The sequence below is a fragment of the Galeopterus variegatus genome, unplaced genomic scaffold (assembly GCF_000696425.1).
Source record: "Galeopterus variegatus unplaced genomic scaffold, G_variegatus-3.0.2 Scaffold1915, whole genome shotgun sequence".
Lineage (NCBI taxonomy): Eukaryota > Metazoa > Chordata > Mammalia > Dermoptera > Cynocephalidae > Galeopterus > Galeopterus variegatus.
Genome location: NW_007728026.1, coordinates 115259 through 187347, shown reverse-complemented (window position 1 = coordinate 187347; position 72089 = coordinate 115259). Strand labels below are relative to the sequence as shown.

Below are 72089 nucleotides of genomic sequence, written 5' to 3'. Positions count from 1 at the left end.
TGTGTGTTCAGTGAAGCCTTCTTCTTGGGTAAATAAGGTCAAGGTATTCAAGCAAGTGTAATTGTGGTTGTAATTGTGGTTTATCAGACTCAGTTCTGGATCTGGTGATAATTTTTACTAGAATGTCTGTGTGTGTGTGTGTGTGTGTGTGTGTGTGTGTGTGTGTGTGTAAGAGACGCTATTCTCAAAGCAGAGTTTGTATTTAGTAGACTTTCACAGCCAAATCAGCTAATTGTCTTTTGTTACTTTAAAGCATTCAGTACCTGTTTTGAAAGTATGCCTGGGGAGCCATGATTAGGCAAGACCAAACTGGTCAAGGAAGTTTATAATAGAACACCATCCTTTTTGTAACCTAGGTATGGCTGGACCTTTGCAATTTTTCTTATCATAAAGAAAAGAGGTCTTTATTGACATATAAAAATCATAGAGTTTCATTTGTTGAGTTTCATATCTGAGTTCATTCCAAGGTCTCTAAGGTAGTGGGTGGCACTCTTCTGTAGCACTTGATGGTCATGGATGATTCCATGCTATGGTTCACCAAAGGGTTAAATCAGCCCCCTTGTCTCTAGTGAGGCCCATAAGGAAAAAAGTTACCCAAGTTCCCTTCTCTCTCTGGCCTCACTGTTCAACTTAAACCAGATCAATGTGGATTTTTTAAACTGAAGGATCAATGTGACAATGATTTCTGCTTAATATTAGAACCCTGATTTTTAGCTAGGCACATTGCTTCCAAGAATAAAAGACTATACTTTCTGGTCTCCCTTGTTGTAGAAATGTGATCAAGTTCTGGCCAATGGCATTTGGTGGAAGTGTGTATGCAACTTTTGGGGAAGCTGTTTAAGGAAGCTTACTCAGTTGATGGGGGGATTTTTGCTTTCCTTCCATTTTCTTTTCTACCTGGAATACAGATATAATGGCTGGAGCTCTAGCATCCACCTTGAGACATGGGATGGCTTTAAGGAAAGAAAAAGGCACATGGTGAGAACTGCTGAGCAAAAAGTTAGGATGATCCTAAATTCCTGATGACTTTGTGAAGTTGTCATACCAATTGCTGAATGTATATTTGGAAGTTGTTTTGTGCTAGAGAATAAACCATCATGATTTCAGCCACTATATTCAGGTTTCTATTACTAGTTGCTGAATGCAATTCTTGATATAATCAGGAAGTCCTAGAAGATTATTAGTAACATGCTCCTTTTACATCCTTGCTTAGGCTTTTGCCAGGATGGTATCCCCCACGGATCCTCCTTCAACTACAAATCTAGCTTTCCCAACTCAGATTGGTAACAACTGCCCAAATTCAAATGGCCATTGAATTCTCCCCAAATGATTGCCTCATTTTCTTCCACAGAAAGAATTTCACCCCTGGGTTCCTTCAAGCATGAAACAGTGTCTTTGATTTCAGCAGTGAACCTGTTGCTAGTTCCAGTGCAGTCTCAGTTTTATGACTGAGGATGATTCTGGATCACCCATTTATAGTTTAGAGAACCCATCAGTGAAAACTGCAGACTCAATGGTCCATTTAACTATCCACTGACTATATCAGTTTAGATCCCCTGGAAAGCAGATGCCAATATGGAGTTAGATGTACAAAAGATTTATTGGGGTTAACACCTGTGAAGGATAGAGGGGAGGGAATGAAAACCCACAGATTTGCCAGATATAAGTGGTACACTTGGCTTGAAAGAGATGGGAAAATCCCAGCATTGCTTGCTCTTCAAAGCTGAGGTATTGGTTCAAGGTGAATAGTGATTATAGTCAGATATTTAATGGAGAGATTCTGGAAATCAGAGAACCATAGAAATACTAATTTAAGCTCTCCATACTTCCCTGGTGGGTGGCCAAAGTAAACACATGGGAGAGACCCAAAAGATCTTGGGGAAAGTGAAAGCCAAGGGAAACATGACAACTGGCTGCCACTTTGAATGTGGCAGTTCAATCAGCAAAGGGTGGAGGCCTTATAGTTTCAAACTCTTTCAACACAACCTCAGCCAAATTAATTGAATGACCACTATGCTTTTCAGACATGGGGCCAACCTAGGAAGTTGGGCTGAAATGTAAAAAGTAAGAATTAAAAATCTGAGCAGAGACATCAGTGGCTGCATGCTGGGAGTGAGGTGAAATGGCAAGGGTTGTGGGTGGGTAAAGACAGATTCTTCAGTTTAAGTTTAGACAAGTTATTAAACACCAAACTAACCAACCAGACAAAAAATCCTTCAGAAAAATAAAACAAGAATTAATACAATATATTCTAAAAAATATTATTTGCAATGTCCAATTTTCAACCAGAAATTGCTAGACATACAAAGAAACTGGAAAGTGTAACCTAAACTCAGGGGAAAAAGTAATCAATAGAAACTGACTCTGAGTGGATACAGATGTTAGATTTCGCACAGAACATCTTCAAAGCAGATATTATAAATTTGCTCAAGGAATTAAAGGAAACCATGTTTGATAAATTGAAAGAAAATATGTTAATAATAAGTTAACAAATAGGGAAATCTTAATAGAGAAGTAAAAAAGAACCAAATGAAAATTCTGGAGTTGAAAAGTACAATAACACATGAAAAATTTAATACAGCTGTTTCAAATGTCAGTTTGATCAATTTCTTTGAGCTCTGTCTTTTTTAGCAGTTGTAAAGGGTAAATTAGTCAATGACATACTGTTAGTCTCTTCCTAGTGAAACAGAGACTATTCCTACAAGGCAGAGAAAATAATTGTCTTCAAATGTTATTTGTTTCTGCCTTCTTTCTGAAAAGTTTTGAGGTGGTTAATAACTAATTGTTGAAACCAACAATTCCATTGAGCCTTACACAAATACGAGTACAAGAAGAATAAGTTTTCCTGCAGTTGTTTTTGGGAGGTCATATTTTTACCCTAAGGTCATCACTGATAAAATAGTATATAATATTTTCAGATACTTGGTCACGGCAGGTAGTTGCTTTAAGGAAAGTGTACTGTACTTATGTTTTTGAATCAAGTTCCTTCAGCTTTTTCAGCTATGCTCAAATCCAAATAGTTCAGAGGGAGGGTCTGTGTTTCTCTGTGTTATTTGGGTTTCTATTTATTTCATCCTTTGCCATTTCAATCCCTTTAAGATCTCTTTTTAATGTCTCTTATGGTTTATTAAAAGTCTCATCTCTTCTAATCCTTCAATTTTCTCTTTTATGATTATTCCCCTTAGTATTGATTACCAACCTTGAGAAAAGTGCTGTACTAGGCTTCCATTTAAGAATGCAAAATCTACATCATGGTGGAATTGTAGGGAACAAGTGACATATAGGCATGCAAACTATATACCCACAGCCTAGTTGACATCAATTTTATCAGCTTACACATGTATCTTCTCACTCCTTTTCTCATTGCTTCACCCACATGCTGTCTAAGCCCTGTATTTCATATTTCAATCCTTGATGAAAGTAAACTTTGCTGGTTTTGCAAATAAAAAATCTTGTCAATAAGAAGGCATAATCTTATGATGTAGTTCTGACACCGACCCAGTACTGAAGACTGGGGTGTGGTCTTTTGCAGTATTCTCTCTTCTGACTCCTGAAATCACTTACTTGGATGTCTTTGTGACCAGACTAATCCCTTTACTAATGATTGTGGAAAACAACCAAAATACTACCCAATTATGTTACTCTATCCAGGTTCTCAAAAAGGAGGAGGCATAAAATCCCTTGCAAGTCATCTAGTCTTGGAAACAAAACTGGCTGTCAAATCAATGCAAATGTAGTCTGTTATAGACATAAGGAACAAACAGAATGTATTAATTCTAAGAAAATAGCAATAAATTCCTGTCTCAGATCATAGACAATTTCCAATATTGTTTCCTCCTCTTCCCACACACATCCACTACAAATGCTGCTGCTACCACTACCACACAAGCCAAAGAATCATTTTTCTAGCACTTAGGTGGAGAGTGAAAAATGGGATAAAGGATATTCCATGTATGTCTTCTTCTTGGAGTACCTCTGTGATGCCCATCTCACTAACCACATCCATTTTACTGTTTGTGTTAAGACATACGGTACTCATGGTTAGGAATAATATTTTTACATACTGTAATAATGAATGTGTAGCGAGTGGAGTTTTTGTTAAGTCCACACTATTATCAGTGTGGGAGGGAGGGAGGGAGGAAACACATGTATTTGGATCTTCACTGAATACTCGGGAGAAGAATAAGAGCTGACAAAACCAAGAGAGCAAAATTATTCACTGGGGTACAAGGGAAACAATCAGGGTTATGTTAGCAGTTTCTTGTGATCAGAAGCAAGAATGAGGTGGGAAGTCTCTGAAGCTCAAAAGATTTTAAAAATAGAGTTATAGCTATGGCACCAAAACTTGAATAATACAGGAAGACCAGATCCTGGGTTCTTAGAGGTCACATCAGGAGACTTACAGGTAGTGAGAAAGGAAAGGGTCAAAGAGCCTTGCCAAGTTGCGCCATCCCATCTGAAGCTAGAGTGCACTTAGATTGGCAAAAGAGAAACTGGGACTCAGTTAAGCTCTTTTACATATTTTCTAGTATTCTTAGGACCATATATGTAGTGAATTTTATAATTTTGCCTTGGCATCCATTTTGAATACAAGTTGGACTTTCTCACACCAAAAACAGGGCTGAGTCATCCTTGACACAGTTCTCTGCCTCCTCCCAGTTTCTCAATGTGGTTGAGCCTTTAAATAACTGTCTCCTGGTGACCACCTCCCTGTGAGACAGCTAGATGCAGCCTACTTGACTGGTCCCGCTGACCCCACGCCCACATGGACTGTGCAGATGTGCCACAGTGACCACCTCTCAGGTATAGCATGACCTCCTGGAACTCGTTGTGCCTGATTGCTCTAAGCCCACCAATTGTAATTTCCTAAGGGAAAGCTGTTTGGGTAACACCCTGGACCCCAATAAGGACTTCGCCCCACAAGTCCCCTGCTCTCTCTCTTGCTCCCCACCCGCTGGTTGAGCTTAGGTGTCCCAGACTGCTCCCCCCTTCCTGTTGGCCCTGTGAGGCATATTGCCCTCTTCTCTCTGGAATCGGTAAGTAATATAGGACTCCACGCTGAAGACTGGGGCATGGTCTTTTGGAGTAGTCTCTCTTCTGATTCCTGAAATCACTTACTTAGACGCATTTGTGGTCAGAGTTATTTCATGTGTTTTGTTGAGTTGCCTCCTCTGTGTCTCACCTGGCTGACATTCCTGAACTTCTTTCCTAGTCAGGGCTCTCCTATAGAGTGGCTATCTTGGTAGAAATAGACTGAAAAATCTCAAGGGCATCTGCTAGTATTAACAAGTTTCCTGTTAGAGGGAAACTCAGTCATGGGTCAGACACTTAGGCATTAGGCCGTTCACCAGGATAAAGAAGCATCTGAAAAGGCACACTGTAAATATCCACAACCACCTCCCTTGAAGTCCCATCAGGGCAGGGCTAGAGTTTATAGGCACTCTCCAGAGGGAGACCAAAGGACCAAATTAGAGAAAAATCAAAACACAATAATCATGCTTTGGAATCTTGACTGTTTTACATTATTCAAATTGTCTTTTAAAAATGAGTTTTAAGTTATTAAAAGTATAAATAAATATTTCAAACTCCTTCACTCAGTTTATTGTGAAAGCACATGTATTTATTTGCTCTTCATTGGCGCACAGGGTAGGTATATTCAGTTGTGGCAGTTTCCTTGTTTTTGAGGGCTTACAATTAACCTACATTTTCCAATTTCCCTTGCAGTACATTGGGCCCATGTCACTGAATGCCAGTGGAATGTGGGCAGAAGTGATACATGCCACTTTCAGGCCTGGAGAATGCCAAGGCCCAAAGAGAATGCTAAAGTCACCAAATGGGAGGAACCAAGGCCCCTGACTGACTGCGTGGAGCAAGGCCATCCACTCACCCTTAGTGGATTATGACATGGACAAGAAATAAACATTTATTGTGTTAAACAACACAAATTTGACATGTCTTTGTTACAACAGACAACCAGTATCTTTCAGAGAAAATAACCCAGAAATTTCTGCTAATTATTACTAGAAGCTTGCTTGTGAGAAATAAGATTCTGAAGGTGTATAGTAATTTGTAAGTTCAGATCAATTATTCTGTACTCTCAGTGTTGTATCAGGATTACCTAGGAAGTGCCTTTAAAAGACATATGCCTCAAAAGACTAGCCTTGAGCTAGTGAATCGGAACCATAGGCAGTTACATTTTAAAAACTTCCTTGTGCTTTACACATGCCCTTGTCTAAGGAAAACTATTCTAAGACAATCCAATTTTTTTCCTCATTTTCCTGCTGCAGGTTTTCTGTGGATTTCTAAATATTTTTATTTATCTACCATGTACTACTGGAGGGAGAGCAGGACTGGAATATTTGAAGTACAATGAGTATAATACTGTGCTTCCATCTCAATGGTGCAAATGCCTTAATAACAGGGTGTTTTAATACTAGATTTGGCTAAGGGTTCTTCTTCCCTGGAAAGAGCTGGGATGGATGCTGTGCTCTCTTCGTTTCTTTCTGTGCAGATAATCCAAATTTTATTATTAGATCAAGCTAGATTGTCAGAACTCATTGTTTTGGGTCCATATGTTTTACTGAATTTTAAAGTATATTTTGTTTGTATTTTAAAAATTAACATGTAATAAAATTGACCTTTTTGGGGTGTACAGTTCTACATTCCTATAAAGTTTACACATTTATAGTTTAATGCAATGCCACCAAAATCAGCATACAGAACAGTTCCATTATTCCAAAATACTGGCTCATACTTTCCCTTTGAAGTCACACCCTCCTCTCACACTTAACCCCTTGCAACCACTGATCTGTTCCCTATCATTACAGTTTTATGTTTTTGACAATGTTATAGAAATGAAATTATACAGTGGATAACCTGCTGAGACTGGTTTCTTTCACTCAGCATAATGCTTCTGAGATTCATTCAAGCTGCTGCATATATTAGCAATTTATTTCTTTTTAATGCTGAACAGTATTCAATTATATGGACCTAATACAATTTGCTTTCTATTCATCATTGAAGGATATATGGGTTGTTTCCAGGCGTTAGATATCGTGAATAGAGCTGCTATAACACATATGCATACACGTTTTTGTGTGAACCTGTTTTCTCTAGGGCAAGGGTTTTTAACGTCAGCGTCCTTAACACTTTGCAATGGAGAATTCTTTTGTTGTGGGGGCTGTCCTGTGCATTGCAGGATGTATAGCAGCATCTCTGGCTTCCACCCACTACCTGTCAGTAGCATTCTCCTCACCACCACCCCCCACTGAATTGTGGCAACCAAAAATGTTTCCAGATATTGCCAAACGTTCCCTGGAGTGTAGAGTGGGAAAAATCCCCTTGGTTGAGAACTATTGCCTTATGGCAACAGAAGCATCTAGTTACTTTAGTGTGAGCCTGCTAATGACAAACATCAGCTTTTGTCTTAAAATGTCTCTACCTACATTTCAGAAACAAAATTTTTTCTGGATATAGAATTCTAATTTGGCAGTTGTTTTCTTTCAGCACATTAAAAAAAATCATTACATTATCTTTTGGCTTCATTGTTTTGGTTAAGAAGTCAGTTTTTGTTAAGTCTTAAAAGTGTTCAAGCTAATATACATTTTTTGGGACTGCTTTTAATATTCTTATCTTTGGTGGTGGTGTGGTCACCTCACATAGGTGAGATGGATTCCTCACCCCCACAAGATTTACTTCTGATATCAAGATTGGTGATACCACATACACACCCCAGAATGTATAAAAAGATTTATTACACACATAATGAGGCTTACTGGCAAGATCAGGGAAGGTTTCCCAAGGTGGTCTGAAAATGGCTTGAGAATATAGAGAAAGAAGTTGGCTTGGGATTTTTATGGTGCTTAGAGGGTGGGTCTGGGATAAAGCTTCGCATGTGCAGGCTGAGGCTTGTGTGGTTTGAACTTCCAGCTGGTGCCGAAGGAGGGAGCACTTGGGCTTTCTTATCAGCTTGCCCTGATGTGGGGCAGAAGAGATGGAGGGAGGAGTGGGCTTAAAAGTTGTCAACAAACATAAAAAAAATGGAGTCATACCTTGTATTACAGGTGCTAAATTTTATTATGAATTGAACTGGTGTGGTTTTATATTTTTCTTGCTTGGAGTTTGTAGTGCTTCTTGAATCTTTGGATTGATCTCTTTTATTTCGAAAACTTTGCTGAAATTATTTCTTCAAACATTGCTTCTGTCTCATTCTCTCTTCTCTGCTTGGGATTCTAATTACACATATACTTGACCTTGTTATAATACTACAAATGTCTCAACACTCAACAAGCATTTTCTGTATTTTGCATAAAATGATGAGTGTTCCTTTGTACTACAGTCTGAATATTTTCTTCTGGACTATCTGTTTACTAATCCTTTCTATAGATCTATTAGTAAAACCAAACATTGATGTCTTAAATTCATTGCTTGTATTTAGTTCTAGACTTTACATTTGGTTCTTTTTTTATAGCTTCCATTTTTCCACTAAAGTCCTCACTCTTTTTTTATTTATTCCTTAAAAATATTAAACTTTAGAAACAACTAATACTTCTTGGTGGCAAACAGCCCCATGTGCCAAGCACATGTATTTGGGCTTCTTTCCTCTCCCAAATTTTGGCTCCATAATTTTTTTCTGCCTTGCTAGCACTGTCATACTTTAAAACACTTTTGTCCTACTTTTCTGTCTGTTCCCAGTGGTAGGGTGGTATGAGCTAGTCACTTATTAGGAATTATCAGACAACTAGAGACTTGCTTTTAAATACATATGATCACATTTTACAAGATAACTGTCCCAGTTTGTAAAAAGTCAATGTCATGACAACAAATATGGGGAGGGAACTCTTCTAGATTAAAAGAGACTTAAGAGATATAACAATCTAATACAATGCATGAACCTTGATTAATTCCCAGTCTAAATAAGCCAGCTTGTAAAAGACATTTTGAGAAAAAGGGAAATTTGAATGTGAGATTAAGTAGTAGCCAATACTAGAATATTGTTGTTAACTTTTTTAGACAAGATACTAGCCTTGTGGTAATGTACAAAAATACACAAAACGTCAGTTTTAGAACTGCATCCTGATGTATTTAGGGTTGGAATGTCAGGATGTCTGGCTAAATCATGAAGCAAACATAGCGAAGTGTAAATGCCTTAAATCTATGTGATGGGTTCATGGGTGTTTATTACATTAATCTTCTTACTGGTCTGTATATTTGAAATATTTCATAACAAAAAAGTTTTTAAAAACCACAAAAGATTAATTTTAATAAATGGATTTTGTATTTAGAATAAATTTTCTAGCTTTAATTTCTAAAATCTCATATTATCTAGTAATTACTGAGAAATCAACTTATAGATCAATCTGATAAAATTTTGTCAAATTGGTTTAAACTTTTATATAATTTTCATAATTCTTACTTTGTAGTAAATTAGATAATTATAATAATAAAGGAGTCAATATAAACCTGAGAGCAAGTTGGAAAATATTTTACCTATAAATCAAATTTTCCTATGCATAGTATTTTAATGATTTTTAAGTAACTATAGACTAAACACATTAGAACAGAAAACTTTTCTGTTGTAATAGCCTTTGCACCCACAAGGAAAATTCTGTAAAAATTTTAAAAGTAGTGTACTATTTTTTTTTTTTTACAGGCATAACTTGTTTTATTGTGCTTCATTTTATTGCACTTTGCAGATACTGTGCTTCTTACAAAATTGCAGGTTTGTGGCAACCCTGAGCCAAGCAACTCTATTGGTGCCATTCTTCCAACACCATGTGCTCACTTTGTATCTTTGTGTCACATTTTGGCAATTCTTGCAATATTTCAAACTTTATTATTATATTTGTTATGGTGATCTGTGATGGCTGATCTTTGATGTTACTATTGTAATTTTGGGGAGCTGCACAGGTAGCGTTCATGTAAGACAGCAAACTCAACTGATAAATGTTGCATGCGTGTGTATAAATGTTGCATGCGTGTGTTCTGACTGTGTCATCGACTGGCTGTTTCCCCATCTCCCTCTTCTTGGGCCTATTTCCTGACACAATATCGAAATTAGGCTAATTAATAACCCTACCATAACTTCTTGTATTTTAAATTTATTTTTATTTATTTTAACTTCTCAATATACATTGTAGTTGATTTTCGTGTCCCTTTACCCATTCCTCTTCTCCCCGGCTCCCCTCCCCCACACTACATTGTGTCTGTTCACTTTTCTTAAGCTCAAGGAATTGTGATTGTTGTGTCTTCTTCCCCTGCCCCACCCTTTGTTTGTAAATTTATTTATTTATTTTTAGCTCCCACAAATAAGTGAGAACATGTGGTATTTCTCTTTCTGTGCCTGACTTGTTTCAAAAAAAAGTAGTGCACTACTATTTTGACAAGTTCTGAACAAATTATTTGGACAGACTGCTTTTGAGAAACCTCAAAAGGTTTTCCAGAATATCAAAATTGTTCATTTTGGGACAGAGTTCTACCACTGAACCAGATAAGATTTTTCTTAAGTAAAAATAAAAGGTAATTTATTGTCATTTATACATTCCTTTAAGTTAGATATAGCTCTCTAGTCTACTGCTACTTAAGACATCTCATCTATTGTAATATACATATTACATATACCAGATGAAAATGGAAGTGGAACTATTTGAGAATGCAGCTTATCTTATTCTACAGATAAGTTTTCCTGCTGTAATTTTAGTAAATAATTTCAAGGTTAGGATAATATTTCCTTATGTTTTCAGTGATTAGTATTGTATAGTAATACTGTGAAAAAGTAATCATCTTTCCCAATTGTTTGAGAGAATGTTTATCAAAACATCTGTTAGTCTGTAGTCCCCCAACTTTACTGTAGTTTCGTCTAGCAGAGACATCTTACTTCACTGTACTCAATGCAGTTGCACTGCCTCATTCCCCCAACTCCCCACACTCCCACGAAGGCTTAGTATTTAACTGTATGCAACAACAAAAAATTACCTTAGTAGAATGATCACTTTTCTAGGTAATTCTTTAACTCTCATTTCCTGCTTAAAATCTAAAATCGAATTAGGGAAGATTACAACTGAGATAAATCCAGGGCCCAATGATTTCAACATGTTTTCATTGTAAACTAATTTCTCCTGCCAAAATAATGTACCTTGTTTAAAATAGAGGTCACAACTTGGCTCCGTGTGGGCCAAATTTGACCTGCAGTTACGGTTTGGCCCTTTATAAGCTTACACAAACACACACACACACACACACATCATAAGCACCCACAAATGAGCTTTCCATATGAAAACCCAGATTTCCAGCTTCTTTTTAAAACAGCCGAGGGTCTGGCAATCTGAGCCCAGTACTGGAAAACACAGAAATTATCAGCTAGAACAGAGTGGCAGCAGCTCCAGTATGCTTACCTGCCTAGCCTTTGAAGATAATTTGGTTACACAAACCCTGATTTAAATGCATTTTGTATTCAATTCAATAAAATATCCCCTTCGTTCCTGAGATGAAGATTTTTCAACCTTTTGCTTTGTCTCCCCTTTTTACTTATCTATTTTTCATTCTTACACGGTAAAAAAAAAAAAAAAAACAGAAAAAGGTAAAGGACATTTTAAACTTGTCTAAAATGATGCTCTAAGCTTTTAAAAGAACTAGGGGGGGGTGAAAAATCTTTAAGCCATGTGCCCTGGCCAAAAAAAAAAAAAAAAAACAGAAAAAGGTAAAGGACATTTTAAACTTGTCTAAAATGATGCTCTAAGCTTTTAAAAGAACTACTATCATATGAAAAATCTTTAAGCCATGTGCCCTGGCCAAAAAAAAAAAAAAAATTAAGTATGGAAATATTTTCAATTTTGGTAGCCTCACAAAATGAACGTGGGCAGAAAAAGCTCTTAATTGAAGTTGAGGAGCATAATAAAGAAATCAGTCTGGCTCTGTCCCAAAATAATTACTTTGAATCTTGTCTCTAGTTCTATTGCCATTTGGGTCTGCTATGGGTAGAGGCCTGTGACAATAATTTGGGCTTTATTCCTGTTGCCAATCCTGATGATTATAAAACTAGTTGGCCAAATTTTCCCCTTTTGGATGCTTCAGATGGTGTTCACTCCTTCTGTTAGAAGAGACAGAGCCTCTCCTGCTCATGGAAAGACTTTCATTTTCCTCTATGGATTTATAATAGCCTATGGGTAGTAGAACTGTACTGCAATGAAACACGTAGTAAATACTTTAAAGAACTGAGTTCTTAACGTATGTGTGTACAGAATTTCTAAGAAACAAATCCTTGTCTAAACTTTGTAACTGTAAATGTGATCATTTTCTTGGTAACCATTTAGCATTTACTACTTGCCCACTGTGTCTGGGGTCCCAAAAAAGATAACCCTGCCACACAATTCCTGCTTTGCCATAACTGGGGATACATTAAATGGAAGTTTCAACATCACAAAGTGTCTCCACTGGAGACATATCATTCAATTAGGAAGAGTCTCTACATTTTAGGAAAGTAATAGTAAGAATTTAAGAGATTAGAACACTAAACAACTGAGGTTATTGTTTGTATGATGTTATGGGTTAAAATGTGCACCCCCCAAAAAAAAAGGTATGTTGAAATCATAATCCCAGTAACTCAGAATGTGATCTTATTTGGAAATAGGGTCTTTACAGAGGTAATCAAGTTAAAATGGGGTAATTAGGATGGGTTCTAATCCAATGACTATTGTCCTTATAAAAAAGAAATTTGGATACAGACATAGATATACACAGAAGGAAGATGATGTGGAGACACAAGAGGACAATGCCATGTGAAGACAAAGGGTGGAGTGATGTATTTACAAGCCAAGGAAGGCCTGAGAGTACCAGAAGTTAGGAGAGAGGCTTGGAACAGATCCTTCCCTGGTGCCTTCAGAGGGAGCAGCATGGCTTTGCCATCACCTTGATTTTGGATTTCTGGTCTCCAGAATCGTGAGACAACACATATCTGTTGTTTTAAGCCACTCGACTTGTGGTACTTTGTTAAGGTGGTCTTGAGAAATTAATACAAGCACCTTTCCAGAACTATACATTTTCTTCTTCATATATAGGACAGTATTTGTGACTACCAATTTTTCTTTTATCTTTAATGTTTTGACATGGATTTTCATGTTCTTTTATAAGACTTAAAAAATCCTATCACTACTGACATTTAAAAAATTAATATCCATTTAGCATTTTGATCCATAATATATCTTAACAATGTCAGTGTCTCCATAATGTTCAAGTCAATGGATTCTATTCTCAGGTCCCATTAAGATCAACAAGTAAGTTTAAAGCAACATCACTAGAGAGGTAAGGGGAATTACTGGAAGAGATAACAAAGATGAAGAGTTTAAAGATTGAAAGAAATCATTTTTTTGTAAAGCTATAAGGTTACTGGTAAATGCAATTCCTTTTATTTTTAGAAGTAGTATAATTTGATCATTATACTCAATTCTATCAATATTTTGTTTTTTATAAAAAAATTCTCAGATATGTTAGCTGTTTTTTGTTTGTTTGTTTTAAGTTTAGTGTCCACTAATCTCCATTCCATCCAATGAAACTCAGGTTTTTAAATTGCCCTAATATCTCCAATTGATAATCAGAGCCATACACTATTTTCATTTTACTCCCATGTTACTGTGACTTTCTGTTTTCTTAGTTTCTGGCATTACATCTGGCACATAAGAAGTACTCAGTATTTCTTCAATGCAAAAGCTAGATACAAAACCAAATTTGGAAAAAGAAATATACAAGCATTCACAGTTGAAAGGCAGATGGCTGGTATGTTTTTATAATGGTTTTTACAAAAGTATTTACCGTCTTACCATTAAAATTCACTCTTGTTGTTGATGATTCTCAACAATCCACCTTATAAAAGGTATAAATTGCTCTGAGACTTCTGACAAAGCAGGGATACTTTATCAGTTTGGTGAGGCTTGTCACATGTCCACCTCTTCCAAGTTTTATACTTCACTTCCTTTCTTTGGAACTAAGCAATTAGGTTAAAAGCTATTTGATTTATTTGGTCTCTAAGCTGTCCCTTTCTCCTTTTGAATGACTGTCCAAATGACCAGTATGATGGATAGACAATAGGGCAGACTTCATGATCCTTGCCTCCTGGTATTCATGCCCTTGTGTCACCCCTCCCCTTCAGTGTAGGTGGGACCTGTGACTTGCTTCTAACCACTAGAATATGACAAAGATGGTGGGATGCTACTCCATGACTATGTTTCTTAAAACTGTGACCTCTGTCTTGCTAGCAGACTCTACTAACTCTCTCCCTTGCTGGCTCTGATGAAGGAAAGCCACCATACAGAGAAGCCCTTCTCCAACACAACCGATATTAGTTTTTATTGCTGTATAATAAGTTACCATAAATTTAACGGATTAAAACTACATATATTTATTATCTCCGAGTTTTCATGGGTCAGGAGTCTGGGCACTGCTCAACAGGGTCCTCTGCTCAGGGTCTCACAAGGCTGCAATCAAGGTATCAGCCAGGGCTGTAGTCTAATTTGAGGATCTGTTTCCTCTTCCAGGCTCACTGGTTGTTGGCAGGATTCAGTTCCTTGCACTTGTAGGACTGAGGCTTTTAGATCCTAGAGGCTGTGCACCACTCCCTAGCATATGGCCATCTCCATAAATATGCAGTTAGCTTCTTCAAGGTCAAAAGGAGGGTATCTGTGCTGCTTTGAATCTCTCTGACTTCTTCCATGTAGAACCTCTAGAACCTCTTTGAAAGGGCTCACCTGATTAGGTCGGGGCCACCTAGGGTTATCTCCTTTCTGCTTAACTTAAAGTCAACTGATTAGGAATTTTAATTATATCTTTAAAATTTTTCATCTTTTCCATATCATGTAACCTAAGCAAGGGAGTGACCATCATATTCACTGGTCACCCACAGTCAAGGGGGAAGGGATTATTCAGTGCATGTGGCAACAGAAGGTGGGAACCTTGGGGGCTATCTTAGAATTCTGCCACCACAAATGCTATGTCTTAATACCATTTGTGAGCTTTACTTCCACGTGGCTCCTGTAGTTTATATTTTGGTAAAGTATTTTTGCAATATTGTACTAGTACTGAAGTTGCAATAGCCAAAATTTTCTATTGTATTTACCTTTAATTAAAATAGAATTCTACTAAATGTAATATTGACACATAAGACTATTTTGTAAGATTTCAAGATCACATCTACTCTGGAATAACATCCTCGCAACCCTTGTGCATGAAATGTAAAGATGGAGTTTCTTTTTTCTTTGGGGAAACAGTCACTGTGATCGAAGAAGAAAATGTTTTATTCATAAGCTAGAATGAGGAAAATGAAGGTCGTTTGCTGCATTGAATAAGCAGGACCTGTGAGCATTGAAAAGAAATTTTTCTCTCAGAGTAGACTTAACAGTTTATGCCTCCTATTGCTGTGGCAGAGCACTGTGTGACTGAGCCAGCTGAAATGAGCAAGGCTGCCTGTGTTCAGTTTTCTTACGGTGGCAATCTGTGGCATGGTCAAACACTCCAGATCACACCACATAATCTGCAATGTTTTCATGCCAAATAACCTCCATAAAGAAAGAATTGGGAAGCAAAGAAACTCTAACACTCAGTTTCTCCACAAAGATGTATTGTTTTCACAGTTGCATGGATATTTTCTTTACTCGGGGATAAATCCATTTTCCATCCTTCAATATTTTAAAATTAGATTTTTTTGCTCCCACTTTGTGAATTGACAACTCCAAGTACCTCCAAATTTTACTCATACTAATCCATTTTAACAGAACCGACCAGATATAGTTTATTAAAATGTTCATTATAAACAATTCTGCCTTTTTTAAAAAATTGCAAATACATTAAAAACTGTTACAGTGTCATGAGATTGTAAATATTGCCTTTGAAATTATAAAGTAAAATTGTTCAGTAAAAACTATGAAATATCTTAATTTAATTTTCACTTATAAAAATATATTTTTTATTGCAACACTGAACAGTTAAGGCCACAACACTTGGAGGAGAGTTTGAGATACACATATTGTCAAACTGCTTGTTAAAAATATTAGCATAAATAAATATCAAAACTGGTCATAATGCTCAAACCAAATAAGACATATTAACTTACATCTTTAAAAGTCTGTTATCAGAAACTTTCCTTCAGAAGTCATAAAGTTTTTCAAGCATAAATTACTTAAGAACAATTGCTTGGTGACCATGAAAACATAAATATATATTTATAGTATCATACAAGATTTTGACCTTCTCTGTCTATTTGGTGGTGAAGCATCCTGATGAGTTTGCCCCATATGGTTCTTGCTGGCACCTTCCTTTTTGCTTTTAAAGGGCATTTGATCTCCTATTGGTTTTATTCCTGGGAGAGGTTTACTTTTCTGACTTGTCAATAATATCCTTTTAAAGAGAAAAATCTAGGAAAAAAACACACACACAAACAAATATAGCTCATTTCAGTAAGTGAAACCTTCACTTAATAGTATTTAGGGGGAATCGTTTTCAACAAGTATGAATATGATTCCATCAGATCTTTATGGGGCATCACATGTACAATGGTACATTCTTAGTATCCATCATTTTCCTTTTACCAAAATGCAGTTATGATTCCACCCTACAACAAGACTTTTCAGGGTCTAACTTTCAATACGATCAACATCTTGGTAATATATTATCATTTTTCTTCAAAGAACAAATTTAGTATTTTACTTTGTTAAGTTGTAAGAGAAAAAAAAAAAGAAAACTGGGATATTACTTATCATAACTTTTAAATGTAACCAGGATGGGTTATTTTCAGGACATGTCTGCAATGCCCAGCATATGGGCAGCTACAGAGAACTTCTACTGTAATATTCTGGAGGAGGAAGAAATACCTCCCTATTCCTGTAGATCAGAACTTCTGGCAAAATGTTAGTGCTGCCAAACAATGGCTGTGAGAGTCCAATGGGTCTGAGTGAGCAGTTGAATATACGGAGCTGCTGCTCAGGGGAGGCCAGGGCTACAGATATGCAGAATACAGATAATAGCTGAAGAGATGAAAGTAGCTCTAGTAACCTGGGAATTGCAGGCAGGCGGAAAAAAAATAAGAAGAGAGAGTGAGGAAGAGCAAAGAGTGAGAGACAGGCAGAGGAAAATGAGCCAGCACTGAGGACTGAGTTTTGTAGAAGCAAAATTGGGAAAATGAGGCAGCTCAGAAGCCATGTGAGGAAAATATATCAAGAAGGGAGTGGCCAAAAGGGCCACTTGCAGGAGAGATCAAGTAAGATGATAAGTAAAAAGTTTCATTTGATTCAGGCCCTTTGAGGATTAGCCAGAGAGAAAATAGAGGATTCTTAAACAGAGGATCCTTAAAGAGTGACAACCAAAATAATGGTTTTGAGATGCCAGAAATGAAAGACAGGAAACAAAAACCAGGTGAGGACTTGGCTTTTTCAGATATCAAAATGGTGCTAATAATAATAGCTCACCTTTAGCCTTAAAGAATGGAGGAACTACATTAAAAAGTTGTAACCAAAAAAGTCAGTCTAGAAAAAGAGCCTATGGATTCAAATGGAGGAATTCCTTTTCCTGCTACGACAGAGGAAAACACATCTTGAAAAATTCTGCCACTACAAAATACTAAGAAATGCTGCATAAATATAAAAAATATAATTTTATAATGCGCAGGTAATCTCACAAAAAATTAAGAAAAATCCAAACCATGGGCCAAAAAATGAAAAAGGAGCAGGAAGCCTCCAAGGTGAGTGAGTACTAAAATGGCATTTGTTGAACTCATAACTTAGACCCTTGGGTTTTAACAGATTTGATCTAACAGAACATGAGTAATTGGAACTGAGACCCCTATATAATGTGAGAACCTTTTAAGGACTATGCCTTTAATGTAAATCTACCTACAAACATTGGAAAATAACAAAATAATATGTTTCTTTCAGTCCAGCATTTGAGTGAAGGAGAAAAACGTTTTGCTAATGTGAGTTTGGGGTTCATATTTACATTACTGGGTGGGCAACCCTTAACTGAGAAATTAACTTAAAGTCGTCCTTTAGCTATGTCAGAGTTAACAGAGGCTAATAAAAATTATCTATAAATGGATTCACTCTAATCTAGGCCTTATAGGATTTCTACAAAAAAGTCCTGGCTGAACATGAACTCACAATCGAAATTTCAAAACACATAGGGAAACAAGTCACCATTAGCAAGTCAGCCAAAGCAACACACATATTTAGATTTCTAAGGACATCTGACATTGGAATTAGTAAATACAAACTATAAAATAAGCATGCTTAAATTGTTTAAAAGACTATAATAAAAAAACATGAACACAAAGCAAAATACTAATTTTTAAAAGACCACATTGATTTGAAAAGGAACCAAAATGGAACTTCACTTAAAAATGTAAAAAATACAATCACTGAAATTAAAACTCAACAGGTAGATTAAATAGCAGAGTACACTCAGCTAAAGAGATACTATCAAATTGACAAAAGCCCTATAATTACCCAGAATATCATTTAGACATGGAAAATATAAAAATGATATTAAAAGATATGGACATTAGAATGAAAAGTTTTATATCAAGGTTCAAAAGGAGAGAGAAAATATTCAAATATATAATGAGAATTTTTTTTTTTTTGTCCTTTTTGAGACCGGCTGTACCGTGCTCAGCCAGTGAGCACCGTGAGCGCACCAGTCATCCCTCTATAGGATCCGAACCCGCGGCGGGAGCGCTGCTGCACTCCCAAGCACCGCACTCTCCCAGCGCTGCACTCTCCCGAGTGCGCCATGGGCTCGGCCCTATAATGAGAATTTTAAAAAATATGAGTGACATGAACTCTCAGATTTAAGAGTCATAATATATTCTAAAGTTAAAATTTAATAAATTCGCCTAGGCATCTCATAGTGAACTGAAACACATCAAAAACAATCTAAAAAGCAGCCAGAAAGAAATGACAGGTTATATACAAAGTTATTAGCAATTATACTAAAGCAAAATTCTTAACAGCAACAGTGGGAACAAATACCAAGAGAAAATAACTGTCAACCAGCCATACTATAATTCCAGAACTATGGTAAAATAAAGATACTTTCAAATGAATGGAAACTGAAAGTGTTAACTACCAAAAGGCACCTATGACAGGAAATCCCAAAGAATTTCTTCAGGAAGAAGAAGAAGGATACCAGAAAAACATCTGAGATGTAAAAAGAAACGGTGAATAAAGAAAGTGGTATAAAAAGTAGTAACAACATATGATTTTTGAAGTTAAAAAAATTGAAACACTGGGTATAATAACTTGTAAAACGGAAAAGAAATAGTGATAGGAGAGAAAACTCTTCTAAAATCCCAGTATGATTTGAGAAAAAGGTAAGAATATTGATTAGCTTTAGATTTTAGATATGCATGTTAAAAATTCCGAAGGCAAAATCCAGCTATATGGCCATTTGCAACAGACACATCTAAAACACAAGTAAAACTGAAAGGAAGGGGGAAAGATCTATCGGGCAAATGCTAACCAAAGGAAAGCTGTTCTATTAAAAATGTGAAACATTTTAATATGAAATTCTTCATATTTTGAGGCCATAAAAACTCATATTAAGGGATCTAAATTATGTGGATCACCATATGAAAAGTAGAAGGAGCAGTTCAATACTTTGGTCTTAACACTAAAATGAAAAGTTCAGTTCACTTACCTTCTTTGGTTTTTTTATGTCTTTATTTCGTGTCAATTCATTATCTTCCAGGACTTCTGAAAAACTGCTCCTTGCATGAGCATGCACGTTTCCTAAAATTGGATACATTTAGAAATATCTAACTAATGAGAAAAAGAAAAAGACCTGATGCTTTCAGTTAAACTCTATCACCCTGAGTTGTGAGGTAATATGAAAAGAGCTCAGTACTGGAGTAGTGGATAATGTCTGCACTGCATATTTCCTGAAAAGTTGAGTTAAGGTGAATAGCTCAGAATAACCTGACCAATATTATAAATGTTTAGATGACCAGTGTCCAAATATAGCTACAAAGGTAATAGTAAATGTAAGAGAAGAATTCTGTAAAATATAAATTACTTTTTTTTTCTTTTTTTAATTAACCTAGATATAATTAAATTCTTTATACTCAAATAGACATGTTACTTTTTGGTGCTTCAAATTAATCCACATGTTATATAGTTGAGTTATATTCTTTTAAGTATACTTATAAAACATATGAACTATTTTAATTTTATATAATCAACTACTTAAAAACTTATATTTAATTTCTTTTTAACACTTTAACACTTTAGGCTATATGCTAAGAATACTTAGAGATGATAAATATCTTAACACTTTGCCTAAAATATTCTAAAACTTAGTACTCTTTCTGCAGAAGTTAGAAGGATAAAAGGATTAAGGAAACTATTCCTTCTTCTGCTTAGGTTTAGATCAGATATTCAGTATTACAAATAGTTGCTTTTCATGAGAACACAGTAGAAAGCATATTGCCATGTGATGCTGTGGAAAACAATGAAGGAGTTGTATAGCAAAAACACAGATGATTTGGATCTAGAAAATGTAGGACTCAGGGCAATCATAGTCTCCTCTATTCCATGGCTCCTGTTCTCTGACGCCAACAGCGAGGCTTGGGAAAGAACTTCTCTTTGATGTCCATGGTAAGACCAGAGATTCAGGTCTGGGCTCTTGTGAAAATAGCTGCATGGCTGCTGTGGCTCTCGGCTAGCCCAGTAATCCTAACTTGGACAATGAGGTCCAGCAGTGCTCATCAGTCTGACTCAAAAAAGTCTAAAGCCTGACTCAATAATACTGGGTGAGTAGAGGGAAAAAAAGGCAGTAATAAGGCTATCCTAATTCCCTTAATACTGACACTTGAGCAGCCAGGACTAATGTATTTGTATATGAAGAAACTGTGGTGGTTATAAATATGAACAAATAAACTCATGTGACATTTCATAGCTTATTATGAGGGTCATGTGACAGTAAAAAGTATAAAGTGGAATATATATGTATAAACTTATAATTAACCCAAATGGCATACATGTGCATTTATATGTATGTACATATGTATGCATGTTATATATCCACCCTTTTAAAAACATGCTTTTGAAGTCAAACACGCTCATACCTTTTGGATTTTCATTGTATTCACAAATGGCCCATTCTTCTAGGTTGGCTTTTCCTCCCTATAAACAATAAAGAAATAATATAACAAAAGACATACTTGTGCTATGCTAAAAAACTTGGTCTTGATTTTTAAGCAGGGTTCCAAAGTCTGCCTCTAGCTAATTACATAAACGTGACAATTACTTCATTTTGCTGGGCTCTCGTAAAATGAGGCGCCTTAGATGCTAATTTCTAATGCCCTCCTAGCTTAAAATCGTATGATTAAATAAAATTGACTCAAGAATTCTCCTCAAAGAAGATTCAGGAATACTAATTGGTATATGATTTCTGTTTAATGATTTCTATGTTAAAGAATTTTAGGGACCTCCTAACCTGAACTCATAAATGTTCCCTATAAACAGAATTGTTCTTTTCCTCTGAAAGAAAACATTAACTACTAGGACATTTTTTTCCTCAGTGATAGGAAGGAGTCTTGGAAAAAGAAGGAACTGAGGAAGAGAAAAACCTCCATAGCACAATACCATTTTGTAAATTAAAAATACATGCACACAAATCAATACATATTTTACAAGCACACATTCAAATAAAAGGACAAGTAGGTTTCAGTGGCTGTCTATGTTAGGGAAAAAGAGGACAGGAACAGGGCTAAAAGGGAATAAGTTTAAATAATAGAGAAGAGCCTTGCATAGACCAATGATGAGAGTATTTCATCAACTAGAAGGCATGACTAACTCAGTGTTCTGCATGAGAGGTCCAAAAAACAAAAACAAAAATAAATCAGTACAATGTCTTTCAGTTTGGGTTTCAGAATCCCACACCTCTGAAATTAATCCAGAGTAGTGGTAGCAAACAAATGATTTCAAACCTACCAACTGTCTCCTAGCAGGGCTGCTCTCAGGCAAAACTGCCAAATAGAAGATATTATGTTTTTGGTATCCCTAGCTCCTCTTTTAGGATGATTTTTGCTTCCTTAGTGATACTTCCTTCTATTCCTCCTGTACATACTTAGTCTGCATCTGTAAAGAACTGATCACAACCTCAAATACTGCTGTGACCAACTTCATTTGTCCATACACATGTAAATATATCCATATGCATACACATACACATCCCATTTCTGCCGCCAGTGCCAGGGCTCCTAATTTTGTATTTCCAGCATGACAAGAACCAGGTCCAAAAGTCCTCGGTTAATTTCCTAACAGTGTATTATTCTGGTCCATACCAGTCAACTTCTACTCATATATGGAAGAGGATGCTACCAAGCAATGTAGAAAGTGTGCTAGAGACAAAGTTTGCAGGATTCTTAAATTAACCAAGGACTTTCCTACGGCACATGAGTGAAGTAATTAATAGAAGTATTTCTGCTCCCAAAGGAAGTTAGAATCTGTCCTCTTCAGGCACCAGGGGACCCATTTACTTTCTTTTAGGCAAGATCTCAGGATTTAAGGACCTATCATCCCACCTTTTGAATGGTTGTAGCTGAGTTGTCCTTGTTTCTTTCTGCCTCTTCTGTTTCACTGTGGTCATCTGAAAGGACATTTTCATTATCATCCACAGCTTTCTCCTCGTCTTCCAGATTTTCAGAATTAAATTCCTTATCCACACTTTCTGTTTCTAGTTCTTCATTTTCTGAAAATTCATCATTCTGTAACAAAATTAATCATCAGAAGAGAGTAAGACTTTTTTTTAAATAGAGATTTGATATTGCTCTCATAAATGATTTATACCATGTCAAATAATATAGAGAATATTAATTCAAATACGAAAGTGGAAGAAATAAAACACTACATAATCCATGCTGAATATCAAGTTACTATATTATGAAGGATTTTATCCATGATGCTCCATTTCAAGAACTAGGATTCCCCAAATTCTGCTAACACCTATGGCCAGGTAAAAGTGAAGGAAAAAAAAAGTTAAATATGCTTTCTTGGCTTTCTCAAAAGAACTCTTTTAAACTTGAGAGAAGTTAAAAAGCTTTCTATCTTCTGTAGCATCAATACATAATCATATCTCTATATTATGTTCATTTTCAAAAACAGAAATACAACTCTCATGATACAATCATGAGAGAGATAAGTATAATGATTTACATACCAGGAAAAAGTTAAAGAAACAAGACAGTTTAAGTGGTTGCTCTTGGTTATTAAAAGAAGAAAAACCAAACAGAGGCAGAACTTGGTCTATCTGGCTACTGGCCAGCTAATTCAAATTATAAAACAGCCTGTCTATAGATTTGACAAATTGATACTAAATCATGTAATGCTTATTATGTATAAGCAGAAAACTATTAGTTTTAGCCTTTATTCTATATTGAGATTTTTTTTTTTTTTTTTTTTTTGCAGTTTCATATTTTGGGTAGAATATTCTTATTGACTGTCATTGAGAAATTGGGTTCCTTAATGGATTTTTTTCCCCCTGTACTTTCATTTACATGCTTCCCTAAAGTTATAATAACCTCTAAAATAAGTGAGACAGTAATCAATGCCATTCATTCCCTTGAATAACATTTGTACAAAGTTCACCTTGGCAATGTCTGCTTCAGACCATATGCATCCTTTATACCCTCTACAACCTTGTAACTGGCTTTTGGTGGTCAGTCCCAGTGGCTGTTTGGCTAAGGATAAAGTCTGACACCCAACAGAATCTTTAGTAAGTGGTTTGAAAACAATGCCTCTAATAATTAACTCACCTTTCTTCTGGTAAAAATACAAAATAGGAGAGTTCAGGCTAGGGAGAAGATATGTTCATATTGCATGCCTTAGTAATAAATACAAGTGGCATCCTCAGGCCAGTGGAACTAAAGGTGTGTCCTAATAGCATTCTCACTGAGGGCAGGCAATCCATAAGTGAAGCATTGAGATTTAAAAAAGAATTTCAGAAGTCACTCTGGGAGAAATTGATTTAGGTTATTCCAAGGTCATGATGCAGAGGGAAACATGGGAGAGGGAAACATGGTACAAAGGGCAGACAGCTACATGAAAGGATGATTGGTTAGGTTGGGTAGAGTTAACCACAAGGTAACATTTACCAATAACTTCTAAAGCTTTCTTTTTTCCTGCATGATTTACCCTCAAAATGACTTATATTGTATACTATGTCTAACAAGATGCACATTATGGGTAGCTAAAATTATCAGAGACAACTTTACTTTGAAAGGAAATGGGAAGCAAGAGTACTAGATTTAAGACTTATGGTTGGTAAATAGATGTATTCATAAATATACATAAATGAAAGGCTAACTAGAATGAACAGTGCTCCTGAGACAGAAAATTTCAGACCATACCCCTCTGTCTCAGGGAGGGTCAGTGAGCTGTGTTCCAGCATAGTCCTCAATTATTTGGAGTGTTTGGCTAATCTAGCACCTGGGTCAACTCCAACCGGGTTTGTTAACTAAGGCATTAATGTAATCATAGGATAATATCATGCTATTATAAAAAGGAACTTGGAGTTTTACCTTATTTTAGAAATAAGGAAAACACCCATCTCTTATAATGAACTACAATTTTACTTGTTAACTATAAGGAAATCTATAACAATGAAGAAATGCTGGAACTATATCATTTTCTAAATTTGAGGAAAACTATTAGAAAATGACATTTTCACTAGAAATCCACTTTGCACTTATTAAGCACATTTAAAATTATTCTAGACACACATCTGCACAACTACTTTAAATCACAGAAAGCACTTACCTTCAAACAAACAATTTAGGAGAGACTGGCAGAATACTGTCATTTTACAAAATGAAAGGGTAATGTTTACGTACATTCTTGGCACTAGAACCATATAAGATGTAAAGAGGTAGTCTGGAATGATCAAGTACATGTCTTGTGTTAGGAACATAGTAAAGAAGTAAATGGGCCTGACTTCACAAAAGGACCCCTGTTTGATTGGTCAGACACAATACAGTGAGCTGCAGTGTTTAGTCCGGCCAGGGCAAAACTTTTTATATTTCTTTTGGGAGCTATCAAGAAAGCAAACATTACTTGTTACTCGTGAGGCTTCAGTTTGCTTAAGAGCACAATTACATCACACGCTTTTAGGAACTAGGGATTGCTATTAGAAGTCTGCATAGTAGTTATGGGGGATGGGGAGGGGGAAAATAACTGGAAGAAGGGGAGCTTCTGGGGAGCTTCCTGGATCTAGAAGCTGATCAATTTGTGATGGGTGTATTCAGTTTGTGAAAAACACATTGAGCTATACATGTATGAAATATGCACTTTTCTCTGCGTATTATAGGGGTTTTTTTTTTAAGTAAAAAAGAAAACCAGAAAAAAACAAAACTATAAAGCATAAAATTATGTATCAATGTCATACAGGGTAGAGAATGTTTTCTAAGTAGATTAATATAGCATAAAACTTTAAGCTTATCAGGTGGGAAAGTATATATTTAAAATCTCAATTTCAATGCTATTTTTTTAGGACAGGAAAAGTTAACATGTAAGTTCATGTTTTAACTACACTAGAATTGTTGAGGCAGTAGTAAAGTGGGAAAGACATGAAATACAAAGATCTAAGGATCTAAGCACTGCTTTCCAAGCCTTGCTATATCACTCACGGCCTGAGCATGGCACCTAATTAATGGTACTTTACAGTCTATCTGTAAAATGGAAAAATAACATTAGCAACACCTACCTCAGAGGGTTTATGTAAAGATGAAAAAGATTATTTAAAGAGAAAATAACATATAAGCAAATACTATATATTTCTACATAAATATAAGTGATTGTAAAGGCCCCTCCATAATAGAATTCCTAGTGTGTATTGAAAACTATCAAAAACCAAGAAACTTGGACATTTTTTACCATAATGTCTCAGATCTTATGACTAACAAATAGCTCATTTAAAGTGTCCACTTATTTGTTCTACCCTTGTCTGTGCATCCTTTTATTCTGAGCCAGGAATCTGGCAGCTAGGGCAGCTTACAAAAACTCAAGTGTGGCCAACAAACTCTTTTGTTTTAACATCTTTTATAAACACACAGGGCCCTTTGCCTCTTTCCCTAGGACCAAAGTATACTCTAGGCTTCAGTCACACCAAAACTCTCCCAATGCCCATTTCCAGGGGGCCTGGAAAGCCCCCTTCCCCTCAACCCCTTTGCCTGGCTAAGTTTTACTTGACATTACTCAGTTCAAGTTTCACCATTCTCTCCTTGGAAGCCCTTTCTTAACCTTTCTCTGTGGCAGCTGAAGTTCTACTCCTGAAGCATTCTATTGTACTAGTAAAATTTCTGCCCAGCCCATAGAAATGGCCCAAGCATTCCTTGAGATCAGGGGCTGTATCCAAGAAACAAAACCATTTTCTTCTCATTAATTAAAGGATTTAATGGGGGAAAGCCATAGATTTGTTTTCAGATTATATATTTTTTTATCTTTGGGCAGCCCTGGCTAAGAGCATAGGAATATCAGGAAACAAAAGGGCATTGTTAAATAGTTACGGCAGTCACAAGAAATCCTTTTACTTGGTGCTCTTTTGAGAAACCTATACCTAAAGTCCATGACAGGTAAGAGGGCTACAGAAGGTTGACTGTAAACTCACCTCACATCTTGAGATCTACCTGACTTGGGGAAGCATCTTTTTTTTTTTTTTTTTTTTTTTTTGGTGTTTGGTACATAAATATTTGTTGAATAAAGAATATGTACCAAATATTTAGTTATGTGTCAGGTACTGGGCACACAATATCACATAGAATTTTTACAATGAAAAGAATGAAGGAAAGAATTACAGCAACTTCCTTCATGATCACATTTTATTTTTGATATATACATGTATAGCAAGTTTACCCCTATAGTGAAACGACAGAAGACATTTCAATTGCACTCACCTCGAATGCTGCTGTTCAGCAGCAGCATATGCTTCTGTGGTAGTCCTTTGCAGCTTAACTTAAAGTATTTTTCTGTCAGAGTCCTTATTAGGAAACTGTAACTCAATGGATTCTATATATACAACTCACACTTTCCACAATAATGATCAGTGATAAACTGATAAAAGCTTGAGCAACCAGCAGATGAGGACCATAAGAAGGAACCAGTTATTTTAATCTATGTAACCAAGTATTATTGATTCATGAAGGACAAAGTGGTCTCATTCTTAAGCTTCCTTTTTTTTCTCTTTTAATATATACACAATTTACAAATATGTAAACTATTTCTGTTCATGAAAGTCTGTCAAGACCTGGTTCTTTTATCCCCCACCCCACCACTAACCAGCAAGAAACTCCTCTCCATAAACTTCTAAAGGATACTCGACCTGCCACATGTGTGATTAAATGAATGTTCGCTGAACAGTGGGCACAGAAAGTTGGTATGCTTAGTTTACGGTAACTGCTTACTTAAGTAAAGCTGCTAGTTAGCTTGAAGGTTGGGTGATTTGGTGACTAGACTCAAGATTTTTTATTTAGGAAAAGGGATACTAGAAATTCTGGTTTTGACAAAGCTCTGGTTGGTAATAAACAATTTGTGTTCCTACAGAATCACTTTTCTATACGTTTCCACATCGAGAAACTGAGGCTGGCAAAGGATAAGAAACTGGCCCAAGTTCCTACTGCTCGAAAGTACAAAGCTGGAAGTAGGGCTCTGTCTCAAAATGACTAGGCCAGTGTTCTTCTAACCAGAGCACTATGCTTGCATGAACTACCACTTCTAAAGAGCACAAAAAGTTTTTGGCCAGGGAAATTTAAAGAAATGGGTAAGAAATGTTTAAAAATGAACATCTAGACCAGTTCAAATACTGAGATCGGCACATTTTGGAAAATTGTTTCAGTATTGCTGCTGGCTGATTATCTATTCAATGGAAGATGAATGCCCATAACTTTAACATTAATAACTTGGGTTTAAGAGTTTCTCATCTCCCTGGAGGTTTTTCTTTTATGAACTCACTGTCTGTTATTCATCTTACTTAATCATTTTAAGTCTACTTTTTAAATAACCATGTTTAGCACATATACTTTATCATAGTATTAATTCTGTTCTACTAAAGCTTAACAAATGTGGTAGAATTTGGTAAAGAACTGCAATGCCAAGTCAGTATGTATTTGTTTAGTTATGGGATGCTACCAGAGATCCTTGCAGCTAAGATAAAATTTACAATTGCTCCTAGGAAATTCTCTACTTTGTATGATCCTAGTCTTTCTCCTCACATTTTTTCTCACTCACAGAGTATCAAATATATGAAGAATTCAACTACACAAAATTCACAGGAAGTTTACCATCAAAATCCTCCTTGATAATAAGTATAAGAAATCCCTCATGTCCAAAATATGGAAGGGTCTGAGAAAGGAAATCAGATGAAAAGAGAGATATAAAAAAAACAACAATCATACTAGGTACATTATATAGACTAAAAATTTAAGGGGAAGATTGAAATTACTCTTTTGGAAATCTAGCTTCTCTAAAATTCAACATTTAATATTAAGACAGTTCATCTTTTCATAAACAATTACTGACTATATACATTTAATTTTTACTTTACTTGAAACATTCTGACAAGCAACAGACAAAAGAGACTAGTCAATAAAGAATACAATGAGGGCACGTAACAGATACTGAAAATGAAGGTTCTGACAGCGCAGTTAAAGCTCGAAAATTATGGGAGTTTAAAAATACAGAATTACAGAAGAAAAGAGACATTAAAGCTGTCATAATTTCTTAAGAGTAAAGAACACTTTACATAAAAATTTTAAAGTGTAATTTTTCTTCCTTAAAACAATTTTTTATGCAAATAACAAAAATGACAGGTAAATCAGCCTGTTAGAATGAAAATAATTTAAGAGTTAGAGAGACTATAGTTACCATATCATCTCATCTCCATTTTACAGATGTGGAAACTGAGGCCCACTGAGTAGTTTTGCCTGGCTGATAAACACTTAAAGTTTGACATACTTCCAGATTATACATTTAAATTAATCTCCATTACATTAAATATACTGCCATCTACCTAGACTGTAACTAAAAGAGATTACATTATTAGGATATAAACTCTGAACATGGCTGTCACTTTGTAGATTTTTGCAAAAAGGACACATAAAAGGTAAAAAGACAACACTGTTTCTTTAAAATATGAATTCCTCAGTTTAGTTTTAGAATATCATCCATTCTTGTAAAATTATTCTATGTGGTAAGTAAACTGTCATCACAGACTAAAAAAAAATGTGCTAACATATTTATAAGAAATGAGAAGGGTTTATAGCCCTTAAGGACCTGTGCCATTTTTAAATGGACCAATTTGTATATACAAACAAAACATTCTTAAAGTACACTCCTATTTCTTAAATCTGTCTTTAATAAGGAATATATAACGTTAATTATCTAATATAACCTTTTGATATTTTCTAGTTATAGATTTATAATTTAAGGGAAAAATATAACAAGACATTAGTTTAAGAAGAGTCAGATATTTACCAGTGCCTCCTGTTGTTTCGGACCCCTTAACACAACTGGCTTCAGTTTGTTTTTTTTTTAACACATACAAAATAACCGTGACATAAAATCAGTTTAATAAAATACAATGAGTGCTATTATATGCAGGGTGTTCAAAATGTTTGGCTGGCCATAATTAGATCAAATTTAAAGTTTGTTATTTCAATTCCAAATAATGTGGTAATACATTATTCCAGAATTTCTTGGAATGTGGTGGCCCATTTTCTGAAAGTTGTTTGGACTGCACTGGCATTTTGAACCTCTGCTCTTTCCCCTTTCCCTCTGTGTTAGTAATTGACTTTTTTTGACATGTCCTACGTTTGTCATATTTTATAGATTCCTTTATTTTGCTCACTTTTTTTGACTCTTCTCCTTCACCTTGCCTTACCTGCCTTTCCTTCTCTTTTTCACCTGTTCCCTGGTATTTCCCTTCTTCTTCCTCATTGTCAACCTCTTCTTTCTCCTCTTCTCCATTCTTCCCATTTTCTCCACCTTCCCTCTCCTTCCTGTCTCTTTCCGCCCCTTCCCCCTGTCCTTCCTCATCCTCTCCTTCCTCCCCTTCCCCCTCTCCTTCCTCCCCTTCCCCCTCTCCTTCCTCCGCTTCCCCCTCTCCTTCCTCCCCTTCCCCCTCTCCTTCCTCCGCTTCCCCCTCTTCTTCCTCCCCTTCCCCCTCTCCTTCCTCCACTTCCCCCTCTCCTTCCTCCTCTTCCCCCTCTCCCTCCTCTTTCCCTCCTTCTCCTCCTTTTCCTTCTTCCTCCTCTCCTTCCCCTTCCTCCTCCTCATCTTCATCCTCTTCTCTGTCTCCCTCCTCTTTCCCTTCTCCTAGCTCCTCCCCTTGTCTTTCTTCTTCTTTCCCCTCTTCCGTCTTCTCCTCCCCTTCCCCTTCCTCTTCTCCTTGCTCCTCTTCCTCCCCTTCTTCCTCTTCTTCCCATTCTCCTTCCTCCACTGCTTGATTTATTTCCTCTTGGTGGCTCTGTCCCCTCTCCTTTTTCTCCTCATCTTCCTTATCCTTCTCCCATTCTTCCTCCTCTTCTAGGTCCTTCTCTCCCTCAACCAGGCTCTCCATTTCTCCTCTTCCCTTGTCTTTTTCACACTCCTCCTCGCCCTCATCCCTCTCCTCACAGATTCCATCCCCTCCACCTTCAGGCCCATCCTCTGCCTCTCCCCCTGACTTTCCCTCGCCTTCACTCACCTCTGCATTGTCTGTGAGGTCATCTGACACGAACTCTGTTTCCTCCTCCTTTCTTCCTCCATGCATCTCCATATTTTCCTCATTTGTCTCTACCTCTTGTTCCTCTACGCCACTTCTTTCTGAATTCACTGTTCCTTCCTGCTCCTCTGGTATCTCTGACAAGTGGTCAAACTTAAAATCAAATGTTGGCATGGATTTGGATATTTTGGGCTCGGTCTCTTCCTCATTTCCTTGTCCAATAAATTTTCTGCTATACCACAAGCTTTGGCCAATTTCAACTTCATCATCCTCTTTGTCTCCACTACTGAATTCTACTGACTTGGGCTGCTCAAATCCATCAGCTGCACCCTGCTGACTCTTGCTTTCGCCTTCCATGTAACTGCCCGGCTCTTCTATTGATTCCCTTTCACTGTCAGTGATCACATCTTCCTTGCTACTTTTCCTTTCCTTAACAGACTCTTTATTTTCTTCATTCTCAGTATTCACGTCTCTACCTGGTAAGTCATCAGAGAATACATCTGTATTTTTTATATTAGTCTCACTTTTTTTTATATCCTTCAGACTTTCCATTTCAGCTAGCTCAGTTTCCTTCTCAGAGAGCATTTCATCTGCTTCTGAATCATTCTGACTCTGTCCTTCATCACTTTCCTGTTCTATTTCCGTATCATCAAGATGATCAATACCACTTTTATTTTCATTACTAAATATCTCTTTTTGCAAACCCTCTCCATCAGTGTTGGCCTGAGGCTCCGCCTGGCCTGAGTCATTATCTACTTCCTCATCTGAAAATGCTTCCATGGTCGCAGCTGCTGGCATCACGAAAATCCCTTTTGCCACATGTTGTTTACATGCTTTCCCTTCGTTCATTTTTGACATCTCTTCATATTCATATTCATTACTATCATCATATTCAGTATGAGCTGTATGTTGCATCAGTTTCTCAATTTCTTGTTTCTGTAAATTTTTTGAAGTAATCATCATACTACTATTAATTGACAAAGGCAACTTATCTACAATAAATTACTGCCAAGATCTTACATTTTTATAAGTTTCACTAGGAGAATAAAAATGCCCAGTTTTACCAGACATTTTGCTGAGGTTTTGTTTGCTTTAGGGATAAATCATGCAACTCTCTAGGTTCATGGTACATCTAATTTTGATTTATTAACATGTATCTGTGTTTACTTAACTTTCAGTTTTTACTACCTTCCTTAACTTTGCCATTAATCACAATTCCATCAATATTTATTATCTGCCCCTTTTCTCAATCAGAATCAATCCTTACATATAACATATTTCCAGAATGACTTGGCAAGATGCTATTAAAAAGTTGACATTTCTCTTGCATGTAGTATACTTTAGTACAATTTTTCCTACCTTCCCTATCATTTTTAATTTTCAAATTTTGATTTGCCTTTTGAGCCCATGAAATTCACAAAATTAAGGAAAATAAATAAAAATGTGAACATTGTAAACACTGAGAAAAGTGAATGGCTTACTTCTAAAAGGAAAAACTACAATAGGAGGCTGGCCGGTTAGCTCAGTTTGTTAGAGCACAGTGCTGATAACACCAAGGTCAAGGATTCAGATGCTTGTACCAGCCAGCCAACAAAAAAAAAAAAAAAAAGGAAAAACTGAAATAAAAATGGCACATGAAATCTTTTTTATCTATATACTACATAATAAGAATAACAAAAATGAATAATAAATTTTTCTTTTCTAAGCAAAATCTTTACATGGGTTTTCAAATTTTTGACCCTCTTCCTTTTATCTATTATACAAGGGTACTTCAAAAAGTTTGTGGAAAAAATGAATTAAAAGATAATACAAATACTTCCATGAACTTTAAAAAATATTCTTTAATTATAATAATTTGCATAATGAAAAAACCACTAAAACAAAAAAATGCATAGGGTAAAATGTAAGATTTGTATAAAAACTATGAAATCAAACATTGAGATTTGAATAATACATTAACAATATGAAATTAATTTCCTGCTGGACAAAATAAGGCAAAACCCAACTGTTGACCTAAATTCTATAAGCTAATGAATTCAAGTATCTGATGAACTGGGGTCTCTGGATGGTAAAACCTCACTAAATCAAATTTTATAAATTGTGATGAGTGTTAGACCTAGAATGAGGTTCATTTTTTGGCAAAGAAATTACTGAAAAAGGGCAAGTTAAAAATTAATAAGCTAATATATAGAAATAGTATAGACTTTTTTTTTATTCACTAAAGTAGGCCTGGAAAAGGACTATGTGAAGTATAAAATATATATCAGCTTAAAAGGAAGTACTTTCCTTCTCTGTTTGTTCTAGTTCCTGTTCTTTAAAAAATAACAATTCTTTCTCTAAGAGAGACAGGCCCAGTGGCCAGAATTAATTTCTGAATGTACATGCCTTTCCTTCTATAGCACAATAAAGCAGCCCAGAAGAGGCAGAGCCTGGAGGCTAAGAGAAGAGGAAGGAAAGACACAGGAATGATGTCTGCTTGGAAATATAGTCAGTCCACATTGATTGGGCTTCCACAACTGTGTTAGGCAAACGGCTCTCCCATATTCAAAGAAATGCTGTTATTCACCAAGTCTCTCAGTAAAATAGATAAGTCTAATAAGGACTGGCTTTAAGTTTTTTAATCTAGCAAGATTCTCTTGTGTTTTAGTGGCTTCAGTTTTAGAGATTTTTAACTTAACGCAGCAAAGACACTAGAAATAGAAATTAAATGTTTTCTATAACCTTCTTATCTAAATTTATATTTCTCCAATTTATTTTCCAAATACCCAAGCCCCTCATCCTTTCATCCCACTGGTCCTTAAAACCATGAAAAGCAAAGGATTTCAGGGAAGGCCTTTATCTCTCCAGGGTTGTGAAAACCACAGACTATTCCTGCCTCTTGCTATTCATTAAAGGTCTCTCTTTCTTACCCATAAACAGTCTCTCATTTCCAAATGTTTACTTTAATCTTGCCTTTATGCTATCAATTCTTTGATAAATTAAAGACCAATCCAAAAATTGGAAAAGTGATTTTGGTGTTGAAATTCTATCACTTTTGCTGCATTACATAAAAAGTGCATACCAATAGAACAAGCCAAAATGAAGGTTATTGACATTGCATTCCTCCTTTAAATTCTAAAGTAAATGAATGTTTACCTTTCTTGCGTTCTTTCCAGAAACCTTAATAATTTTTTTTAAACTGTTCTTACCCACCATAATGAAAATAACTCTCCATATTATACCTTTTGTTTTTGAATTGGCGACAATTCTAGTGACTTATCATTGGAATTCAGGGTCATCATATGTGTCTGAAATAAATAAAAAACTTATGTTCTAAAAAGAATAAAGATGACACATATAACTATATATTTATACATTCTAAATCTATATATAAATAAAGTGAGTACAAAACAGTTCAGATAGTAATATAATATACTCTCAATTGCCATACTAATGATGTGAAGCACAAAATGAATTTTATTGTACGTGAAGTATACCTCAAAAAAGTTGGTTAAAAAATAACAAAGTGAAACAACAAAAAGCAGGTTTTTATGCATATAAGAGTATAGGAAGTATATATATATATACTCACACACACACACACACACACAATGAACTAAAATTCAAACTCAGATTTAGATAGATAGGAAATCGTTACCATATTTAAGATATCAGTAGTTTCTCCAAGGCTTTCTGAATCTGCTGCTGAAGAATTTTCTGTCTCTCTCCCTTCGGTCATTTCATATTGAAAATAATCTGAACGATTAAAAGGGAAAAAGGAAACCCGTAGTTCAACAGAAAAGTGAAAGCCAACTGAACAGAAAACAGAAATTACTCTGTAATATAAAGTGCAGATATAATTTTACTAAAGGTCCTTTAACCTCATATCAGGAGAATTGAACAGAATTCATTTACAGTGATAACAGGTTTTAAAATCTCTTTCTGAAAGTTTAAGAACTTTGACAGTGATTAGATAACAATTGCTTCATTCATATGAACAGGCAAACACTACTCCTTTGGGATAAATATTACCCATGTATAAAGCAGTATGATACTTAGTCCCAACGGCCCCAATGACCCACATCCTCCTGGTATTAATACCCTTGTGTAGTTCCCCTTGCACGTCATACCAGGTTGGTCTGCATGCATATGGCTAATAAAATAAAGAAGGCTTGACTGTGATGTCATTGTAGCTTCTGTCTTGATTACACATGTTCTCTTCCTGCTCCCTCTCTCTCCTTCTCTCTCTCTCTCCCTCTCTCACATCACTTGCTCTGGGGGAAGCTGTGTTGTGAGCAACTCTATGGAGAAGCCTATGTGTTGAGGAAGTGAAGCTTCCTGCCAATGGCCTTGTGAATGAGTCTGGAAGGAGATCCTCCAGCCCCAGCCAAGTTTTTAGATAACTGCAGCCCCATCTGACAGTGTGACCGCAAACCCATCAAATACCTTGAGCCAGAACCACCCAGCTAAAATGTTCCTGATCTTGACTCTCAGAAACAGTGTGAAATAATAAATGTTTGTGGTTTTAACCTGCTAAGTTTTAGGGTCATTTTTAATGTACCAACAGATAACAAGTACAAGCACCCAGAACCTTTCACAGAAAACTACAAGATTATTACATCATAAAGTAGATAATTAAAAGTCATAAGCTCTATTTGATCTTACGTTTTTCTCAATTTCTCACTATACCCTAATTGATCACCTGTACATTTATTTGAGGGGAGCTCCTTAATGAAGTTTTCACTAAAAATGCCAATCCACACTGATCTTTCCCTTTTAAATCCATTCAATTGAATGAGCAAGTAATCATTTTGTGTTAATCCCATGTGAAATATACAGAGATAGCAACTTAAGTAATTGCTAAATCTTTTATTTTTTATTGTCTATATTTAAGATGTACAACAAATGTTTTGATATACAAAATTCAAGTTCACATGTTTTATATTCCCTTCTAGACTATAAGTTCATTAGGAATAAGCAATAATTGCTAATTATAGAGGGGAATCTAGAAGGGAACATAAAACATATGATATAGGGGAATGAGAAATCACATCTAAATGTTGGGAATTAGGAAAGGCTTTACTAAGGAGGTGCGTGGAAGGATGAATATAATTCTGAGGGGTAGAGACAGAGGTAGAAGGGGAAGAAAATGAAGCCCACTCCTAATAAAGCAGGAGAACAGTAGCCTGAACAAAGGAGTAGGAAGAGAAGGACACAGAGGGAAGAAGCTTGTATGAAGTCTTACCATGTACCAGGAACATATGTTTTTACATATGCTGTGTTAACACTATAACAATAAGAGAGGTAAGTATTATATCCTCATTTTACAAACGAGGGAATTAAGCTTCGGTGACCCTTTTGGTACTCAGTGTCAACACCACATTTGACTCCACAGCCCATGTTCTTTCCATTAATTTAGACTGTGAATAGTTCAGTTTGATCAAAATCAGGGGTTGGCAAAGTTTTTCTCTGAAAGGCCATATAGTAAAAATTTTAGGTTTTGTGGGCCATACAGTCTCTGTCCTAACTAACCTCTGACATTGTAGCATGAAAGCAGCCATATACAATACATAAAGGAATGAGTATGGCTGGGCTTCAATAAATTATTATTATTTTTTGGGTGGCTGGCCAATATGGGGATCCAAACCCTAGACCTTGGTGTTATCAACACTGTACTCTAACCAATTGAGCTAACCGGCTAGCCTCTCCAATAAAATTTTATTTACAAAAACAAGTGGCTGGCTAGATTTGGCCCATGGTCCAGTTTGCAGATTCCTAATCTAAATGAAGGTTATAAGAAAAAGACTATTGAGAGATGAAGCTAGAGAAGCAGGTGTTATATGGGGAAATTTATACTTATTTTAATAAATATCAGGGATCTCTGAAGACACTGGAGCAGATCGGAATTGAACAGCATCTAGGAAGATTAATGTGGAAAGTATTACACTGGATAGATTAAAGAGGGCAGAGAACGTAAGCTTGGAAAATACATAGATTATTTAAGATGGTGGCCTTGTCTCAGACTTGACTGAAAAAACAGAAGTCGTTAGACTTGATCCCTTTGATCTTCTTACCAATAAGTATAAACAATTATCTACATTTGTACAAAGTTTTCATTTTCCTCTTAAAATGTAGGATGTGTCTTTTCTGTTACTAAACACTGCTCTGTATGCCGGCCCCTCCTGTCTTCTAAGAGCTTTGCGCCTTTGTAACCAAGTTATACCCTCTCTCTCCTGTGCTACCAAACTCTCGTGGACTACTGGCTAATCTCCATTAGCATCCAAATGTGCCCCAATATTTCCCATTGACCCCACATGGGCTACCAGTCCATTTCTCCACTACAATTCATAACCAAATACACAAAAGAATTATCTACACATCCTATCTCTTCTTCACTTCCTCATTCCCCAATTTATGCATCAACTCTTAACACTCGCTTCTGCCCTGATCTTCTCCTGGAACTGCTCGTCCAGGCCACCAGTATCTCCATGACACCAAACTTATTGGATGCTTCTTTGACCTCTTTTTCCTTGACCTTTGAGCAATACTTTGCATTCATGACACTATTCTCTCCTAATTTCCCTCCTTCTACCTTACTGGCTGATGAGGCTAATAAGGAAGGATTCTTTGGAGGCTCTTCCTAGATGTTCTTAGGGCTACATACTGGGAACTTTTTGGTTTTGACTGTATACTCTAACAGGTGATTTCAACAACTTCCATGGATTTTAAATACAATTTCCATGCTGATAGTTTCCAAATTTATATCTCTAGTCCAAAGCTCTTTTGTGAAATTTAGGCTTGCTTTTCAACTGCTTGCTTGATATTTCTACTTGGATGTCTCACAGATATCTCAGGCTCAGTTCTTAAATTTCTTCCTCAGACTTGTCAATCACCCTCTTGCTTAGGAATCATCCCTGATTCCTCCCTTTATTTCACATCTATGTGTAATCCATTAACAAGTTTAGCAAGTCCAGTGTGCTTTATGTCTAAAATGTATTTCAAATCTGTTCCCCTTTCTCCATCTCCACTGAAAACACTTTGGTCCACATGCCATCATCTCTTGCAAAAGGCCAACACATATTCTTCCTACTTCCAGTCTGGCCTCCTTGCAAACCACATGGAGGTAGAAATGATCATCTTAAAATGAAAATTGGATTGGAACATATCAGTCCACTATTTCAAACCCTTTAATGGCTTTCTACTGCACTTAACAAAAAACATTTGAATCAAATATGCCTCTCATGGCCTATAAAACCATGAATAATTTTTCACTTTCTCCAACATCATCTTGTCCTACCTTTTCCCTCACTTTCTAGCCCCACTGGTCATCTTTCCTTTTCTTATAAACTGCCTCCAAACTTTTGCCTATATTATTTTCTTTGCCTGAAATGCATATATTCTCTCTCTTTGTATGGCTATCTCTTTCTTATCCTTTATGTTTTAGCTTAAATGTCACTTTCTTAGTAGACCTACCCTGACCCTATTTCCTCAATTATAAAGACTGAAATCTGAAAATCATTGAGAAAAAGTCACATTATATGTTGGATACAACTTTCAAAATACTTTTTATTAAGAGAGTGTTAGCAAATAGTCAAAAAGATAAAGGATGGCTTTTTCCTTTTTATCTAGCTACAAAAGGATACATATCTTCACATTCGAATCCCTTGAAATGGGAAACAACTTTCCCCAAACCATAAACTTCTCTTTTCTGTATACATTGCTTGTTAGAATCTACTACTTTTTCCATGTCTAGGGATGAAGAGCACCATTAGACACTGATTCTTATTTCAAAAGGAAACATACAGAAGTTATGGGTCAGATGCAGGAAATCAGTTCATTATGAAGGTCTTAGGTATAGTTATTATGAAGGTATTGTGAAGGCATAGGTATATTCCATTACCATGGCCCACAATTCGTGCTTGAATTCTGATCCTTTATTACCTCAACATTTGCCTAGGTTCCTGATCTCAAAGATACTAAAAATTATCTGTGTCATGGTTCTTAATCCCTAATGCCCCGGTTTACCTTCTTAATTTCAAACCTACTGCTTAATTTGATCTCCAGTCCTGGCTTCCTGTCCTGCCCCTACCATCCAAGCACATGCCTTTCAGTAAGATATAGACACTCCTAAGATATACAAATGTTTGTAAACAAAATTATTTAGGTCTATAATAGCAAAAGAGCTGGGATTACAATTTAAAACATGAACTCTAATAGGCAATGAAGTAGAGGTGTCAATAATAAACATGACTATATTTGTTAAGGAATTTTCCTAGAGATGCTGGACTCAATGCTAAGTATTTTAGATGCCTGATCTCATTTAATCCTAATTACTCCCTGAAGTATTATTAAACCTTTGCTAAAGACAAGAAAACTGAGGCTTAGAGAGATGAAGTAACTTTCCCAAAGTTAGTCACATAGTGAGTAAATATCAGAGCTGGCATCCGACCCCAGATCAGTTTAACTCCATACCCCATGCTCTTAACCACTATACTATACTACTTAAATACAGAACTTCACATCAGCCCATAAGACCTGCATTCAAATCCTGTCTACTTCATTTAAAAGCTGAGTGACCTTTGATAAGTCACTTGATCTCTTCAAGCTTTGCTTTTCTCACTTGTAAAATGAAGAATGTAACACCCACCAATTATTTCATGGAGTTGCGTCAAGGTTTAAAGGAGATGAAGTAAAGGAAGGCACTATGTATGTTACCCACTGCTCTATAAAGATATGCTACTGGACAGCCCCTGGCAGCAGCCAGCCCCACCACTGATGGCACCAGTGCAACCAGCCACCTTCCCGGTCCCTGGCAAGCAGCCCCTCCCCAACAGCCAGCTCCACCACTGATAGCACTATCATGACCAGCAGCCTCGCCAGCCCCTGACAAGCACCCCGCCCCAACAGGCAGCCCTGCCACTGATGGCACCAGCACTCCCTACCACTGCTGCAGACACCAGTCCTGAATAAGTGGTCTGTAACAGACACTGCCACAGCAACTACTGCCACAAGAGTGGTTTGCTGCCACACCAGCAGCCACTGCTGCCTCGTAGGTGGCCCACTGACCACTCATCGACAAAGAGAGAAAAAGAGTCACCAGTGGAGCCTAGGGAAAGAGGTGAGTGAGTGCAGACCTGTGACCCAGTGGCACAACCCACAAGCAGAATTACACTGTCATACATGGTAACACAACTGGGGGTGGGAGGTATGTGCACAGTCCACGCGACTGCCTTCATCTGGGGAGAGACACATGTGGAACTCCCCAAGAGTACAGAAATGAAGAATACTAAAATAGAATAAGGAAGAAATTTCCCAATTACTCCCAACTGGGGGAAACAAGATCCCAGGACTCAAGATCCCTGCCTCTGCCTGCAAGAAAGACCCCAGTGCACCCAGCAGGATCAGGGGTTGCTTGCCAGAGTGCCAACAGGCCTTCCCAAGGTCAACCACCATAACCAAAGAGTGAGTAACCGGGCTTCGAGGCACTACTCCCAAGAATTTGAGAGCTTGCCTACATCCTGGCAAACCAACATAGTGTCACCAACCTCAGCAAGGAATTACTAAGTGCCCCAGGGACTAGGCCACAGAGGAATTCTCAAGCAATTCCAAAACTGAATTTGGCCAAAGTATCTACACAGAAACTACACTACTGAATCTACCTGAAACCAATACTAAAACACCCCACTCAACTGTCATTATAAAACACATCTACAAGAGGAACTCCCTCTCCTTAAAGCCCTCTCCAAAGTACTAGAAGAAGCAACTGTTCTACCAGATGACTAGACACCAAAGTAGAAATACTAGAAATATGAAAACAAGAAAATATGACACCACAGAAGGAATATAATAATTTTCACATACCAGACCCTATAGAGCAGGAAGTGCTTGAAATGACTGAAAAGGAATTCCAAGCAAGAATATGAAGGAAACTAAATGAGATACAAGAAGACTCATAAATAACACAGCAAAATGAGAAAAAGTACCCGGGATCTGAAGGAGGAAATGTATAAAGAGATTAATGCCCTAAAAAAGAATGTAGCAGAGCTCCTAGAGCTGAAGGATTCATTCAATGAAATAAAAAATACAACCAAGAGCTTAAACAAAGCTAGAGCAAGCAGCAGAAAGAGTTTCTGATCTCAAAGACGGTATTTTCGAAATAATCCAGGTGGACAAAAAAAAAAAAAGAAAAAAGAATTTAAAAAATGAAGAAAATCTAAGAGAGCTAGCAGACAACCTGAAGCTCACAAACATCTGAATCATGGAAGTTCCAGAAGGGGAGGAAAAAGGAAAAGGCACTGAAAACATATTCAATGAAATAATAGTGGAAAACTTCCCAGGTACAGGGAGAGACATGGACCTTCAGATCCAGGAGGCTCAAAGATCCCCAAATGGATTCAATTCAAAAAGTTCCCCTCTGAGAAGCTAAAAAGCTTCTGCACAGCAAAAGAAACAATTAACACAGTAAAAAGACAGCCTAAAGAATGGGAGAAAATATTTGCAAACTATTCATTAAACAAAGGATTAATATCCAGAATATACAAGGAACTCAGCATCCAGGAAATGCAAATCAAAACCACACTGAGATATCATCTCACCCCAGTTAGATTGGTTATTATCAAAAAGACAGAGAATAACAAATGCTGGCAAGGATGCAGAGAAAGGGGAACCCTCTTACACTGTTGGTGGGACTGTAAATTGGTGCAGCCATTATGGAAAATGGTATGGAGGTTTCTACAGATAGAACTGCCATATGACCCAGCAATTCCACTGCTGGGTATATACCTAAAGGAATGGAAATCATCATGTTGAAGGGACACCTGTACTCCCATGTTTATTACAGTTGGAACCAACCTAAATGTCCATCATCAGATGACTGGATAAGGAAAATGTGGTATATTTATACAATGGAACACTACTCTGCCATAAAAAAGAATGAAATACTGCCATTTGCAGCAACATGTATGAACTTAGAGAAAATTATGTTAAGTGAAATAAGCCAGGCACAGAAAGAGAAACACCACATGTCTTCACTTATACGCGGGAGGGAGGGAGGGAGGGAGGGAGGGAGAGAAAGAGAGAGAGAGAGAGGGAGGTGGGGGAGGAAGAAAGAAAGAAACAACAATAACATGCTGAACTTTCAAAAGAAGAGAACAGAACTGAGGTGGAAGAGAGGGAGGGGGAAAGAGAGGAATTGGTAAAGGGCCACAAAAATCTATTACATTGTATAATGAGGAATATACTAATTATCCTGATTTGAACATCACATATTGTACACAGCTATTGATATTCAACGCTGTACCCCACAGATATGTACAATCAACTATATTTCTATAAAAAATGTATTAAAATAAAAAAGATATGCTGCTGTGGTTACATGGCACTCTCATGGCCACACGGGTGGTGTTTTCTATTTGTAAGGGTATTCCTGGATTTGAGTTCAAATGAGAGCTATCTGGCTCTAACCAGTGAGAGAACAATTTAATTAGTTGGAGAAAACATCTTAAGATAAACATGAAAACAACAGGAATAAAAGGCACATTTCTCCTGAGAGCAGGCAGAGTAGCAAATGTCACCTGGTTCCATTGACTGCACGGGGTCCTCCTTTTCACATATGGTTTTCTCCGGCAGCTTACTTGTAGACAAACAGAAAGGGACTGAACTGGGGGGAAAACCAGTCCCTTCTACTGGAGGTAGTGTTTGTGTCATTCGAATAGAATCTGGGGATTTCTCCTTTAAAATAAAGCAGGTTACATAAACTGTTAAATGATGTTACATATTTAACATTACTCATGAGATATAAATAAATAGCAACTACAAAACACTAATGGGATAGTTCTCAACATTCCTGTATAAACTTTTTCATAATTAAAAGCCAGACTTAACCATTTAACTTCAAAAGAAATATGTTTTGGAAGTTAGTTTTCAAAAAAGGAATGTATCCTTTAAAAATTATTTTGGCATTTTCCTTTTTTCAAAAAAAACCTGTAATTGAAACAATAATTTTAGAGCACAGAAAGAGAATCTATAAATTTAATTGAGAGAGAATATTCCCTCTCAAACTAAAGTATTTTTTTGTTTTCCACATTTCATTGTTTATAGTGTACAACCTTCCACTGCTCATGAGGTATAACTAAAAGATAAAAGAATGTAGCATTACACAAGATGATTAAGTTCTAGAGATCTGCTGTACAATATAACATTGTATCTATAGTTAACAATACTGTATTATAAAATAAAAATCTGTGAAGTGGGTAGATCTCATGTTACGTGTTCTTACTACAATAAAAAAATCATATAATAAGTTAAAGTAGAAGTCAATCCATATGCAGTTGAAAAAATAATTGAGTATTCAATCTGAGGTGATAAAATAGGCCTATAGAAGGATGCTTTGTATAGTATCACTGTCTATAAATAAAGGTTATCTATGATAATTTAAATGTTTTAATTTGTGTCTTTAATAGCTCAACTCTGAATTCACTTTAAAAGTTCATAATTCCTAAACTCTAATCATTTTATTTAGCAAATTTATCTGAGAAGATTCTTCTTTGACTTAAAAAGAAAATGGATTTTTTTCTTTTGAGTTTTCTTTACAGTACTAGATAATACTATTATGTAGAACAGGCCATGACTGTACCCTCTCTCTTCGCCGTGCACGTGCTGATAGAGTTCTGTGCAGTATGTTTCCTGAGGTCAGATTGTCGATGGGCAGAGAAGTCTCTGTAGACAAGTAAGAATCATTCATTTCATCTAATCTGAATTCTTCTACCACACAAAGTCGTGGAGTGGCAAAAACTAGCATGTGACAACCACCACAAGCAACCTGAGCATAAATGCACAGAAAAATTAATCAACATTGGCTTCAAACACAAATGGGTTTTTAACAGTTATCAGCTATCAGACATTTACTCAGTAGTGACTTCCTAGACTGACTGACTCTCTCTCTTTTTATATACACATATATAGAGAGAGACACACAAACAATATGTGTATTACTATATAACATACGTATTCCAAAATATAATGTATGAAAAACAATATATATTCTTTAAACACTACTATTGAAAATTTGAAAAAGTTTAATCCACCATTTTACTTTCAAGTTAATATAATATAGAGAAAAAAGTACTTGGCACATTACATATCTCCTTACAGTTAGAAAATATTATATTTTAATCTGGGAGTGACATTAAAAACTTTAAAAAATTAGAGAATTTCTACTGGGAAAAAAAAACATGACTCAAGAATAGCTCAGTCTCTTGGGATAATTATGGCTCCAAGCCTTTTTCTTACATGAACGTTTTCAAAATTTAATGTTTGAAAGTCCTTAGAGGAAAACGCAAACATGCATGATGATGAAATAATAAAAAAAGTTAGCATTCAAAGAATTTTGAGACATGATTTTCAAGAAAATGCTAAAAAAACCCGAAAACCCATAGTGCCATATTTTCAATACTCAGATCCTAGCTACTTTATAGTGTTCTACATGGTGGTAAAATAGCATATTCTACAGCTTTCCTTCATAATAATGCCAAATTTCAAATTTATATATGTTTGTATATCACTTTTTAAAATCATCGTCCCCATAAGACTGTAAGCTCCACAAATGAGGACTTGGTCATTTTGTTTACCATTGTATACTTTGTATTCCTAATACTTAGAATAGTTTCTTGCACATAGCGGGTTTTCATTAACGGTTGTCAAATCAATGAACAGAAATGTTCCACAGTATCAGACACTGAGCCTTTGGAGAACAAATTTCAAATGATATTGGCATCACCAAATAAACCGAATTTTCAAAAGCCTATAGTTCTTAGCTGGCAAAAGTATTAGAAACAATAGAGATATGATGCCTGATGGTGATATAACACTGAAACAATACATTCTCAAACTAATGACATTTAGCCAATAAAACATATTTTCAAAACTCTTCGATTATTATCAGATTTCTCTTGTGTAGGACTTGAGAGTCTCAGTAACATTTAATTTCATAAATATTTACTGAAGACTACAGTGAGCAAGGTACTCTGGTCGGTGCTACACGACGAGATGCAAAGCTTACAGGCATGTGGTACAGTTCTGGCTTTAAAGAGACATATGAGAACAAAACAAAAGAGTCAAAATTTGGGCAAAAAGGAAGATGTTAAGGGAAGGAAATTAGGAAAGAGAAAGATTTTCAGAATGGCTTAATGTCCAATATTTGGCTTTTAGGAAACGAGTATATTTATTATGATATTCTTTCATACAAACATAGAAGTACTTATATTCTCATGAAATACTGAGACTCAAATATAGGAACGTGAGAATATAAACAGGGAAATGCAATGCACTTACCAATTGAACTACAAATCTCAAAAACTTAGAGCATAAAGTGGGAATGAACTGATTTGTAAAATTTTCCAGTCCAAGTCCTAATTTTCCATGTCGACCATCTCCAAAAGTATACAAAAGTCCTAGATCTAAAATGTAAGAAAATAAAGAAAATTATCATGTAAGAAAATTATCAAAGTGTTACTTGTATGGACCTATTTATAAATAGACAAAGATATTAACTTATACTGCTATTATAAAAATCCCCCCCCCCCCAAATTCTTCCTGTGGTCCGTGGTCCAACATGTAACATTAAGTAACAGATATTCTGAGAGTAAATCATTAAGCTTTGGTGGTTTGTGAAGCTGAAGCCCCATCATGCAAGGCACTGTGTGGAGCAGCAGCAATACGGCATAAGATCTTGGGATCACACCATATTCTCAAGGGGAAGGAGATACTTGTATTCTAACCCCTTACATCCCAGTACAATTTATTCTCTTTTTTCCTGAGGTCATTGATAGTTTCTCAACTCTGACGTTACTGACATTTGGGCCTGATAATTCCTGATTGTGTGAGTCTTTCCTATGCATTGTATGATGTTTAGCAGCATCCTGGCCTCTACCCACTAAATGCCTTTAGAACAACCCCCCTCTGCAGTTGTAACAACCAAAAATGTCTCCAGACATTGTCATGTGTCCCCTGGGGGAACACAGTCATCACTAGTGGAAAACTACTGGCTTAGATCAATCCAACTGTCTGTCTCTTTTACTAATTTGGCTCCTGGACTACAAAACACTGACAAAGGAAATGCCATAAGCTAACCATGCTGACTAGTTCCTATATCAATCTCTGGGTCCCCTCTATAGCTGGGCCCTTGATGATGATGAGTAATCTTGTTGCTTCTCTCCAGTTAACCCTTTGGCCCACTGCCATAGCAACTATTCTGAGCCTTCACTCCTCTTCACAAGCCCTTCCCCTTCACACCTTCCATCTTAAGTGGGGTAAAGTGCCCCAGAAACAGAAGTAATGGATGCCGATATAGGTGCAGAGAAGGGGACTCTCCCTCTAGTCTGGGGAATAGGGAAGTCTTTCAAACTGAAACCTAAAGGATAAGTAGGATTTAGCTGCAAGAAGAAGAGAGCAAAGAACCCTCCAGGCAGAGTCAGCAGTGCACAGAAAGGCTCTGAATCAAGAGAAAACATGGCTTAGGCAAGAAGCTGAAAAGCAACCAATACCTCAGGAGCACAAAGGGGAGAGTGGTATGAGATGAGTCAGAAGAGGTAAGAAGGAAACACACCACAGATGGTCCTATTTGTTCAGAATAAGAATTTTTGAACTCGATCATAAGGGCAATAAGAAGCTAAATGAATGGTCTTAAGCTGGGAAATAACTGGATCACATATGGGGACTTTTGGTTTAAGATGGCAAAGTGATTACATACTAAGGAAATCCAAGATAACTGACTGAAAAATGATTACAAATAATAACAATTCAGTAAAATGGCAAGTTCAAAAATTAATTTACAAAAATAAATAGATTCCCTAAAATAAGTGATAACCAGTGTTTAGACTCTTCAGACTCTTATAATTCTATTAGGCATTTATTTCCTTTCTTTATATATACTCCTTTATCACCTTTCTCCCTCCCTCCTCCTTCTGATTTTGAGTTCTTCATCCAAAATGCTTTTTAAGGTATGATTTTTTAAAATTTGATTGTCTTTTGCCCCTCAAAATAAAACCTGATCCGAGCTGCCTGATTGCACTTTCAAAATATGAGTCACTGACTATAATGGGTGCTATGGTTTGAAAGTGTCCCCGGAAAAGCATGTGTTGAAAACGCAATCCCCAATGCAAGAGTGTTGAGAGGTAGGGCCTAATGGGAGGTGTTTAGGTCATGAGGGCTCCCCCGTCACGAATGGATTAATGCTAATTATAAAAGGGCTTGAAGCTGCAAGTTCGATCTCTTGCTCTCTCTCTTGTTCTCTCTCACCATATGATGCCTTCCATCATGTCATGACACAACAAGAAGGCCCTCGCCAGACATAGCCCCTTGATCTTGGACTTCCCAGGTTCTAGGACTATTAGAAATAAATCTCTGTTCTTTATAAATTACCCAGTCTGTGATATTCTGTTATTGCAGCACAAAATGGACTAAGACAATGGGAAAATGGTTAAGAACTTACAGATAACTCACTACACTTTCTCATTGAGGCCCAGAGGGAAAAAAATTCATAACACTTGTCCCTTGGGGAGGATAGATGAGCAAAAAAGCAAACAAAGTTAGTGTTTAATTATTTGTGCTACAACTCTTTTCATCAAGAAAAAAGGTACTATGAAAACTTAACTAAATAATCTAATTATATGTAAGATGACACATAAAAACAGTGTATATTTACCATCAACGCTGATTTAGAGCTGATGTAAAATGGCAGTAAGGACAGAGAAACTGAGATTAGAACTCGACAGTAAGGGATAAGTATCAACAACTCTTACAGGACAATGAATGAATAATACTTTACATTCTAAACAATGCTATTTCATGCTACATTAACAAGAACATTGATATTTGATAATGGGCAGGTTGCCTTCTCTGAAAGATTCTTTGGGGAAGAAGGAACAGTGTGCAGTAGTACCTTGCATTTGCTGATTCCTAGTTTCCCTAACAAGACACCACTAGATGAGCTCCATCATAGCAGTAGCTTTTTCAGAAAGAAGAAAAAAAAGTAGGAATACCAGTATCTTGATTAGTTCAATATACTGGATGATTTTTGACTTTTTGATGCTTTACTTCATTTTCAGATAGAAATAGTGAAATTACAGGCCCTTTTGTTACAAAGTATTTAATATTGTGGAGTATAGTGATTGCCTATAGGTTAGTGACTGAATCATTTTAGAGGAGAATCTTTGAGTCCTACATTATTAACAGCACCTAGTTTTTGAGGGTGAGATGTAGGCCCAATGCAACATCTCCCTAGATAAAGAATAAACCACTGACTGGAAGAAGGTATTTACTTAGTGGTCTTTGAGGTGTCCTCTGGGGAAAGAAAAGGAAGAAGTCATTCCTGAAAACGCCTCCTGGTGGCAAAAACATCATAAGAATTTACTCAGCTTGAATGTAGCTCTGTCAGATTGAGCAAGAAGAATGTTACAAAATAAGTCCCTTCTTATGGGATTTTTCCCTCTGGCCTGAGCAGAGTTTAGAGCCTTCAAACTGATACAATTTCCAAAAGATTCCAGCTTTTTGCCAAGTATAATACTATGGTCTTACTTCTGATACGACTGGCCTATGTTGAGGTTCTAAATCTTTGGATAATATATATTTATTTTAAATTGAATTAAAATAATAAAAAGGAGTTTATTTTGAAATATTAAAAAAAGAATTCCACTTTTCTCAGTCATTAATTTTTTTACTTAAGTTAGATACATTCATTCCATATATTATTTTATAATAAAATATACCCAGCTTTATAAATATATAACAGAAATTCTAATCCATACCTGTTATCAAAGATGTGTGATTTTCTCCACAGGAAATATAACTTATTTTGTGATTCTTAATATGCTCAATGACTCTGGGTTCGGAACTTTCAAAAAGAAAAGTACCAAGACCCAGTTGACCAAACTGTCCCAGCCCAAAGGCATAAACAGCTTTCTCTGAAAGGAAAGGGGCAAATAAAAGAAAAGGATTGCATGGAAGCAGATACTGTTACCATCATATACAGAAAAATAACACTGAATTTTGTATAATGAAGGTTAAGTGCCTCTGAAAAAAATACCCATGTAAGAATACTTAATACTGAAGTATACACTTTTCAATGATGAAGGAAAAGAAAAATGAAAAAGCACACAATTGTAAAGATTATGTCATGGGTCTGATTTTATATTTTACACATAACCATAAAACGAATTGCTGTAAGTAAGCAACAGGTATGATACAAGATACATAACATGGGGAACTATCTGAAATGACCCTATAATTACCACCTCAGCTCAAAAAGCATCAATTATCATTAAGTTAATTCCTTTCACAGCCTCAAATAAAAAAAGTCTCCTACAGAAAAATTTACTTTTAAAGGTAGTTTAATAATCTACTTTATAAAACAATTTCAGAGGAGAATTTGCATGAGAATTAAAACTTATAATAGATATGCTAGATTTATTCACAAGTAAAGCTCTTTTCCTAGGAAATGTAATCATAATGAAAGGAGGGAGAAAAGCTTTCCTCTCTATTAATATTTTTGAAGTGATTCCAAAGGACCTTCAATAACTCTGTAAATATTAGCTCATATACTTTCTAGAAATGAAAAAGCACAAAAGCAGGATAAATGAGTGATGAAAAGGTCTTTCTAGACACACAATCTCCCTGGCCTCTGCATTAGGAAGCACAGTGTTAAATACATTTGTGACTTCTTAGTTCAGTACATTGACTCTCTCCTGCTACAGGAGGAATTACTATTATTATTAGCTGTGGCAAGTAGGTAAGTTACTTAGATTCTCTGATGTTATAATCCCTATCTAGTAGAGCTGCAGTCAAGATTAAATGAGAAAGCATTCAGGCAGATTTGAAAACATAATAGGGCACTCAGCTGTAAAGAACATTTTTCTAAGAAGTATGTAATCGACTCATCCTATTCTGACAACGGGGGGTACTGATGAACACATAACTGTCTATTGTCATGTAGTTTTACGTTTTTTTCTGTCTAATAAGAATGCTTCATAAACAAGACATAAAAATATTACTTCCTTTAAGAAAGTATGCTATATCAAAGATATAAAGCCAAACTGAGGCAATGAATGGTAAAACAGATCTTTATTTCAATATAAAAAATACCACCTCTTAGTTTAATTAATAATCGCATGGCATATTTCCTGTTCTAAATGCTCAGTTTAATAGTAGAATGGTGGGTAAATTAAAACAATTATCCATCTCTAGCAAACCAGCAATTATTCTGTTTCTTGGGCTGTCTGATAATAGACTGTAAAATGAGGCTGTTTAGGGAGGCTGAATTATAAGAATTTTATTTGTTATCCTGTTAGGTTCACTTTCAGGTGCTTGGACGATTAGTGATAACAGCAGGTTTTTGGGGTTTTTTTTAATGACATAAGATTCTTTTATCTAAGGATATTACATATAACAACTAATATAACTTTTGACCTTATCATATCAATGTTATTTAATGTTAATAATATTACATTAGAAAAACAAACTTGATTAGCTAGCTTCAGATCAATATTACTGCAATTTCACAGAACACATTTGATTTCAGGACTAATAATTTGTTGCCCTGAAGAGATCTAAATTTAATCTGGAGAAGTTAAGATAAATTTTCACTTGCCTTGGGACCCAGACTGCACTGTGGACCCAAGTCTTATAACTGGCCTTTCCTGTCTTTTGGTAACAGCTGTGGATAACATTCAAGACAACATCTATCATTCTCCCTCCCTTAGTGTGTCCCAAGTTCCAGTCTGACACTTTCTCCACAGCAGTGCATTGTTTCCCCAATTCTAAGGAGAAACTATAATCATGCCATAACTACAACCAGTAGTTGTATATTCTAACCAAACATGGTCATGTGCCAACATTATGTTTTAAATAAATTCACCAGCAATGAACTCATTAAAATTATTTTTAAAATAGTTCAATGAATGGTACCCAAATAGATTTTAAGATCAGAGATATAGACACATGGAAAAACAAAGTTGGGGAGAGCCCCCATAGAACCATCCAATCCAAGTCCTTTCCTTTAGCAAAGAAAATGATCTAGAACACATGATCTAGACCTTTCTTTCCTTAAGGTCTCATAAAGTATTCTCTACCTTTCTTAGCTATCCAATTTAGTACTTAGTCAAACTGATAATCAATACACTCTTCAGGTCCATTTCTTCATCAGTTAGGACTAAATATTTAATATTTCTGTCTACACTGTGTTCCAGAATATAGGCTCCTCACCACAGCTGGCTCATAATAAAGATCTCATATGTCAGTGGAGAAATGTGAAAAATAGACAAGAGGTGAATTTTACATGCAGAAAAATTTATACAATTTAAGGAGGTGTCCTTTATTGTACAATTAAGAGATTTTTATTTTTTGTTTTGAAACTGTCCCTTATTTTATGATATAATGCTGAGAAGTCACTTTTTTCAATGCTCATATTTAGGCAAATGCAAATCAGAAGTTGGCAACCATCTGTTGGTTCATAATTTTTTGTAAACTCAAATTTTAGATTCTACTTTGGAGTAAAATAAGCTTTTCACTGTTTACATAGTTATTTATGAATTGCAAAAAATTCTCTCTCCATGTTTTTCCATGTAATATAAAGTTTTTCTCTGCTATTCCTCCATTCAGTTTTGGCTGCCAGAATCAGGCAGACAGAAGCACAAGGACAGTTTTTTCTTGCATCGATAGTAGAAACCTTAGCGGCAGACAGTAACTGCTCCAGGACTATGAAACAGATACATCTGATAATTTTTTAAAACAAATTTACTGGTCTGTGAGATTCTAAAGTCTGCAAAAATCTGAAAAAAATCAATTTCTGAAAACATGATTTTTAACCTCAAAACAAAGTCCACAGAAAGCTAAATGTGTTTAATACTGCAAGAAAATATTGCACAGGAGCATTTTTTATTTTAAGTATAATTAAAAACACCATGGATTGTCTTGTTGCTCACTTTATATAAAAATATTTTACAATGCATGTTGAATGACATTATTATTGTATAACCAATATTCCTTCAGAATAACCTTGAATCACCTAGTAAATTAATTCTTTCTATACTCATTGTATAAACTACAGGAAGTACATAATACATAAAGAATAAGTTGCATTTCTCCCTATAGAATGAATTTTCAGAATTTCAAAGTTTAGTTCCTAGAATAAATCTTTTTTAAATTGTATGAAAATTCATTTTATTAGCAGAAAATCAAAATAATCTTAAACCTCAGAATTGTTTCCAAATTTAGAGTGGAGGCTTTGAAAAAAATTATTTCTAACTTAAAAAAAGATTCCATCTGGAAATTATAATTTTGGGAAACCAAAGCTTAATAAGCATGACTGGGACTAGAACAGGAAGTCAAGGAACAGCAATATAAGCTAAGAAAATCTAAAGATAAAACGTTGCTTGTTCACCTTGCAACGTTAGGCATTATCATCTGAAAATTGGGTATTATTCAAAATCGGTCTAGAATACTTCTAACTTTGGGTTACTGACAATTACATGGTAACTTCAGAAACTGAATTTCTTTTTGACCAAAAAAAAATCATAATAATAATTCACTACCTAATTGCATTACCTCTACACTACGCATCCAAAATAAATTTAACACTGAACAAATTTGGGAGCATCAATTTAGTAAGCATATTATCAAGAAGTGAGTATATTACCTATTGAGAAATGACATGTCATACCAAATATGAAATCCAGAATCCAAAAGTGATATTACTATTAAGGTTCTAACTTTCTTTTATTAACTGTAATTTAAAACCTTACCACTTCTTAATAAATTACTATAACAGAACATAAAATCAGAAAGAAATCCCCAAGTTATACATTGTGAATATCATAAAGAAAAAATTACCAATGACATGTAGAAACAGCATGAACAGAAAGCTTCTCCAAAAGAAGGTATTTCAGGAAAAATAATGTCAACTTTAGATAAATATGAAATACATATTCATGAGGAAAAGTCTGTCCTTGAAAATAAGCTAAAAACACTGCCATGAAAGGTGTTAAGATCATGAAAATGTCAATTGTGTTAGCAGAAACAATTCAACAGGATTCATTTTTTTTTACTTAAAAAATTCTTCCATAGGCCCAAAATGTGTATTAACGATAGGAATAAAAGGGGGGATATTAATGGAAAGAGATGCAAGGCCAACTTACATAAGGTATCTAAGAGTCTAATTTACAGAAGCTTAGAATAGAATGGTGGTTGCCAGGGGCTGGTAGGTGGAGGGAAAAGGGGGGGAGTTGCTGTATGACAGGCATAAAGCTTCAGTTATGTAAGATAAGTTTTAGAGATATTCTGTACAACATTATGTCTATATATAACAATACAGTAGCATACACTAAAAAATCTGCTAAGAGGGTAGATCTCATGTTAAGTGTACTTACCACAATAACAAAAAAGAACATGAAAAATATTTCATTAGCTACCACAGAAAGCAGCGAATGGAGCACAGGCTCCACACATACCTGTGAGAGCCACAGTGTGCCCTCCACCACAAGCAACTTGGATCACCTTCTCGGGAATTCCAGGCACTGGCTGAGGTGTTCTGTGATTAAAAAGCAGCTGATCGGGAAGACCTAACTTCCCACACTCATGTTCTCCAAACGTATACAGTTCACCATCCACTGTTGAAGGAAAAGTATAGTGATCAATGATGCCATAAATCTGAACAAAAGACTGTACTTTTTTGAACATGTTCTCATGTTCAATAAAAAATTTAGACAATGACAACTTAGTAAATTTGATCTTTCTTGAGATATTTTTACTGTCTTATAAGAAAATAAGGCTAGATTTTTTTTCCCTTGATTATATTAATCCAGTAATTTCTTGTGAAAATTCATGACTATTACTACTAATAAACAACTAGAAAATCATTTTATCTCTTTCACAAAACATAGTGAAGACTATCATGTGTCTTCTATTTACTTTTAATAAAGCAAAATGACTAGATATTAGGCTCCCATAAGAACACAAATTTTGTCTTGCTCACTACAGGATCCCCCAAACCTAGCAGGTTGTCTACTATAAGAATTCAATGAATATTTGTTGAATAAATGAATGAATAACTGTTTTTATGAAACTTGTTTTAAAAAACTCACTTATATGTGAAGTAAAAATGCTGAGTGAATCTTAAGAAAGTAGATTTTACTCAGGTAGATGGCACTTCCTCCAGAAAGACTCTCTTACCAAGGAGTTCCTGACACTTAATCACTGCCTTGTCCATACTAACACTATTGGTTTGCTTCTTTATTACACTTACCACACTATATTATGACTGTGAGCTTCTTGAAAGCAGGAACTTTCTTACAGATATGAAATTAACTGAGCAGGAATAAAGCAAGACTTTAAAAACCTTTGTAAATATATAATTTAATCTAAAGAATGACACAGAACACATCACCATTGGTGTGAGGAAAGAGATAAGACAGCCAGTCTTCTTACTTATTCTTTACATGTCTGTAAGAGAGCCATAATTGATTCTTGGCCAACCCCTTGGAAGGTGGCCCTTGGAGTGTTTTTATGTTCATGATTGATGATTATGTTATATACCCCAGAGCAAAAATTTATGCCAGATTAGCCTCTTAGAGTTGCTTCACACAAATATCAACACTGATGGTGTACACTTAGCTTCATTATTGAGGGTCCTAAGTTTCAGCTGTTGTGGCCGGTTGCTAGCTGGAGGTGCCTACATGACCAGCCCCCCCCCCAATAAAAGCCTCAGATCCTGATGCAAGAATGGGTTTCCCTGGGCAGAGACATTCCACTCATGTCCCTGTAGTTAGCTGCCAAAAAGAAAGTATGTCCTGCATGGCCTTGGAAGAGGAAGGACTAAAAAGCCTAAGCTGGACCTCTCTGGATTCCACTGCAGATCCGTATCTTTTTCCTGTTTTTTTTTTTCCTTTTTCTACCTCTGTACCTTTTGCTATAATAAATCTTACCCATGAGTATAACCTGCTATTGAAGCTTGAGTACTACTAGCAAATCACAGAATTTAGGGAAGTTGTGGGACATCTGATGCACATGGTATACACCACTGAAAACTTGGTCAAATACTACAAACACAGCTATACTGATTTTCTGGATCTGCACAGAAAATGAAGTTTTCTGGACCAAGTGTTCTAGCAAGTATTCAGCAAACACTGCCATAGAAGAGGTGCTCAGTAAGTTTGCACCCTTCCCCTTTTTCCCATGCCTCATGTCTCTCATATGAAATTGGTTACTAAGTCCTGATGAGTCTCTCTCGACCTCTGTCTATCAATTCCTGCTACCTCTCATACCTTAACATGAATTTTCACCTAGACCAATAGTTTTCTAAATGGCTTCCCCTCCTCTAGTCTCTCTAAGATACCTATACAATATTAGGTTTATCTTCCCAAAACAAGGGTCAATTTATGATGATACTTCTAAATTCAAAAAGAATATTTGTCAGGTATAAACTCTGCAGACTGTTATAAAAGACCTTCCACATTAGAGCCTCAGACTCCTACAGGAGTCATGGTACCATCTACTCCCTATGCTAGTGGCTCTTTTGAGTCATACCTTCCCTTGAGAATTTGATGACAATTCTATAAAGAAATGCACATACAAAACTTAGCATATCATTTCAGGAGTTCAGACTCCTTTAGGATGCATGTTCTCTTAGTAGGAAACCTTGTCTTAACCTATGCAGTAATCTCCAAACACATGATTTATGTTTCTACCTCTAAATTTCTGCACATGCTTTAATCTCTGCCTGGATTGTCTTCCCCTCACCTTTATCTCTCAGAGTCTTTTTCCATTCTTCGTGGCTAATCTCAAATACCACCCTTTCTCTGAAACGGGTCTTGATGCTCCCAACAAGAAATAATCTTTTCTCTTCTTTGACCTCACATAAGACTCTGCTATCAAATGTCCTGTGTTACCCATCATTGTCCACTGTATATTACAGTTATTGGCATAGCACAGTGGTTGAAAGCATGGGTTACAGAGCCAGACTGCCTTGTTTGCATCTGGGTTCTGCCACTTACTCACTGAGTCACATTGAGCAAGTTACTCAATTGCTGTGCCTATGCCATAGGGATAAAAGTGCCTATGCCATAGGGATGTTGTTTCATAGGAATAAATGAATTAATGTATTCAAACAAACTTAGGATACACTGTCAGTGCCCAGTCATTGTTAGTTGCTACCACATCCTCCTCCTCCTCCTCATGTGCATTTAAAGAAACTGTGTGCCAATAGAAGTCATTTGGGCCTTTAGAGTCAGAAGATTGGGGTTTGAGTTCTGGTTTAAAGCTGAGTTCTAAACCTGCCTCCAAATATGGAATCAGAGACACCTCCACCTCTCTCACAGAGATGCTGTGAGATTAAATGAAATGGATTTGTACCTGAAAATGCTTTGTAGATGGCAAAACTTTATATATCCTGTAGTTAGTAGACTGTAAATTACTGGAGGGTAGTTACTATGTCTTAATCAACTTGGTATTATAAGAAACACCCTTTAAAATGACTTTTACATGGTAAGCTGCTGAATGGTTTTTCACAGTGTCAACTTTTTAAAGTAAAATGTTTACCTATAAAGGGTCAGAAAAGATATTTCCTGTAGCCATCAGTGGGACCTCTCTTAAAGGGAAAGGTAAGTGCTTTTAACCCATATAAAATGTTCCATTTAATTCCAAATTATTTTTCTAATTTACATACAAAAATTTTTTTAAAAATTATCATGAATTAAGAAATAGGTCATTTCATCTAATTTATTTTTACTTCACTTGAGCCTATTAGCATTTGTAAAATCTGGATTCTTCAAACTACCTACCTGAATGATATCTACCTTCCCCAGGATTCTGACCTTAGGCACCCCAGACTCTGAAGACTGCTCCACACATACCTGCACCCAGTTCCCACAACCCCAATTCATTTACCTATATCCCTTGTTGTACTGCATCTAATTCACTGTTAATATATGAATCACTGGTTGAAATACTCAGCCTCAACCATTAACATGTCAGATGAAAAGACAGAAATCAGGAGCAACACCTGAAAACTCCATATATTTTATTTGAAATATATGAAAATTAAATATTTTATATAATTTAGAAAATGAATTTAGAATATAAATTAGAACATAAACATGAGCATTCAAACATACTAGTAAGTTAAAAAATCTATAGAAAGTCGTAACTATGACTATCTCTGTAATACAAGTGTTCTGCATTTTTATTAAGAATTAAACTGCACTTTTTGGTCTCCAAACTTGACATACAAAGAAAAAAAGATAACAACAGTCCTTCTCTATATAATTTTTTTTTACCTATCATGAAATATTTAAATCCCTTATGCCTAAGTTATTTCCATGATTTGTAAAAAGTCGCTTTGAATAACTAAAGTCATAAAATAATGGCTAGTATGAAAATTACTGACAGTTCATATCAGCTGATGTAAATAAATCCCCAGAAAAATGCTAAGCATAAAAGTTCACTGTATGTACAAGCCTGTGAGTATACTAATAAGAATTCAATGGTACACTTTAAATGAGAATTGTACCTGACCTAGTCATCCAGCCCGGTAATGGAATTAGAGAAAAAAATTAATTAATTTAATTAAATTTGAATTTCAGCAAAGTAAAAAAATAAAAATAAAAAAAGGAATTATATGGTATTATTGTATGGTATGTGAAGATTATCTCAATAAAGCAGTTTAAAAAAAAACAAAAACATAAAAACAAAACCAAAAGAGCTCAATGTAACATCTGTTGGTTAAGATGAACAATTTCACTTGTTCCCCTAATGGCTAAATCACAGTTTATTAATAAAATTGATTCTGGCAGTTTTCTTAAAGCCCAAATATAAGACAAGGCTTTTGCTTGGGATTTTTGTTTGTTTGGCTGGTTTGGTTATTTTTCCATTTGTGTCTTTTTCTCATTTTTTGTTCCATGAAGAAAGTGAATACAGACTATAACAACCTCCAGAGCCCTAAAGTTGCCAATAAGTTGGTAGGTGGTTGCCCCAAAAATACAATCAATTGATCATTAATTAACTCACTCCCTCATTCAACAATATTATTTGATTATAAGTTTGTTCAAGACAATACTGACAAAGTCAGGTTTGCCCTCTCAATATCGTGCTGCTACCAATTCACCGGTAATTTTGGGGGGCACTGGGATGGGTCAATCAGAACTTTCTAAACCTGAATCTGTGGTGCATGAAATAAAGAGTAAACATATAAAATAAAGATGTAAAGAGATGTCTAAGAGGGTCCACAAAACTATTTTCTCTAGGCGTTTTTACTGTTAGAAAAACCATCAATTCAATGGAAAGTCATGATCATACGTCTCCTATTATTACTAGTGTAGATGTAGACTATAATAGTCCAACATTTCAAATATTTTAACTAAGGTAGAAAAGATTGCCAGCGGGCTCAAGAAAAGGAGATACTGGAGACACTGAGAAAAGTCCCATTAAAGGAAATCACATTCCATACTGAGCTCTCTTCCTTTTATATTTAGTCTTCATCCCAGCTCCCACAATGAAAGTCTATGACTCATTCATTGAAGCAATAAAAGAAATTAATCAGAACAATAAGAGTAGAATAGGTCAAAGTATAGAGGTAAGTGGGTCCAAAGAAAAGTGGCCCATAAGTCTTGTTTTTAATGCCAAAAGGGTCTAAGAAGTTTGAGAACCAACATTTAGAAAGGTTTCTGACATATCAATTTTGTTTTTCTAAGACCTGATATTCACTTAAAAAGTTAACGTGTAAGAGAGTTTAAAATTACAAACTCTCATTATAGAAATACTGTTATCTAAAACACGCCAAAGTCATTTCATTACATGAACAACCAATGGTATTATTTCTACAGAACTGAAGAATATATCATTTTATTATTAATTTAGTAGTAACTTGGAAATGGGCAATAACATGATGAATCAAAAATGTTGTGTCTTACTTGTTACAAAAGCTGAATGGTAATATCCACAAGAGATCCAGGAGATAGGTTTCCCAATGGTCACTTGATGAGGAACACACACATTAGTTATATTTCTTAAACCAATTTGACCTTCAGAATTGTCTCCCCACATAAAAAGATCTCCATCCTCTATTAAAAAACAAACAAAACAAAACAAACAAAAAAAAAAAAACACGAGGGAAAATGGTTTTAAAAGGTAGCAGGACTGTCAAACTATTATACTTCCAACAGATCATTTATTTTAATTTAGAAAAATTATGTCTTGAAAGAAAAATAGTACTAAGACATTTACATCAGCTAGCTACTCAAGAGTTCAATTTCTATTGTGAAATGCTTCTATGATAGAGAACAGAGAATAACCTGATTGTAAATGACTCAAGTCATGTCCATATTTTTATCTCAATAGCAAAGACAGGACGCCCTTTCTTATAACCTTTTCTCATTCTAATATTAGTCTCTAAACAGAAATGTTTTCCTCCTCCCAAGCAGTCTACCTGCAACTGAACTGAGACAGCAGAAATCACAGTAGATATCTCTAGGTCAAAAGGGCAAGTCCCAGGTCAAAAAGGCCTGGAAGACCTTGCTCTTGAGAACACTGTGGAAATGATGTTTTAAAGGAAAAAAAGAAATGTATTTCATTAACTTTTTCTTATCATTTATACCTGAAAACATAGAATCTAGCTTCAGAGAACAAAGAGATATATTACCATACATAGCATCTAAAAACAAGGTAACTTGATAAGGGTTTCAATGTCAGAAAAGTCAAACTAGGAAAAATATTTTAGAAAGAAATTATCCATACTTATTTATATATATCTTTTAATTAATTTAAAAACTTTTAATCTTTGAAGTGGCTTAATAATAAGGCAAGTAAAATGATAATTGAAAGTAACTGAAAGAAGGACGTCAAACTGCTAATTATATGGTTGACAGAACTGAAGGGATGGAAATTCAGATATGACTCTGACTTTCCTGACAATCAGAGTGATATTGGAAGTTAGAGAATCTCCCACTTGGAATAAAACAGCATACCAGTAGCTTCAGTGAGACCAAACTGATCCTGGCCCCAAATTCTAAAGAAATTTCTCATATGGGCTTTTGATACGGAGGGCAGAGAGACGTAATAACTGTTACAAACTGTATTTCGACAACATATGTTACAACAGATTTCTGCAGATGCTTCTGATAGCAATTTCAGTTAAAGCTGCAAGTATACCTTTCAGAGCACACAATGAAGATAACATTTAATAATACCTAAAGAAGTAGATGAACAGCATAACTTAGGATTTATTTGCCAATTACCTTCTAAATGTATGTTTATATCTTATTCTAAATAAGCATAAAATTGTAATATGTCAAGATTTAAAATTATATTTTAAATGTCTCTGACAGCACATAATCAATAAAGGAAAACTAAACAGCAATGCTGTCTTCTGTTTACTTAGTTGGTGTATTCTGATCTAAAGGAAAAGGATGTGCCCCAGATTAAAAAGAAACAAATCTCTCACCAGTTAGTGCAGCTGAAGTATTAGATCCAGCAGAAAGCTGTTTAATCTTATGCTGGGATGTAAAAAATTGAATTAGATGAAAAGTGTTTCTCTCTTCAGTGTCACCAAGTCCCAACTGCCCTTCATTATTTCCTCCAGATGCATATACTTTGCCTTCTTCTGCACACGGAAAAGAAAACATCAATACTATAATGACCCTCTTTATGAGACAGGTCACTGTATACCAGATATTTCCTCTATTAACAGTAAAGAAAGTTGAAAGCTACCATTATTCTATTATTTGGTGAACAGCTTCATTTCATTGTCAAAAATAGAGCAAAACAAGCAATGCCATACATTTTTTGTGAGATTTTATAAATCATTCTACAGTTTAACAAGCAATTGAAATGCACAAAATGCGTGGAATATATATTCTTGCTAATACAGTACTTTAGAAATTCAGAGTAAAAAAGAAAGTAACTTCCAAATTACTCTAAAATTCAAATCAAACTATTTTAGAAGAGATGTGGTTCATTAATTTTAAGTTCCATATCCATTAAAACTAAGATATAATAGTACAAATAAATAAAATGAGGCAAATCCAAGAACATAATTAGAAACATGATAATTCTATGTTGCAAAATTATTTTAATTTTCTACCTAAATAGGAGGGCAGTATAGCACTGCATTTAGGAGGAAAGACTCCAGAGCCACACTGCCTGGGTGCAAATTCCAGCTTGCCTTATTTTCCTCATCTATAAAATGGGTATAATAATATCTACTTCATAGAGTTGCTATGAAGATTAAATTAGTTGGCATTTGTAAAAATCTTAGAACAGCATTCGGCTCATTGTAAACAGTAATTAAATGTTTGTTAATTAGTTTCTTAATTAAATAAGAAGTTTATCATGCCTAGATTATAAACTTTTTCAGTAAACTCTAAATTAATGAATATTTTTAATCACACATGTTAAGTTAATTACATATGTCACAAAAGTACACATGAAGTGAAAGACTTGCTAAATTATAGGGGGAACTGAGAGCAAAATCAATCTGAATCAGTAAAAATTTAAAAATAGATATTATTTAAGAAAAAAATGAAATCTAATTGTGGAAAAAAGACTAGTTTTCAAATGGAAGATAGTAGAAAGCAACATAGAATTGGACTGTACAATTTAACACACATGGAGCAAACCAGAGTTGGTGAAATGCTAAAATAATTCAGAGACCTAGATGAGTAAAAAGTTGAATAGTCACAAAAAGTCCCACGGAAGAAGAAAGATATATGGGATCTCAAAAGACAGAAATCTGAATAGGCTAAGAGAAAAGAAAAAGACATTTCAGAAAGGGAAAAGTGTGAATGAGGGCTGAGACATGAGGAAGATGTGAGAAGGAGCCAAGGCAGTGAGAACAGCCTCAAGACAGAATAAGCTGTGTAGGAGGGAAAGGGGGTAGGAAGGACTGCTCAGTGATCAGGCCTAGAAGTCTAATTGTTCCAGCAGTATTTGCTGAAAAGTCTATGCTTTCTCCATTGAATTGCCTTGGCAACTTTGCCAAAAATTAGTTGGGCATATACATATGGGTCTACTGTATCAGGACTCTATTTTGTCCCATTAATCATTGTCTATCTTTTTGCCAACACTGCACTGTCTTAATTATTGTAGCTTTACAATAGGTGTTGAAATCAGGTACTGCCGGTTCCCCAATTTCGTTCTTTTCCAAAATTGTTTTGGCTACTCTATGTCCTTTGCTCTTCCATATAAATTTTAGAAGCACCCTGTCAATTTCTACAAACACACACGCACACACACAAAGTCTGTCTGGATTTTGATTTTAATTGTGCTCACTCACATCAATAGCCTTTTGGGTGGCTTTCACTCACCCTCAGTAAAGAAGAGGTAACAGTAAGAACAGGAACAACCAGCCCCTGAGGTATGCAGGGTAAAGAGATGCTGTTCCTTGATATAATCCATGAAAAAAAGCTTTTTCTTCAGCTAGTTAGAATTAATCTGCATATTTGCAAAGGCAAACGTGTACTAACCATTTTTAAAAATCCTAATCTTACTGTTGCCAAGGTACAATTTGTATTAATTTCATAAAGCAACAAATGTTACTCAAGGGAGACCTCAGTTCTCAAAGTCAGGCAGAAGTTAAACAGGTTGAACACTATACCTGTTGAAACTAGGGTGTGGTTCCTTCCACAGGCAGCAAATTTCACTTTTTCAGGTTTTAGAGCTAAAAGTATAAAAATATGATGATTAAAATATTTTATAGTTATGAAAATGATCAATAATCCAGGCCAAATGGTAACTAAGTGGTAGAACTGAGATTTAAAAGCAGTCCTGTCTGATTCCAATGTCAATGTTCTTAACTACTAAACCAGAGGTACTCAGAACTAGTTGTGCATCATAATAACCAGTGGAGCTTTGGAAACAATACAGATAGCTTAGCCCCATCCTTGGAGAATCTGGGTCAGTAAGTCTGAGGTAGAGCCCAGGCATCTATATATTTTTAAAAACTCCACAGATAATTAATTTGTGCTGAGATACACTACATTCTGCTATGCTGCCTCCTTACCAATCTGATCCATTACCTAACCTGCCATCACCATTATCGAGTTCACCTTTTACTGCACTCAATGAAAAATTGTAATTCTGATATTCATAGGCATACATCTGTGTTAAAGATGAATGAATGAATCTACATACTCAAAAAACATTTCTGGAACATCTCCTAAGTGCTTGGCATAGGGGCTGCAAAGATGACTAAGATGGAGTCTCTAGCCTCTAGGATCTCATAATCTAGACAATCCTGTTGGCTTGTCTATTAGAAGATATTTCAGAGTAAGGATCACGGTCACCATGAATATCCCCAAGTGTTTCACAGACTGTGCTCAATAAACATTTTTGGACAACATGGAATACTTTAAAAGTCCCGTCACAGCACTTATAAATAGCATGAATAGAATAAGCTACACTGAAATTTTGAGCTGAAATTTAAAATTTGGCCAGGAAGATAAATACTGCTCTTATCACATCCCAAAGAATCTCCATCACCCTTCAAGTTTAGTTGATGTTCACAGGTTATACCCAGAGGCTTTGTATATAACAGCAAGGAAGCTTTATATAGGTATTATATACCCCATGTTTTCTGACAGTCTTGATTTCAAATACGAGTACAGTCATCCCTCAGTATTCACGGGGTATCAGTTCTAGGACTGCTGTGTACACCAAAATCCAGAGATTCTCAAGTCCCTGATATAAAAGGACATAGTATTTGCATGTAACCTATGCACATCCTCCTCCTGTATACTTTAAGTCATCTACAGATTACTTATAATACCTAATACAATGTAAATGCCATGTAAATAGTTGTTATACTGTACTATTTTTATTTGTATTATTTTTTATTGTTGTATTGTTATTTTTTTATTTTTATTTTTTCCAAACATTTTCAATCCAGTTGGTTGAATCCACTGATGTGGAACCCCTGAATACCGAGAGTTCACTGCATTTTGTGCTGTTGTTCTTTTAGTACTAATCTACCCTAGTCTCAAAGTTTTGTTCAGTTCATCTGCTCACTATATACAGCAGGATAAACTATGTTTTATAAAACCAGCCACTACATAGAACCATGATATCCACAACGGTATTAAATAAGACAGAGCTCAAAATTCTAACACATTATGTTTGTATACACAATAACACACAATAACAGTAATATTTAAGTAGTTTTACAAATAAGAAAAATAAAAAACACAAAAAAAACCCAGGAAGGATGTTCAAATACAACTCTGTATAATCATTACTTCCTTTGTTGTCCCTGGGTTTAAAATCAATGAGATTTTTAGACCCTAACATATAAAAGTAGTTCTGAATATCACATAAAAATAAGTTACATGCTAATAATATTCAAGCAATTGTCATAAAATAAAGAACTAAAGGCTTTATTATTTATAATATGACATTAAAGAACTACACAATCAATATAAAAGTACTTTATATAGTTTGTTAAGTAAAGTGATAAAGAAAAAGAGACCCCAAACCTTTGACACACGTTGGCTTGCTGACAGTTGACTTTGATCCTAATCCTAACTGACCCCAGTTGTTACTGCCAAACATGTAAAGTTTATTATTTCCTGGTGGGAGAGAAAAAGAAAAAATAAATTGAAGCATTTTTCACACAAATAATGTAAGATGAAGTCATCACAAGGCAATAAAAAAGCTATACAGGCAGTCCCTGACTTAGGATGGTTGACTTACAATTTTTCAGGTTTATGATGGTGCAAAAGATTATACAGTAACAGTTTTTTAAATTATATTGAAATAGATTTATTCCAAGAAAGTTACGTGTATAGAAAATCATAGTTAAATATACCAGGGGAACTTGAAATTTAAAAGACTCTCTTGATGAATCAACTTGTGAAAAATTCTCTGACAAAATATAAAAGCAACATATTTAAAACACAGCACATCTATAATAGTTAGCATTCTCTAAGTATCACTGTCCTCATTTAGGATTGTTAACACTAACCTGTAACAATAGCAGTGTGTTCATCTCCACACGAAAGATGTATAGGTACATTATTTTTAAACCAGAATTTGCTGGGAATATTGTCAGCAAACTTGGTTTTTCCAAATGTAAAAACAGCACCCGTATCTGCAAATATAAGATGGTTTATATTTTACAACTTTTACTATGTTGCCTATTATTAAAATACTTTTTCAGTAATTTATGGATACAAATTCCTTGTCTTGTGACAGCTTTAGCCCTGCTCTAGCACTGTTTAAGCCTTCCTTCTTCCACCTTAATTCAGTCTTACTCCTCAGACTTCATTCTGCTTTGATCTATGAAATCTACTTAATTGAACATGCACTTTTCACTTACTGGTATAAAGTAAGAAATATACTCTCATAAGGAAGCAGCAGTTATCTATTACTAATAGCTCTGCTGTAACCAGGTGGATATCTGTTCCTTGGAATGAGCTGGTACAATTCATGCCCTACTCACTATAGTTAACACCTCATGGTCTGGCCCCTGACTGAGGGCTTTTATCTGCACACAGAAACAGAACAATATTGAATTTCTTCATCAGCATCATCAGGATATCCATGGGGAGGGTCTATGTAAGTCAGTTTGGATTTTCTTTGGTCCAGTTTTCCCAAAGAACCCCCAGTGTTCTCATGCAAGGAAAGGAATGTTACCCCAAATGGTGAACTCTTAATTTCTCTATTGGTAATTCTAATAAATACCCATAAAACTAAAAGCATGAAAGAGTGAAACAAATTATTCAAACACTACCTTTTTCATTTGCACTACAGGAAGGTAGCTAGGAAAAACAAAACAAAACAAAACATAGGCTTTAAAGGCAATTGTGTATTCAAATTCTCACTCTGCTAATAATTAGCAACATGATCCTGAATAGGTCACTTCACTGAGCCTTAGACTTCTCCTTCAATAGCTATGGTCATTAATGGGATGGGTCCTAAGTACCAATATTCCTTTTTATATACCCTGAAACTGGTGCAGGTTCAAACCCAACAGAAGCTGGCTGAATAAATGTACAGTGTGTTCACAGTTGTGAAACATTGGGCTACACCAATCTCATAGGGTTGTTATAAGGATTAAATGAGATGACATGTGTAAAGAGCCTAGTACAGTGCCTAGCATCCCCAACACTTTAGTTCATAACTGCCTCTGTGAACTCTTCCTCTACCGTAAGAATTGGAAATAATCATTGGCTACTTTGAACTACATGATCTGTAGAATTTAATGGCAATTAATTATGTACTACCTAGCAACTTCTCTAATCAAACTATTACACAAATCTTTTTGTTGATCAACATTTTGTTTTCTTAACTATATTCTAAGGTTACTGAGAGTATAGACTGTCTCCACTACCCACTAACTGCTTTGGTCCAGTACCATTCTGGAGAGAGACCAAACTGCTACTAGTTTCCAATAACCATTTACACACACACACCACATAGGAGGCCAGATCCAGCTTTTGAGCAAATCCTAGGGAGGATGATCACACATAAAGTAATTGGTACCACAAATGAAAACAAAGCAAATATAAATATATATTTTTTATTTTATTTTAACTTCTCAATATACATTGTAGTTGATTTTTGTGTCCCTTTACCAATTCCTCTTTTTCCTCCCTCCCTCTCCCCTCCCCCCCAACTACGTCATATCTGTTCACTTTTCTTAACAAGATCAAGGAATTGTGATTGTTGTGTCTTCTTCCCCCCACCACCATTTATTGTTGTATATTTATTTATTTTTAGCTCCCACAAATAAGTGAGAACATGTGGTATTTCTTTTTCTGTGCCCGACTTGTTTCAGTTAATATAATTAGAAAGTTATATTAAGTGAAATACAAATATTAATAATAAATATTAATGTGCAAGAGACCAGCCACTATGAAAAACTTTTTGAGAACCACTGTGAGGCATTCATTTCAAACTAATAAGATTTGGGGTTCCCCAGAACGAATCATTTTAACTCCTTTGTCCTGGCTCACTGGGAAGCCTTCCCTGATACTCTTACACCAAGCCAGGGTTTGGGAGCTCTGTTCTGACCCCCTGGCATCTGCTGTCAAGCTGTATTTTCGTTTTGTTTACTTTCTTGTACCTTTCACTAAATTGTGAACTCCAGGAGGCCAGGAAGCTAATCCTGTTCAAGCCAGGGGCACGGCAGAAAATGCAATACACATTTCAGTGAAAGTATGATTCTGCTCTAACCCAGTGTTTTTTCAAACGGTTGGCCGTGAACCATTAGTGGGTCAGAAAATCAATTTAGTGGTCACGATCAGCATTTTTAAAGAAAAGTATTACAGAAAAGCTCTGAGTGTATCCCAAGTGGTTAGAACAAGTACTGCTTCATGGAACGTTTATTTTAGTTACACAGTATGTATGCGGTACCAGGTCACAACGGCAAATGTATTTCTAAATCAGGGGGAAAGGTCTAAAAAATACTCGCTAAAGGCTCCCTCTTTTCCCGCTCTCTCCATCCCCCTTTACCCCACAGCCCCTGGTCACCCACTCTTTACTTAATTCAATATATAAGTGGGTCCGGGAACCTCCAACATGCACAAGTCTGAAGCTAACCCCTTCCCCGTCGTCACCCGTCCCATCCTTCCCGTCTGTTCCTTTCCCCTCAGTCACTCCCGGGGGCGCAGCCAGAAATCCGGCCCCAGTCAGGCCGCCAAAGCTCATGCCTGTCAATCCGGCACCAGTCAGGCCGCCAAAGCTCATGCCTGTCCCCCGACGGGGCCGAGCCGGAGGCGGGGCCTGGTCGGCCGCCCGCCCGCCTGCGGACCCTCCCTCCCGGCCCGCCGCCAACGCCGCGGGCGCGACTCACCGGGCACCAGCTCATCCGGCTCCTCCATGCTGAGGGCGGTACGAGGAGCGTCCGCCTGGACTAAGAGGGCAGCGGGGGCGACTCGGTTGGGCCTAAGGCAGCGCCTCAGCCCCGACGTGGACCATGGAAGCCCCCCGGACCCCCATAGCGACACTAGGTATTGGCCACAACCGCGTTCCCGGAAGTCAACAAACAGCCGCTAGGGGCAACGGAGGCGGAGCGTTACGGCGCGAGGCGGGGCGGGCGCCGGGGGGAGGGGCGCGGCGGCCGTTGCTGCGCAGGCGTAGACACTGCGAAGGTGCGTAAGAGACCACGCGCCCTCTGGCGGCCTGGAGAGGAGGGGCAGGCACGCCTTAGGGTGATGCTCCGGAGCGCGCGCGGACTTATGCCAGGGGAGGTCCAGGCCCTGCAGCGACCCCGCCCGGATAGTGAGGACGTCACGAATTTCACATACGCTCTCAGTTGAGTCGAGCTATGTGACACAAGCAAATGTTGACACTTTACCGTGATAATAGTAGCGATAGGGACTACCTATAACATTAAGTGAGTTAACGTTTTATATCCTGTATCCCCCGCATGTAAACCAAGACCCGGCATATACTAAATGCTCATTAAATATTTCTTGAACGAAAGAATAGTTACAGCCCTGTAAGGTGATTAATGTCACCCCTGTGTATGGATGTGGAGATTATATCATGGTAGAGCTGGCTCCAGCTCAGCCAGTTCATCCTGTATTCAGAACTGCCCGCCTGTGTCCTCCCACAAAAGAAAAAAATGGGAAGGAAAAAGCTGGGGTGTATATGCTCCACTACTGACAGGAACATGCATCAACAGCAGAATGTCATTGCTTTAGGGTTCTCTGAGCAATCTTATATTTTTCTAGTCAAACCTTGGTTTCTCGTACATCAACGCTTGGCAATCATAAAATAGACAAAGTCATCTTGCAGGATGAGTAGTTCTATGTACTTATGTACACAATTTAGGTAATTGTGAGCAGGGGCTTTCAGACAAAGCTGGGTTCAAGGATCCCTGAATTACTTGTGTGTAGTGGGTGTTATCAACTTTTTGTCAGGAATTTTCCATTTAAATAGGGAGGGACCATGAAATTAGCTGTTACACAAATAATCATTTATGCACAAAGTGGGAGTGGGTGTTACTAAGAAAGTGTTTAATAAGGAGCATTGACCTGGTGTGGGAGGTTAAGAAAACCTTATCTGACAAAAATACATTAAATCTGAGAACTGAAGAAGGAGAAGCTGGGAGGGATGAGAGAGCTCTGGGCAGAGAGTAAACTGTGTGCAAAGGCTCATAGGGAGCTTGGCTTTTTCCAGGAACTCAATGAGGCAAGGCTGGCTCCTGGTGAGATGGCAGGGTCTTGGGCCTGTTAAGGATCTGAGATTTTATCCTAAGGACAGTAGGAAACCACTGAGGTATTTTAAGCAGTGGAATGACAGGACAGGATGGATCAGTTATGTGTGTTCCTGAAATCCTTCTGCCTGGCCTGGCTGCTTTGCGGAGAGTCCACTAAAGCAGGAGGAGTGTTCGGAGGTTATTGCAGCAACTTATACAAGTGGTCAGGCTGGCTTGGAGGACAGTGAATTGGCACCAAAGAGGAACAGGCAGATTTGAAAATATTTTAGGTGGTAGAATCAACAGGAAATGCCGTCTGGTTATTGACTCCTAGCCAGTGCTGGATTACCAAATAACTCTTAAAGCAACAGCAATGAAGGGGACCCTAGATCTTGAAAAGGATTTGACATTCATTTTAAAAAGCATCATAATAGCCGCTATGGGAGAAATGAGAATTTTTAAAGACACTTTAGTGATGAAAATGCTTTTGTTTTTTGTTTTTTATTTCAAAATACAGTAAAGCGCATTTTGGTGCTGTGTGCTCCCAAAGGTATTGATGCAGTCCTACTCCCTGGTTTCCAACATTAGCAAATAGGAGGAGGGTGGTGCCATTTTCTGAGGTGGGGATCACTGAGGAAGGAGCAGGAGAGATCAGAGTTAGGTAGGCGGGGCAATGAGAACCTAAGGAGTTCAGCCTAGAGCACACTAGGACTGCAAAGTGGAGGTGATGAGCTGAACAGGCAATTGGTGAACAGGAGCCCTGTAGTGGATTGAATTATGTCCCCCCAAAACTCACTGAAGCTTGAATTTTGTCCTCCAAGTTTTATGTATCAGAAACTTAGCCCCCACTATGACTGTTAAGTGGGTGGGAAATCCTATTATGGTAATTGAAAGGTGGAGCCTTGAAGAGGTGATGAGATTATAGGATCATGCTGTAGTGAATGGATTAAAAATGGTGGTCAGGGGCATGGTTTGGAGGGCTTTAAAAGGGGAGCATGGGGTCGGCCCCGTGGCTCACTTGGGAGAGTGCGATGCTGATAGTGCTGAGGCCATGGGTTCGGATGCTACATAGGGATGGCCAGTGCGCTCACTGGCTGAGCGTGGTGCTGACAACACTGAGCCAAGGTTTGTGATCCCCTTACGGGTCAAAAAAAAAGGGGGGGGGGAGCACGAAGTCTGTCTCTCTCTGCTTCCACCATCTTGCAATGTGACACCCCTGGGTCACTGTCACCGCCACCAGATGGACTTTGGACTTCCCAGCCTCAGAAAGTCACCCAGTTTCAAGTACTTTGTTACAAGCAACAGAAACGGACTAATACAAGCCCCAAGTGTAAGCACATCCCTGAGGAATGCCTGGGTCTATGTGGTGATAGCAGCCTTGGGAACAGGTGAAGGACTGGAGAGTGACTATAGAATGAGAAGGAAAAAGCTATGATGGGTCGTGAAGTATCAGCAAGAGATGATGGAGCTGAAAAGGAGATAGAGTGACCAGAGAGGGAGATCCTATCGAAGAATGTTTCAAAGAGGAGGGTGTGGTCAGTTGGGTCACAGAATGCTGAGAAATTAAATATGGTGAAAACTGAATGCTCACTGAATTTAGCAATGCAGTGATCATTAGCAGAGTTGAAAAGAGCTGTTTGAGAGACTGATGGAAGAAGAAGCAATATTGGAATAAAGAGTGGGAGAATGTGAGGGAGAGATGTGAGAGTGAAAGCTTTAGAGAAAGGAAGTAGAGATGGAATAGATAGAGACAGCGATAGAGAAGGGGAGGAGAGACGGTAGTTGGAGGGGAAAGTGAGGTAGATGGAGGGCTTTTGTTATGCTTGGAGAGACTTGAGAATGCTGAGGGGCTGAACTGAACAGAGGGGAAGAGAATGCAGGTTCAGGAGATTGAAGGAATGATCAATAATGTGAGGCATGAGGCAGGAGGAGATGGCATTCAGACCCCATGTGGAGGGAGTGGCCTTAGCTGGAAGGAGAGACGACCCTTCAGCTTAACAGGAGGACAGGAAGAAAGCCATCCTTTCACAATATACTACTGCTACATGGGACTGAGAAAGTGGAAGAGCTGTGGACATTCAGTGTGCAGTAAACACCTCGGCTACAATCCCTGCAGTCAGATGGTTTTACACCTGGGAAGCCATCTACCTCGTCTTGGAGAAGTCAGGGTGTTCTAAGGTATAATTTTATGACTCTCAGCTGCGGTCATGTACTCCTTGGATGCCCCCTTTATACACAACCGAACACTCATACTCCTCAAGAAATCGTGTTGATACACAGAAATCATCACACATCTGACAACATGTACAAGTCTTGGCAATTTCCTCTATTAATTCTAGTTGTTATTCATTTCTGGAGCATTTTGTGTCAACTGAAAGTACAGGCATGGATGAACAAGGAAGACATTTGATGGATTTTGCGTCCTAGCTGAATTCCTTTCTTTCTTGACAGCATTCAACAAAACTTCCAAGGCTTGCGTTTTGAGTTGCATTACAATGCAGCTGCCATCGCTGTTTGGAAGCTGATAAACAGGTGTTTCTCCACTTTGCAAATTCCACTGTGAAATTTTGTAAACATCCACATTTACAAAACAAATTCTAATGGCTTCTTTGATTTCTGAATTTTTTTTTAGTGCAGCTCTAGGATATATGAACTGAAGACTCACAGGTACAGAGCCAGGAGTTTTATTTATGAAGAAGAAGCAGAAGGCAGGTGGGGTCTACTGTGCCATTACCCCAGAGAAGAAATTTTGCACTTTTGTTCCTTTCTTAATTATTTACTCCAGTATTTAAAAATCTTCAATCTGCATACAAATCATCTAGTGATCTTGTTGAAATTCAGATTCTGATTCCACAGGTCTAGTGTGGGCCTAGGGAATCTACATTTTAAACAAGTTGCCTGCTGCTGCTGCTGCTCCATAAATCACATTTTGTGTAGCAAGAACTTAACCCTTGGAAAGGCATAAGAACTAGTCTATAGTAGCCAGAAATAAAAAGACTGATAAATGCAATTGTAGACAATTAACAGATAAAGGATATAGCATTAATAATATGTATAGAATACCACCAAAACAGTAAGAAAAAGATAAAAAGGTAAGAAATAAAAGATGGGCAAATGATATTGCATTCACAGAGATAAAAATCCAAATGGCCGGTAAACATAAAAAGATGATCATCCATACTGGAAATAAGGGAAATGCAAGATAAGT

At 36.5% G+C, this 72089-nt stretch overlaps 1 protein-coding gene across 1 annotated transcript; it reads right to left on the bottom strand.

Moving 5' to 3' along the window:
* Window positions 1-15767: 15767 nt before the first annotated feature.
* Window positions 15768-67559, bottom strand: RPGR (retinitis pigmentosa GTPase regulator). The gene is made up of 19 exons (XM_008579579.1): window positions 67532-67559; window positions 64700-64825; window positions 64212-64304; window positions 62339-62401; window positions 60188-60346; window positions 58659-58808; window positions 53205-53363; window positions 48510-48665; window positions 45037-45161; window positions 43340-43525; window positions 42279-42435; window positions 34364-34461; window positions 33948-34013; window positions 31483-31662; window positions 30709-30879; window positions 22559-22741; window positions 21098-21155; window positions 19672-19763; window positions 15768-16400 (listed from the first exon to the last, which is right to left on the bottom strand). The coding sequence occupies exons 1-19, from the start codon at window positions 67557-67559 to the stop codon at window positions 16209-16211; spliced, it is 2442 nt and encodes an 813-aa protein (XP_008577801.1). The 3' UTR covers window positions 15768-16208.
* Between the last annotated feature and the right edge of the window lie 4530 nt (window positions 67560-72089).

Coding starts and splice junctions, on each gene's coding strand:
- RPGR (XM_008579579.1), bottom strand. CDS start 67,559: ATGGAGGAGCCGGATGAGCTGGTGCCCG. Junction 53,364..58,658: donor CCATTCAGCTTTTGTAACAA/GTAAGACACAAC, acceptor TTCCTTCAACAG/TGGATGGTGAACTGTATACG. Junction 22,742..30,708: donor ACCTCACAGACAATGCAGAG/GTGAGTGAAGGC, acceptor ATTTTGTTACAG/AATGATGAATTTTCAGAAAA.